Here is a 72,089-nt window from a genome sequence, read left to right on the forward strand (position 1 = left end):
CTGAACACTCCAGCACTGCTGAAGCAAGACCTGAACACTCCAGCACTGCTGAAGCATGAGAAAATGACCCTAGAGCCAACTTTAGAGGTCCTTAAGAAGGAAATGAATGAGTTCCTTAAGAAAATCAAGGAAAAGACAAAAATTTAGAAGAAATGAAAAAAAAATCCTTAAAGAATGCCAGGAAAAACCCTAACAAATGGGTGAAGGAAACTGTTCAAGACCTGAAAATGGAAATTTAAGCAATAAAGACAACACAAACCTAGGGAGTCCTGGAAATGGAAAATCCGGGTAAGTAAGCAAAAACTACAGAGGCAAGACTCACCAACAATACAAGAGAAAGAAGAGAAAACCTCTGGCATTGAAGATATGGTAGAAAAAATAAATTTATCGAGCAAAGAAAACGTTAACTCTACAAACTTCCTGACATAAAACATCCAGGAAATACGGGACACTATGAAAAGACAAAACCTAAGAATGGCAGAAATAGAAAGAATAAGCCCAGCTGAAAGGCCCAGAAAATATATTCAACAGAATCATAGGAAAAGACTTTCCTAAATTAAAGAAGGACATGCCTACCAAGGTGCAAGAAGCTCACAGAACACCAAATAGGCCAGATCAGAAAAGAAAGTCCCCTTGCCACATAATAACGAAATAGTCAACATAGAGAACACGTGAAGAATATTAACATCTGCAAGGGAAAAGGGACAAGTAATGTGGAACACAGAGCTGTTAGAGTTGTGCCCTCAAGACCTCCCGGGTATGTACCCAAAGGATGCTCCATCCCACCACAAGGACACTGTGTTCATAGCAGCTCTCTTCATCATTGCCAAATCCTGCAAACAACCTAGATGCCCCTCGAGTGGAAAATGGATAAAGAAAATGTGGCACATTTACACAATGGAGAGTTACTTAGCAGTTAAAAAAAGATGACATCAGGAAATTTACAAACATATTAATGGAACTTGAAAAAAATCATCCTGAGTGATGTAACCCAGACCCAGAAGGACAAATGTGGCGTGTGCTCACTTGTAAGTGCATGTTAGCTGCAAAGTAAAAGATAGTCATGCTAAGGCCCACAGACTCAGAGAGCCTAAGTAACAAGGAGGGCTTAAAGAAGAGGGGATGTAAGGATCTGCCTAAAAGGGGGAAATAGAATAGATTTCATGGGTGGTCTGAGACAAGTGAGGTTGGGAACAAGACGGAGGGGGGAGAAAAAATGGGAGAAACTACTAGAATTGAAGGGAACTAGAATCATAGAACAAGGCAGAAACCTAGTGCTGTGGAAAATTGAAGGAATCTGTGAGAATAACCCTAGCAAAGACTCCTAGCAATGGAGGGCACAGAGCCTGAACGAGCCATCTTCTATAAGCAGGTGAGGCCTCAAGGGGAGGGACTGGGACTCCAGCCCAGCAACAAAACCTCCAACCTACAGCTTGTCCTGCCTGCAGAGTGTTCTGGAACCAAAGACTAGCAGAATCCTAGTCAGAGACCAGAGAGACTTCATCCAGAAACCGATGGGATGCTGGGTCCCACAGTCAAACACTGGGCAGAGCTCAGGGTTCTGCAGAGGAGAGGAAGGAAAAATTGGAGGAACCAGAGGGGTCAGGGACACAGAGAGAATAGGGCCCACAAAACCAAAAGACCCTGACTCATGGAGCCTGTAGGGGTCTGACTTAGGTCCACTGCATGTATGCAATGACTGAGTAGTGTGGTGGTGTTCTTGTGGGATTCCTAGCAGAGGGAGCAGAGATGATGAAGGTGTGGGCTTAGTCTCACAGCAGTTTGTTACTGTGTTTGGTTGATGTCCCTAGGAGGCCTGCTCTTTTTCAAGAGCAGGTGGAGGGGGAGTTAGATCTGAGGGAGAGGGGAGGGAGAGGGGTGATACTGCGGGGAGGAAGGGAAGGGATACTTTGGTCAGGTATCCCTTAAGATATGAGAGAAGTTTTTTTAAAAAGAAAAGAAAGAAACCTTGTATTTATGAGAAAAAAAAAAGAGAAGGGACATGTGTTATCTTTTCCGATCCAGTCTACAGAGATGTACATGACCAGTTTATGTCAGAGTTTCTATGCCGTTCTTTCGAGAAAGTGGCATGGAAGTTAAGTGGTCTGAAAACATCAGCTGTGAACTACTGGTTCTGTGGAATGGAGCTCAGGTGACAGTCAGCGCTGGCTCTTTCTTCTGGGAGCTGAATTCCCACTGCTTAGCCTTTGCAATCTTCCAGTGAGCTCTGTCCCCACTGGAGAACTGGTCCCAGCTCTCTGCTGCAGTCTTGCCTGCCTCCCTGTAAGAGACAGAGCATCTGATGTCAGACTTCTTCAGGGTCTTGACTAGATATCATGTCTCACACCAGGTATTCACTCAACAAAGTTCTGCTCATCAAACAGGTGTCTTCTGACTTATGTGTATTCTGAACCTATATCCGCAGGAACAACAATGTAATTAAGTCTTTATTAGGGTCTGGGCAAAAGTGTTTGAAGCAACATCTCAGGAAGAAAGTTGATGTCACTTTTCCAACATGTTCCCTTTCTGTTTCCTTTTCCTCTCTGCTTCAAAGAAAACACTCCTCTGACAGACACAGCCGGTGCATACCCACTTTCTAGAACATTGTGTTTAAAATATCCTTCAATGAAGTTCATGAAATATACCAGCGAGCCAGGCACGTTTCAATGCATATCTTAGCAACCGAGGCACCGCTTCATTCAATGTGCATTAAGATTTCATCTGGGATAATATTTGAGATCATTTTCATAATGTGCCTGAATTCTTGTCAAGGTATCAAGAGACATGTGCAAGAACCTTCCATCTCAAAACACGGAATAAGGGACCCATTGAATTATGAATTGCACAAAGAGAAGCGACAGATGGTTTATACAGCATGATGAAATGCTGGTATTTATACAATAAGCATTAAGTGTGTTTCTCGAGATGAATGAGCTTATTTGCAGGTATGACGCACCTAACCCTGGAAGAATGGTCTATTTTAGGGTTCAGTGCATCACACTGCTTATTTTAGAGGTTTCATCTGTCAGAATGGCACTGATGTGGTAGAGGGGTTCAAAAGATATCACAGAGTTCTGAGTGTGGAGGAATGTGGCGGGGCAGACAATGTGGAAATTCAGCAGAGCGGGTGGGGGGGGACATCAAGTAAATCATTGACATCCCAAGGACTCTGGAGGAAAAGGACTTAAAGTTGATTGTGTGTGTCGCTCTGAAAGCCGTCCAGAGACACGAGTTCACCCAAAACGGAGTGACAATTGAGAATTTCTCTTATATGTGGTATCAGTATGGTTCATTTTAACAGATATCAAAATAAATCTTTTGAATATGGAAATGGTTTATTCACACAAATTTCAAAAATTGCATTTCCTTTCTTTGGCTTTTATGTTTGGGAAACACAGCATTAAGGATTCTAAGGGACTGAAAGATTCTTTCTGTGAACATTTGAATTTCTTTCTAAGTTCATGTCTTCCTTTCTGTTGTAGACATGCAGGCGGACATGTGGTGGTCTGGAGACACCCGGCTGCAGTGGTTGCTCTCTTCCTACCGTGTGGGTTCCAGGAACTGAACTCGGGTCACCAGGCTCGGCAGCAAGAGCCTTTATCGCCTGAGTTGTCTTCATGGCCCTATTATAACATTTTTTGGTCCAACTCATTTCTCACCCACCTTCAAATCTTCACTTCATAAAGAAATCTAATTTTTTCAATTTATGTTTGTTTACTTTAGTGTGTGACCATTTTGCCTTCATGTATGTTTGTGCACCATCTGCATGGCTGAAGCATGAGGTCAGAAGGTGTCTTTCGTTTCTATAGAACTTGAGTCGCTGATGGTTGGAATCTGGTATCTGGGTGCTGGGAATCAAAGCAAGAATCACTGCAACACCAGTAAATCCTCTTAACTTCTCAACCACCTCTCCAGCCCCAAGAAACTGGATTTCAATTCAATAATTAGCAGTGAACTTGACCACTCCCTCTTTACACCAGTGATCAATTTCCCTTTTGTTTTGAAACCACTGAATGTTTTATTTGAAAATTCTTTTTTTTTTTCACATTGGCACAAAAAGTGATGTGTCACAAAAAAAAAGCAAAATTTTAGGATTTAGGGTTTTAGGAACAGTTTTCTTCAGCATAAGGCTCATTTTGGAAACTGCTCTGGTGCCTGGCCCCAAGCCTTTTGGCAAAGGCTACCTTTAATTCTGTTTCCAAGATAAAACACTGCTGACCTGCACCCCTGGGGATGTCAGAGACAGTTTCTGGACCTTCAGGACTTTCCCTGGGGCTGAGTGGGATGGTGAGTATCCAGTGTCCAATGACCCAGACCTTCAAATGACTCAGACCTCCCCATGGTCCCTCAAGAGAAACACACACACACTGAGTCTGGGGTCTAGCGAAGAAGAATCTCATTTAATTGCACCAGGCAGGAACTTATAGGCTGAGATAGGAGATGGGAAGCCTGGGATGGGTCAAGGCAGAGCAAGAAACAGGGCCAATAATATTCTGTCACATTAAGGGTGTCTGGGCAGAGGCAGGCTTAGGTCGGGTAGCCAGAGACAGGTCTCCAAAGTCGAGCTAGGCTCAGGAAGTTACACTAGGCCTCACCAAACTCAAGTTAGGCTTAGGAAGTTACACTGGACCTCATGACCAGGCTTCATGAGACCCAACATTTTCCTATCTTCATGTGTATATTGTATGACTGGCATACATGTGTGAGGTGTATGTCTTATGTGAGCATGCATGTGGAGAGTCTAGGTGGATGCCGAAAACCGTTGTTAATTGCTCTTTAATCTTACTTTAATCTTACAGAGTCTCTCAAGCAAATCCAGAGTTGTTGGTACAGCTGGCCTTGCTTGCCAGTTTGCTCTGGGCATAGCTTGTCTTCTTCCAAAGCTGGAATTCCACGTGGTCATGGCAGGTGTGATATGAGTCCTGGGACTGCTGTATCCACCTGACACGTATATGGGTTTTGAGAAGCTAAACTTTGGTCCTCATTTGTACATGGCAAGGACCTTAACCACTAAATTTAATCCACCATGGAATTTTTTTTCCTGATCATTATTCCTTCAGTCCAACAGTATAATAACTATCTATGCAACATTGACGTGATATTGTGTGTTAAAGTCATCTGAAGATGATGTTCCATGTGGGAGCGTGTGTGCAGGTGAGAAACAATCACCAGGCTATTTTATAGAAAAGGCTTGGGCATCCACAGATCCTGGTTCCCGGGACGGTTATTGAACCCATGCCCCACAGATACAAGGAAAGAGCGCATAGAACATGACATCAGCGCTCTGGTGCATATATGTAAACTATCCTATCACAACTAAAACACTCAGTAGTGATGCCAACAATAATTAGAAATATTAGAAACTGTCTATACAGTTGTGAGAGGTATTGGACCAACAAGTACCATCATTTTATTTTAATGTTTGTTAATAGACTTATAAATTAGGTTTTCAGGCCAATGACAATAGATACTTTCAGAAGAAAAGAAATACATAAACATTAACTCATAGGTTGTCAAAGATCAATTAAAAAAAAATCATGTTTTCTCCCTATTCATCCCATGTAAGTGTATGCCTCAGTTACGGTTTCTGTTGCTGTGAAGAGACACAATGACCACGGCAACTCTTATAAAGGAAAACATTTAATTGAGGAGGCTTGCTTACAGTTTCAGAGGTCCAGTCCATTATCATCATGGCAGGAAACATGGCGGCATGCAAGCAGACATGGTGCTGGAGAAGCAGCTGAAGAGTCCTACCTACATCCTGCAGGCAACAGGAAGTTGGCTGAGACACTGGGTGCTATTCTGAGCATAGAAAAACCTCAAAGCCCACCCCCACGGTGACACACTTCCTCCAACAAGGCCATACCCACCCCATTAAAGCCACATCTCTTAATAGGGCAACTCCCTATGAGATTATGGGAGCTAATTACATTCAAACTACCACAGCATAACACGGATCCTGGAGACATGGAACTACAAACTAAAGCAGAAAAGACATAGGAAAACACCAAACATACAATGGAATGTGTTGGTTTTTAATTCACAACTAATTGATCATGAGTTGGTCAGTTTCGTTCCTTTAACTTATGTGTATTCTTTTACATGATTTCTCATGTGAAACACTGAAAATCATAGCTAGAATTCAGGAAACATTATTATAACGACAATGCAGGGAGAGTTACTTTCTATATCTAATACTTGCTCTTTTCTTCTCTGAATAAAAACAAAATATTTACTCCATTGGGCAGAAAACTGTGCCAATTGACTTTTTGTCTGTTTAAAAATCCTCCGAGGTCTGCTCAGAAGGAGAGTGGAAGTCATTGATGGGAGTTAGCAGGGCACATACTACATAAGGGAAATTCGGACTAGGGTTTTAGAGACTACTTAACATGGGACTAATAAACACACCCGGCTAAGAAAATAGATATGAAAGCAAGATCCATCCTTCTGCTGTATATAAGAAACACGCCTCAACCTCAAAGACAGAGATGACCGAAGAGTAAAGAATTGGGAAAAGATTTTTCAGTCTAATGAACCTAAGAAACAAGCAGGTGTAGCTATCTTAATATCTAACAAAATAGACTTCAATCAAAATCAATCAAAAGAGATGGAGGACACTTTATACTCACAACAGGAACAATCCATCAAGATGAAGTCTCAATCCTGAACATCTATGCCCCAAACACAAGAGCACACACATATGTAAAAAAAAACATTACTAAAGCTTAAATCACACATCCAAGTCCACACACTACTAGTAGGGGGCTTCAACACCCCACTCTCACCAATGGACAGGTCAACCAGACAGAAACCTAACAGAGAAATAAGAGATCTAGCAGATATTATGACTCAATTTGGAATTAACAGACATTTATAGAACATTCCACCCAAACACAAAAGAATATACCTTCTCCTCAGCACCTCATGGAACCTTCTCTAAAACTGACCACATACTTAGTAACAAAACAAACCTCAACAGATACCAAAAAATTGGAGTAACCCCCTGTATCTTAAATTCAACAACAAGACTAATTTCATAAAGTCCACAAACACATGGAAATTAAACAATGCTCTATTGAACCACCCCTGGGTCAAGAAAGAAATAAAGAAAGAAATTAAAGGCATCCTAAAATTCAACAAAAATGAAGGCACAAGCAGTACTAACTGGAAAGTTGATAGCACTAAGTGCCTACAAAGAAAGCAGAGAACGCTCACACTTGTGACTTAACAGCACACCTGAAAGCTCTAGGAAAAAAAAGAAGCAGACTCACCCAGGAGGAGTAGAGGATAGGAAATAATCAAATCAAGAGCTGAAATCAATAAAACAGAAACAAAGAAAACAATACAAAGAATCAATGAAACAAAGAGCTGGGTCTTTGCAAAGTTGTTCTTTAAAAGAGCAAATTGAATGGTGTTTTCTTTATTTTCAGTGTATAACTTATAACACGAAGTTCTTTTATGGCTTAGTAAATGAGTAAGAAGAACACAGAACACCAAGGGTGTTTGATAAAGCCTCAAGGAATCATATTATTTTATATTTACCTAAAATTACATAAAATACATGAATCTGTAAAACAAGATTATGCCCCTTGGCCTAACAGTGCTCCAACACAAAATCTATAGAATAACAAAAACACTAGTAATGTGCACAAAAACCCTCCTTTCATGGCCAAGCGGTTCCCTCAAATAATATAAGCAATTGCTAGAGGCCATGGATACCCACAAGAGGTTGAAGGTAAGGCCTTATTGCTAAAGTCTTACACTTTGTTCACAGGACTCTGGTGGTTCAGTAAGCATCCAGCCTGAAAGCCTCCATTCTGTCGTCTAGCTTCCATACTATCAGAAAGTACTGTGAAAATTGCCAAGGGAAACAATTAAGTCTTACCTGTCTGTGACACAGAAATGACCAGTATAGCAAGATATCTGTAAGAGTGCAATAAGGGCCGTTCACAGACTGATAGTGAGCGACGGTTGTCTAACTGGACTGAAGGCCCGCTCAACAGGAGGGAAATTATTTCTAGTACTAGAATCCAGGCTCACTACTGAGTTAGTGAGGTCATGATCTAAGAGGAGATCTACAGCTATCACTTTACCAAACCAGCACAGCTCTAAATCTTAGACTCACAGACAAATGCAGCTGTCAAAGAACCTTCTATTTACAACAAGGAGACCATTACAGAAAACTACAACTGAGCACAATCCAGCGATCCAGTACATGAGGATCCGGTGACAACGGATGTATCTGTTTCACAGCCCCTGCATCTATTCCTTAGGGAACACTGCACAAGAGCAGGGAGAAAGATTGTGAGATTTAGGATGCCAGGAGGTGGGCTAGGAGACTCACCAGCCAGAAATGGCTGTGTTAAGGAGACCTGAGCAATGGCAATATCAACAGACATCCTAACTGGGAAGGGGAAAGTCTCATGGACTTCCCACCCCTAGATAAAAACTGCAGGCAACTAATGGCTGTGGAGATCAAGATGATTGGCCTCTCTCCAGGATGAGCCCCCTTTATGGTTACCCATTCCACAGTGGTTACCCTGAAAATGTAACATGGAGGGTCCAGGCCTGCATAGAATGGGGGCAGGGTTTTGTTTGTTGTGGTGGATTTTGTCCCAGCTGATACCCCCAGCTGTTTAGCCCCAAAGAAAACCACACATAGGTCTCCATAAATTATAAGCTGATTGTCCCATTAGCTCTAGCCTCTCACTGGCTAACTCTCATATTTTGATTAACCCATTTTTCTGATCTACGTTAGCCATGTGGCTCAATACCTTTTTTCAGTGGGGCAGATCATATCCTGCTGCTTTGGTGGTCTGGCTGGGCAGGAGAGAGAGGAACCAGCTTCCTCCTTCCCAGAATTCTCCTGTTCTCGTTACATTATTTCTACTTCCTGTCTGGTTTTCCCACCTATATTTCCTGCCTGACCAATCAGCGTTTATTTATAACATGACTGACAGAATACAGACAATTCCCCTACACCGTGAAAACATATACACACAGCAACAAAAATGAACTCAGTAGACCGTATTTACACATTTGTGTATATATGTATGTACTCATGTAAGTTTACATATAAACATAGTATTATAAATGTACATACACACAGGTGTGTATGTGTGTGTGAATAACAAAAGGGGAAGTCATCAATTTGAAAATATGGATGAGAAGAGTGGATACAAAGTACATAGGAGGGGTTGGCGGGAAGAGAAGAAAGGGAGAAGTTATGTAATTATGTTTTAGTTGAAATGTATTTAAAAGTAAATGAAATTTGAAACAATAAAAACAAATTCTTAACTTCAGATTAGCTTCCAACTTTTATTCTCGGTATTATTCATTTACAAACTTCCCTAAGAGTTGCTTTAATGAGAAATTATAGTATCTCTTACCATTCGTCTTCACTTCCTATCATAGCCCCACCACTGTGCTTGTGAGGTCACCTTTGCTTCTATTGTAATCCTGCATAGTCTGGGTGGCAGCAATGCCAGCATCCTCGGCCAACTCTTCTATGCTCCGTCTACACACTGTCCTCGGGCTTTAGTCTTCTTGCCCGTTTCTCGGCCGCTCACTCCTCTCTACTGCCCAAGTCCTGCCTGCCCGTAGCATTCTTGCCAAGTCTCATGCAGTATTACAGGCTGAAGACAAACAATGTACCTACAGCTGCTTGTGCCTGCTCTGAGCAGCACTTCAACCATGATGTGAATTAAAAAGACTTGGGAGGTGATGATACTAGTGATCACACAGCATTAGATACAAAGTAATTTGTGGACTGGGGAGCAAGGAGGACATTTTAGGCTATATGCAATTACTCATAACCAGTTTACGGTAGTAAAAGAAATGTTAACCATGTGTTTAGAGGCAGATTTGCTTTGGTTTTGTTTATCCATCTTGATAGATTGCTTTGTTTCATCTTGAATTCCTCGTTTCCATAGATCCTTGGAGATTAGCCTTATTTATGGGTATTTTAAGTTTGCTTACTACAGCTAACCTTGGCATATTTTTATGTTCAGAAAAAAATACTCCATTTTTCTGTAAACTATGCATACCATTTGCTGTTTTTATGAGTATTGTTGTGTCTTGAATATGAACTACACTGTGAAGTTATATAGCCTCTTTACCTGACTACTAAGCATGCAGCTACAGAACATAGTGATTGTTTCTGGCTTCCAGCCTTGGTTGAATTGTAACCTTTCTTTATTCCCTCTTTTGTTACACGGATTCTAATTGGTCTTGTTAATAATAAAAACCCAGAGTCAGATATTGGGGTAAATGTTGAAAAATCAGAGAAGTAAAGGAACCAGTTACTAGAGAGACATTTTACCTCTACTGAAGTGTATCCTGTCTCTAGGAATCCTCAGACTGAAGACCTTGTGATGTGGGAGTGATTTCTTTCTAATCTGTTGCTTTCGTTGGTTAATTAATAAAGAAAACTGCCTAGGCCCATTTGATAGGCCAACCCTTAGGTGGGTGGAGTAAACAGAACAGAATGCTGGGAGAAAGAAGCTGAGTCAGGCAGTTGCCATGATTCTCACTCCCAACACAGCCACAGGTTAAGATCTTCCCTGGTAAGCCACCTTGTGGGCTACACAGATTATTAGAAATGGGTTAGGTCAATATGTGAGAGCTAGCCAATAAGAGGCTGGAACTAATGGGCCAGGCACTGTTTAAAAGAATACAGTTTCGGTGTAATTATTTTGGGTAAAGCTAGCCGGGTGGCGGGACACAGCCCAGCCCGCCAATCTTATTACAACAACCTTGATCTTCTGTCTCCTCCTGCCATATATTCCTCTCTCAGCCCAGCCATATCCCTTCCTGTCTCCATTTACCTACTTCTGGGATTAAAAGCCTGTGACTTCCAAGTACTGGGTTTAAAGGTATGAACCACCACTGCTTGGCCTCTATGACTAACTTGCAGATAGCGCTACATTCTGATCTTCAGGCTAGCTTTATTTGTTAGATCACAAACAAAATATGACCGCACTCTTCCTCTCTGAAATGAGAACCTGTATTCTATATCATTGTGTGTTTTAAGTAGGTAACTTTCTTGTGATTTGACTTTAGAGGTTCTCACAGCTAAGCGCTAACTTTGAGTCTTTGTAGGGACTTTGTGCTTTTAAAGAAGATGGTACTGCTGACACTTTGGAGATGGACTAAATGCTCTTTGCATTAACAGATGACCATGAGACTTTGGATGCTAAAAGAATAATGGTATCATAACCTAGGTATCAAAGCCTAGGAACCTTAAAACAAAAAAAAAAAATAATCATAAGAAAATCATTGTTGACTCACTGAAACTTCTTTCAATTATTTTCATTAAAAATATCCCATTGTGCTGGACTGTGGTGACCCATGCCATTAATTCGAGGAATTAGAAGGCAAAGGCAGGCAGATCTCTAAGTTTTAGGCCTACCTGGTCTACAAAGCAATGTCTGGGACAGCCAGTATTACGCAGAGAAACCCAGTCCAGAAAAAAAAACATTGATATTATATAACATAGGTTGGGAGTGTGGTGTTTTTTGGATGATGCAAATGCATATGAATAAATGTAGTGTTTGAGGCTATTCAATTTATACTGACTCATCACATTATTTAGCTTCCATACACATTTCGCTTTCCTTATAAGTTATTGCAAGTGCTTTGAAAAACTATTGATCCTTCTTCCTATGTATGTTTTAAATTTTCCCCCTAGAAACTTTTCCATTTATAGCAGAATTAATCTATATGCAGTTGGAATTCTTAAATAATACAACATTAACTTAGAAGCTGTACAGAAACTGGTATTCCATAATTATTTGGTAGCTGATATCCCAGAGATATCGACCAAGACTGGATGAGGCAACCCAGTCAGAGGAAAACGCTCCCAAGAACAGGCAATAGTCAGAGACAACCTCCACTCTCACTGTTAGGAGACTCACAAGAACAAAAAGTTGCACAACCAGACCTAAACAGGTTCCCTAATTGTTGGTTCAGTCTCTGTGAACCCCTATGAGCTCAGGTCAGTTGATTCTTTGGGTTCTTTACCTTTTTTTGTTCTTCACCACCCTGGTTCCTTCCCTCCTCCCCTTCTGAAGGATGTTTGGCTATGGGGCTCTGCATCTGCTCTTGTTATCTACTGGATGAAGCCTCTCTGATGACAATTATGCTAGGCTCCTATCATTAGGAATCACTTCATTGACATGCATTCATTCATTTGTTTGTTTATTCATTTATTGAGAGCTATGTTTGGTTCTATCACAGGTCTCTGATCTATCCAGCCTCTGGGTTCTTGGCCTCCAGGTGTTGTCAGGAACAGGCTTGCTCTCATGGTATTGGCCTCAAGTTACTATTCATTCATTCATTCTCAGTTGGGGAACATCTGGGATGCTTCCATTTTCTGGATAATATGAACAAAGCTGCTGTGAACATGGTTGATCCAGTGTTCTTGAGGTAGGTGTGTGTGTCTTTTGCATATATGCCCAGGAGTGGTATAGCTGTGTCTTGAAGTAGATTCATTCCCAATTATCTGAGAAACTGCAATATTGATTTCCAAAGTGGCTGTACAAGTTTACACTCCCACCAGCAATGGAGGACAGTTGCTTTGTAACCTCACCAGCATGAATGATCCCTTGTGTTTCTGATCTTCACCATTCTGACAGGCGTAAGATAAAATCTTAAAGCTGTTTTGATTTTCGTTTCCCTGATGGCTAAGGATGTTGAACATTTTTTATAAGTGTTTTTTAGCCATTTTGGTTTCTTATATTGAGAATTATCTGTTTAGATCTGTACCCAATTTTAAATTGAATTATTTGGTTTGTTGATGTCTAGTTTCTTGAATTCTTTATGTATTTTGGATATTAGACCTATATTGGACATGGAGTTGGTGAAAAAATGGAGCCCCATTTTGTAGGCTGTGCTTTATATTATTAATGGTGTACTTTGCCTTAAAGAAGCTTTCAGTTTCATAAGATCCCATTTATTAATTGCTCGTGTTAGTGCCTGTGCTGTTGGTGTTCTGTTTAGTAAGTTTTCTCCTGTGCCAATGTATTCAAGGTTTTTCCCTACTTTCTCTTCTATCAGATAGCGTGGTGTGCCTGTATTTACACTGAGGTCTGATCTATTTGGACTTGCATTTTGTGTAGGATTATAGATATAAATTTATTTGCATTCTTCTACATGTAAACATCCAGTTAGACAAAGCTATTTGCTGAAGATGCTTTCTTTTTCCATTGTTTATTTCTGGCTTCTTTATCAAAAATCAGATGTCCGTAGGTGTGTGGATTTATGTCTGGGTCTTTGATTCAATTCTACTGATCAACCTTTCCATTTTTATGCCAGTACCATGCATTTCTATTACTATAGCTCTTTATTACAGATTGAAATCAGGGATAGTGATACCTCCAGGAGTTTTTGTATTGTATAGTATTGGTTTAGCTTTCCTGAGTTTTTATTTTTCCATATGAAGATAAGTATTGTTCTTTCAAGGTCTGTAAAGAATTGTGTTGGGATTTTAATGGGAATTGCTTTGAATCTGTAGATTGCTTTTGGTTAGATGGCCTTAGATGGCCATTTTTACTATGCTAAATCTACTGATCCATGAGCATGGGTGATCTTTCCATCTTCTGATATCCTCTTCAATTTCTTTCTCTAAAGATTTGAAGTTATTGTCATGCAGATTTTTCATTAACTTGGCTAGAGTTACACCAAGATGTTTTATATTATTTGTAGCTATTGTCAAGGGTGTTGTTTCCCTGATTTCTTTCTCAGTCCATTTATCATTTTATATAAGAGGGCTATTGATCTTTTTTAGTTAATCTTGTAACCTGCCACTTCACTGAAGATGTCTGTCAGCTGTAGGAGAATTATTGGAGCAGCTTATGTATACTATCATATTATCTGCAAATAATAACTGTTGTGAAATATTTGTATAAAATGTAAAGATGTGTTGCTTTGATTTGGTCTAATAAAAGTTGAATGGCCAATAGGTAGGCAGGAGAGATAGGTGGAACTTCTGGGCAGAGAGAGAATGCTGGGAAAAAGAAGGTGTATTGAGTCACCAGCCTCACTCAGAGGAAGCATCATGGGGTGTATGGAAATGAGGTAATGAGCCTCTTGGAAGAATGTAGAATTTAAAATGGGTTAATTTAAGTTAGAAGAACTAGTTAGAAACAAGCCTAAGTTAAGGCTTAGCTTTTTCAATTAATAGCAAGTCTCCATATTATTATCTGTGGACTGGCATTCTAGACAAAAAAGTACAGCTACAAACAGTGCCCAATATCGGGTCACATATATCCACAAAGGTCTGAGAAAGCTAATAAACAAACAAAAAAAAGGTTGAAATGTGGAATAAACAGCTCCCTGGTGACTGTGGTCTCTTGAGTAGGCTTGGCGAACAGAGGTACAGTTCTTTTACATGCAGCTGAGCACATGAGCAGCTGGCACTGGGTACAAACACCTGCCATAGGTGGATACAATAAATTTCCAGAGCTGGGGTGGGCAAAAGTGGCCCCAGGGAAGTACCCACTGGCATGAGGCTAGACCCATGAACTGATGAGGGAAGAACAAGGTGCCAGAGCCAAACAATTCCTTGAATTTCCTAGTCATCTGTTCTTTTGTCCCCCTCTTCATCTGATTTTATTAATCTGGGTATTCTTTCTCTGTCTTTTAGTTAGTTTGGATAAAGGTTTGTATATTTTGTTGGTTGTCTCAAAGAACCAACTCTTGTTTTACTGATTCTTGTATTTTTCTCTTTGTTTCTATTTTGTTGATTTCATCCTTGAGTTTGAATATTTCCTGCTTTCTTCTTCGCTTGAGTGTGTTTGCTTCTTTTTGTATAGAGTTTTCGGCTATTGTGTTAAGTTGTTAGTATGAGATCTCTTCAACTTCTTTATGAAGGCATTTGATGCTACGAAATTTCCTCTTAGTACCACTTTCATTGTGTCTTATAAGTTTGGGTACCCTGCACACTCCTCATTGAATTCTAGGAAGTCTTATTTCTTTCTTAATCTCTTCGTTGACCCAATAGTTATTCAATAAAGAAATGTCCAGTTTTCATGAGTTTGTAGGCTTTCTGTTGTTCTTGAAAGCCAGCTTAAATTTGTGGTCATCTGTTAGGATACAGGGGATTATTTAAATTTTCTAATAATATCTGTTGAGACTTGCTTTGTGACCAAATATGTGGTCAGTTTTGCAGAATGTTCCATGAGATGCTGAGAAGAATGTGTATTTTTTATGTTTGGGTGAAAATTTCTGTAGATATCTGTTAGGTTCGTTTGGTTCATAATGTCTGTTAGCTCCCATATTTCTCTGTTTAGTTTTATCTAAATGATACGTCCATTGGTGAGAATGGGGTATTAAAGTTGCCCACAATTAATGTATGAATTAAACTTCAGTATGATTCTTTTACAAATGTGGGTGTCCTTGCATTTGGGACAGACTTGTTAAGAATTGAAATGTCATCATGTTTGCATTTTTCTTTGATGAATATGAAGTGTCCTTACCCATCTCTTTTAATTAATTTTGGTTGGAAGTCTATTTTGTTAGATACTAGAATAGCTACATCAGCTTTCTCTTGGGTCTATTTGCTTGGATAAATATTTTTCCAGTCCTTTACTCTGAAGTAATGCCTATCTTTGATGTTGACTTCAGTTCTTTTTGTATGCAGCAGAAGGATGGATCCTGCTTTCACATCCATTCCGTTAGCCTGTGTCTTTTTATTGGTGAATTGAAACTATTGATATTGAGAGATATTAATGACCAATTGTGGTGGGATTTCAATCCATTTAGCCAATGACTTTTGGGGCACAGACCCTGGGGTGTGGTCTTGTCTGCCTACAACACAGCTTAAAAGCTGAGGTAGAGGTCACATGCTTTCTCTCCCTTGTTCTCATACTCTCTTGGTCATTAAAGCAGAGCAGGAGGAAAGAAACAGCTTGTGGCTGGTGCTCTTTACCCCTGGGCAGAGCAACTGGTAAAGGCAGCTGGATTAGCAGCTGTGTCTAATTTGTTCTGTATCAGTGAGTGTTTGTCCCTATCCTATAACTAAGTAAATTCTTGAGACCATTAAAACATTCTTGAGGTTTCATGTAACCACTGGTACCCAGTGTGGGGTTAACCCAAAGACCACCTGAGTCCGTTGCCCAAGGCAGCCACAAATTATTGTTAAATCATTAGGTGTGTGTGTGTCTGTGTGATGTTTCCCTTCTTTTGGTTTTGGTGATGTGAGATTATTTATTTCCTCTGTTTTCATGGGTGTAGCTAATCTCCTTCATTGGATTTTTCCTACTAGCACCAACTGAAGAGCTAGTTTGATGTGGGATGTTCTTCTGTATGCTGTGAATATATGTTGCTTTTATTAGTTGATGAAAAAACTTTTTTGACCTATAGAAGGGCAGAATATAGCTAGGTGGGAAAGCCAAACTGAATACAGGGAAAAAGAAGGTGGGGTCAGTGGAGATGCCAGCAGCCACTGGAGGAGAAATATGCCAGAGCATTACCAATAAGCCACGATCCATGAGGCAATACACAGATTAGTAGAAATGGGTTAATTTATGTATAAGACCTATTCAGTAATAAGCCTGAGCTATCAGTCACCAATTATACTTAATATTAACCCTCTGAGTGATTATTTTATAAGTAGCTATGGGACTAGGAAGGACACAGAAAAGCCTCCAGCTACATTTGGCACCATGACAAAGTCTGAATGTAGATCAACAAGGGATAGACAAGGTAACCCTTACCATCAGGAAATGCCATGAGGAGCCTCTCACAGGCCCTCATGTCAAGTTTGGTTCAATCATTCCCCTGTCACCATGGAGGAAACTCCTTCCCAAAGCAATTTATAAACCTAATGCCTATTGTAAGAAACCATACTGCTCTGGATGATAGAACAGCTATAGAAGATAAAAATTTCAGGAAAAATCATAAAGCAAATATTTTGGCAAACTCCAATAAATGATCAAAGACTCATTGAAAGTCTTATATACATAGGTGCAGATGAGACATTAATTGCACAAGAATCTTGATATACAAATTGGAGGAGGTAAATGTTCAGCTTTTAGGGATTGAAATTTTATCTCGGGTACAAGGGAACATAAAAGAGTCAAATGTATAGGTTCAGAAGACATAGAGGAAAATTAAAGCTATATGTGTCTAGCATAACATGAATTTATGGGGACATGTGATGTGGGATCCCCCTGTGTATGCTGTGAGTATGTTTTATTACCATTGGTTGATTAAGAAGCTGCTTTATCCTATGGCAGGATAGAATATAGCAAGGCGGGAAATCAAAGCAGAGCTAGAAGAGGAAAGAAGGTGGAGTCAGGCAGATGCCATGCAGCTGCCAAAAGAGAAAGATGTCAGATCCTTACCAGTAAGCCACAGCCTCGTGGCAATACATAGATTAATAGAAATAGGTGTATCTAAGATGTACAAGTGCTCTAGAAATATACCTAATCCATTGACCAAACAATGTTGTAATTAATAAAGTTTTGCATGATTATTTGGGTCTGGGTGGCCAGGACAAAAGCATACATTCTGTTTACACATGTAATTTGTTGAAGAAATGGAATATCCAAGTTAACATTCTTCCAATATAAGAAAAAAACTGTAAATTAACTTATATTTCTGGGAAATATATTAAAAGGTATTATGAAGAACAGTGACCAACTATTCAGATTGTAAATGAACAGGGCACAGCAGCTGCTGGTCTTTCAAAAATACTAACAGTCCTACCTTTAATGGCTAATGGACAACCCTGTATGGGTTGAGCAATGGCCTTTAACATTAGAGAAATTACAGGACTTAGAAGAACTTGGTACAAAAAAAGCTAAATGTTCATCATACTGAAGAAACAAGTAGCCCGTAGAATTCTTCTGTATTTGTTATTCAAAAGAAATATGGAGAATAGAGAATGGTAACAGATCTAATAGCTGTTAATAAGATGGTTCAGCCAATGGATTCTCTACAGCCCAGAATTCCTTCTTTATTACCTAAAGGATGGCCTCTTAGAGTTATTGATTTAAAGGACTGTTTCTTCACTATACCTTTACAAAAAAGTAAAGAGAAAAATTTGCCTTCATTAATGCCTATTTATAATTCTCAGCCTGTTCAGAGATAGCAACAGAAGATTCTTCCATCGGGAATATTAAATAGTCTTATCTTGTGCCAATATCTTGTATGTCAATCATTGCAAATAATAGGTAAGTGATTTCCCCGGTCTATGGTTTACCATGATATGGACAATATCTTACTAGCTGATTATAATATATATACTTTAGAGAAAATGTTTGAAGTAAAGAAAGTTTTGCCTTGCTGGGTATTGTAAATTGCTCTTGAAAAATACAAAGAGGGGATTTTATTAATTATTAAGGATATAAAATGATTCTATAAAAAATTTGACCCCAAAAGGTCTAATTGGGAGAGATCAATTGTAGACTCTTAATAACTTTCAAAGATTTCTGGGAGATGTGACCCATCTATTGACCACTATTAGAGTAACAAATTTAGAACTTATTAATTTGTTCCAAAATTTGAAAGGCAGTAAGGACATAAATAGTTCCAGATAATTATCAGCTAAAGCTGAGAAAGACTTGGTTTTGTAGAGAAGAAATTACAGGATCCACATGTGGATCATTTTGGAACCAGAACCTAATTTCATTCTGTTATTTTACCCTCCATGAATTCCCCTATAACAGTTTTAATAAAGAGGGAGGATATTATCTTAAAATGGATATTTTAAAATCTTAATATTTTTACCACATAAACTGATTTAAAAATTAAAAGCTTATATGGAAAAAGTTTCTGAGTTGGTTCAAAAAGGAAAATTGAAACTTCATCAAATTACCAGAAACAGATCCATCAGAAATTGTAGTACCTTTTATTAATGATAAAATTGACTCATTATGGGCAGAAAATGAAAATTTACAAAAGAGGAAGTAATTTTTGAGGGGAGATTAACAACAAATATCCCCAAAGCAAAATAATTCAATTTATAAAGAGAACTAGCTGATCATTCCTCACACTGTAAAGGAAACATGAATATCTGGAGCCCCTACATTTTAAATTGATGCAAATAAATCAGGAAAAGCATGTTATAAATCAGCAAATTTGAGTGTGTATCTCAAAGCTCCTATGATTCTGTCAAAAAAGTAAAAAAAAAAAAGTCAGAACTATATACTATTCTCTCTAATAGTAATGGTACTATTAGATTTTCCAGAATCTCTTACCATAGCTACTTATTCTCAATATGCAGAAAGAGATATTCTACATATTGAAACTGCTGAATTAGTCCAAGTTATACAAAATTGGCTTTCTTATTTATTCTATTACAAAAATAATCAGAAATAGAAATCATCCCTTTTATATAGCCCACATTAAATCCCACATGGTTCTGCCAGCACATAGTTCTCTAGCACAAGGTCATGAGGAAAATGATCAGCTGTTGATAGTAAATGTGCTAGACGCCTCAGAATTTTACAAAAACATCATATCAATAGCAAAGGCCTGAAAGATTTTCCCATTACTTGGCAAAAAGCCAGGAAAATTGTAATGAAATGTCCTACTTCTTCTTTATACAAACAAATTCCACTATCTACAGGATATAACCCAAAAGAGACTCAAAGAAAAGAAATATGGCAGGTGGATGAGTTCCATTTTATAGAATTTAGAGAAATGTGACTTACACCATATCATAGACACATACTCAGGATTTCAGTGGGAAATTGCTTTGAGTTCTGGAAAGACTGATTTTGTAATCACACATTTTCTAGATGCTATGGCCATCATGGGTATACCTATTAAAATAAAGACTGACAATGCTCCAGCATATGTATTTAATAAAATGAAACAGTTTTTTAATATTATAATATAAAGCATATTACATGTATACCACACAATCATACAGGTCAGGCAGTTATAGAAAGGTCAAATTGAACTCTAAAAGATGTGCTTAATAAAAAGAAAGGAGCAATAAAGATTCCCAGAAATTGACTGCATAATGCTTTAAATTTTCTAAACACTATTGAGAAAGGAAACGACAGATTCCTTTCTTTGTCAATGTCAATGGAGACACATTGGACAATAGAAAAGCTACTGAACTAAATCGCTCTATGTACTTAAAAAATGTATTGACCTCAGAATGGAAACCAGGATATGTTTTATGTTGGGAAGGGGTTTTGTTTTTGTTTCCACAGGAGAAGAAAAGCTAAGGATACCATCAAAATTGAAAAAGTTTTGGTTTGAACAAGCGAGACCTCTTGATTAGAAGAGGTGATAGTTCATCAAAAAGCATGACCATCTAATATCTAAACTAAATCAAACTTGCCAAAAGAAAACCTCCCCAAAGTTAGGATTGGGGTGGGATTTTGTTTTTGTCTTTCAGGAGAATGAAGGCATCCAGCTAAGTAATCTGCAGACCGTTAGGCAAATACGACATTTGAAGAAAAAGAACAAATCACTCATAAAAATGTCCCAATATGAAGCATAAATGGGCTTATTGGTATATCACAGTTCTAATAGAATAAAATTTCATAAATCTTTCCAAGTGTTTGTTTCTGCCATTCTCTACAGACATACAATGCAAACAGTCTTTTTGTAGTTCCAGTTCAATTAAAAATTACAGCTAGATTTGGAGTTGGAGCATGGCTCTCTCCTTCTCTAAACCCAAGCATGCTTATTAAAGGAAAATCCAAACTCTCTGTCTCACGTTAGAAGAGCCGCATGATATGAAATGGAAGAAAAACCAAAATTAAAGATTATTTTATTGATAATATTTCATAATTCTTTGGATTCTTTGGTTTTACTTTGTCTCCTTAAAACTTTTTCATAAGGTATAAATATATCTCAAAATTTATGATATATATGTGTATATATATATATATATATATAATGTCATGATATTAATGGTCATGTAGAATCCTAACTTATTCTATAAAAAGGCTTCATCTAGCTTCCTATACATGATTTTATGTTAGAGTTTCTATCAGGTAACTGGGAATTAAGTTTTTATTCTCTGGATATACATGAAAAATATTGATCCTTTTACTTCTTTGAGATCTGCTGCATATGACATTTTAAATGTTTTTCTGCAGTGAACCAAGACCATGACTAACAGCCATCTTTGAAGTATCGAATATGATTATGGGGCCCCAAAATGATGATTCCACCTAGATTGTGATAATGCCATTAAGCTGACAAACACTGCCTACAAACTGCTCAAGACAATTTCAAGGTGGCTATCTGGATGGTTCAGTCTTACAGACTACTCTAGCCATGACAAGATAAACCCTGTATTTTCATTAAATGAAAATTGACAACAAATGATACATCTAACTCTTCCAGGACTTGAGAATTAAACTTTTTTCAGGAGACTCTTAAGGTGCTTTTACCCCCAGAGAGCTTTAAGTAATTTCAAGAACATAACAGCCTCAATTCCAAGAGATGGGGCAGATGCTTTTTGGTTGTTCAATGGGTTATGAATATTTGTCGTTGTTTAGGGGGTTGGTTCCCTGTTGCTGTTGGCAATAGTCAGGATAAAAGGTGAAAAAAGGAGATTAAATTCATGGATTTCATTCTAAAAAGAAAACAAGGGGGATATAGATATTATAGAATAATAGGGTAGATTATTGAATCTACTTTTAAATAATAAAAGCAAATACTAGTTTTAAATATTTTACATTGGCTTGGTTTTTGTATATTTATACAAAATTGAGCTTACTTTTACTATACTGATATGTTATAAACATGATAGAATAAAAGGTAAGATTATTGAATCCATTTTTCAACTGAAAGAACATGTACTAATACTAATTTTGAATGTTTTACATTCATATGGATTTTTGTATTTTGATGCAAATGTAACATTTTTATCAGAACATATTGTATATATGCTTCTACTCTTGTTCAAGATATTGTCCCTATACAGCTCATTTAACAATTTAATGCAAATTTCTAGTCCTTCAAAATTTCATCATAAACTATTTAATATAATAAAAAAGTGTAGACTAGTAGTTAGTCACCTATAATCAAACTTATAGGCATGTTAGATATGTTTTCAAGGTCAGAGATATATTTTAGGTAGACAGGTAGTCTTCAAACACTTTAGAGATCTACAGAATATAGAATTTAAAAAGCTTTAATAACTGCTTCTTTATTTTTATGACAATGAGACATGTCTTCTCCTAGCAATACCAATCTACTTCAGAGAAGATGGTGGGCATATGGAGTTTTTTTACAAAACTTTCTTTGTATCAAAAGTTAGCCATTGGGCAAGAAACGTCCCTTGCCTCATCTGCTGAGAGTATTCTGTCCAAATTGGACAAGCAGGACACAAAAGAGAGCGACTGCCAAACTTTACCATGACAAAGAGGGACAGCCCTTTGAATACCATGTTTCACAGAAAAGTCTGTCATATATTCTAGGCCTGTAGGCCAAAGATGGGTGTCTGAATGTTACAGAGGATCCCTGGGTGACTGTCCAGGCAGCCAGCTCTTTCTGTCATTTCTCATACTTTTTGAAAGTCACTTACTTATACCTTCCATTTACTTAGCTAATAATATTTCCTTCTCCAATCTGTGATGGAGTTGAAGACTAGATAGTGATATTTGTAGTCTTTCCTTGTTAACAAATTCAGAAAAGAAATTGACACAAAGTAGTATAAAGTTTATAGGGTTGGCAGACATCAAAAGATTTTTGGATTGGTAATACAAGATTGAAAGTGAATTAGGTGCAGCACTTTGTACGTACTGCCTGTATATATCTGTATATAGTTATTATGCTTATTGTATATAGATATGAATTAGGTACAGCGCTTTGTATGTACTGCCCGTATATATCTGTATATAGTTATTATGCTTATTGTATATAGATATGAATTAGGTGCAGCACTTTGTACATACTGCCTGTATATATCTGTATATAGTTATTATGCTTATTGTATATAGATTTTCTATGTTCGTTATAAAGCCTTTTCTTTTTATTTTAGACAAAAAGGAGGAAATGTTGTGATATTTTATTTCTGTTCTGACAAATAAAGCTTATGTGGAGATCAGAAGATGGAGCTAGTCACGAGTTAACCATAGAGGTCTGAAGGATTATACAGACAGACAAGAGGTGACAAAGATGGATGCAGAGAGGAAGTGATAAGGCAGGATGGAGACAGGAACTGAGTTCTTTCTGGTCTGAGTTGGAGAGGTAGGAGGTGACTCAGCTGACCCCATACTTCTCTGATCTTTCAGTATTTACCCCAACATCTGACTCTGGATTTTTATTAATAAGATTTAATAGGATCTCATATCACTAGTTTTGTTTTTAATTTGACTTTGTCATGGAATATCTTGTTTCTATCTATATCTATATCTATGTCTATATCTTGCTGGGCATAGTAGCCTGGGCTGGTATCTGTGGTCTCTTAGAGTCTTCAAGACATCTGCCTGAGCCCTTCTTGCTTTTAGAATCTTCACTGAGAAGTTTTGTGTATTTTAAATAGGTCTGCCTTTATATGTTACTTAGCCTTTTTCCGTTTCAGCTTTTAATGGTCTTCTTTTGTTCTATATGTTTAGTGTGTTCATTATCATGTGGTAAGGGGATTTTATTTTCTGATCCATTCTACTTGATGTTCTATAAGCCTCTTTTACCTTTATAAGCATGTTCTTTTTTAGGTTAGGAAAAAATTTTCTTGATTTTATTAAAAATATTTTCTGGGTCTTTGAGGTAGGATTCTTTTCTCCCTTCTATCCCTATCATTCTTAGGTTTTGCCTATTCTTAGTGTCCTAGATTTTCTGGATGTTTTGTGTCAGAAAACTTATAGTTTAACATTTTCTTTGATCGATATATGATGTGGAATTTCCCTCTGTATGCTGTGAATATGTTTTATTACCATTGGTTAATGAAGAAGCTGTTTTGGCCTATGGTAGGACAGCATAGAGATAGGCAAGAAAACTAAACTGAATGTTGGAAGAAAGAAGGCAGAGTCAGAGAGAAGCCATGTAGCTGTGGAAGGAGAAGAACACGAAAACCTTACTGGTAAGCCAGGGCCTCATAACTATACACAGTTTAATCGAAATGGGTTAAGATATAAGAGCTAGCCAAGAATATGCCTAAGCTGTTGGCCAAGAATTGTTGCAATTAATATAGTGTCTGCATGATTTTGCACATCTGGCTGACCAGAAAATGAAGGCCCAATCTCTGTCTACAGATGTATCTATGTCTTCTATCATGTTCTCAACACTGAGGTTCACTCTTCCATCGCTTGTATTCTGTTGGTGATGCTTGCACCTATAGTTCCTGTTTCCTTACCTAGATTTTCCATTTCCAGAATACCCTCAGTTTGTGTTTTCTTTATTGCTTCTATTTCCATTTTCAGATCTTGAACACTTTTATTCATTTTCTTCATCTGTTTTCTTATTTTTTCTTATAGGTTTTTATACATTTCCTCTAATTGTTTGCCTATGTTTTCCTATATTTCATTAAGGGATTTATTTATTTCCTCTTTAAGAACCTCTATCACCTTCATATATAATATTTTGAGGTCGTTTTCTTAGGCTTCAGTTGTATTGGAACATGTGGGGCTTGTTGTAGTAGGGTAGTTGGGCTCTTGTAGTGACATATTGCCCTGGCTGTTGTTGTTTTTATCTTGGCATTTAGACATCTGGGTTAGGGATTATTATAGGTATAGGTGCTGATTTCTGAGTTTGTCTTCATTGGGTGGGTATTTTCTTCCTAGGCTTCTATTTCCTCTTTGGTCTTCTGGTTTTGTAACCCGGATTTCTTTTGGCCAAGAAATGACCTCTAGTCCAGCAGTGAGTCTCTGTCCAAATTTGTGGCTGGACTTCTGGAGGCTAACTTGACGTTTGGTCCAGAAGTGTCTCTGCCAAAGTTCTGGTGATTGACATGACCTCTAGTCCAGCAGTGAGTCTCTAAGTTACTTGATTTTCTGACTGGCATAACCTGCTCCTGTTCTTCAGACAAGTATGACCTGCAGTTGTTGTCTTATGGCCTGCACCTGAATAGCAGATACGAGCTTGAAGTGAACATGGGGGCACGGTAGGAGGCATTGGCAGTGGGCAGGTAGGATGGTAACAGGTTGGTTATTTAGGATCCAAATCAAGAATGTGAGAAGTTTCAAGGGCAGGTGGGTCTCAGGTCCCGTCCCGTGAGCAGCATATATCCACCTGTGTCTCAGTATTCTTTACTGACCTCATTGCCAACCATGGAATTAGACTTGTCAAAAACGGAAATGGACTGTATAGGAGAACCCCAGCGAGTTAGAGTCTACTTAAGTGGAAGATTTACTTTAAGTGTGAATCAATCCTAACCAACAGATTTGGACAGGAAGTCAAGAAATTGTTGTTGGTAATGACCTATAAATATTACTTTTCTGAATTGTACACACACACACACACACACACACACACACACACACACAGTTTCACATAAATTCTGTCAGGTGGCTTCCTTGCTATGCTTCTTATAAATACATTGTTTTTTCTTTATAGAGGACCTTCCTCACTTTAGATGCTTTGGCTGTTACCCTTCTTTTTTTTCTGTGCCATTGTTTGTTCATACAAACAACACTAAAGAGCAGGAATGTGTATGACCAAAAAAAATCGTCTTTTTAGAAGGTCAACTGTACCACATCACAGTTGAATTCTACCTGTCACTCCATGACAATATGAAATAGTAATGCTTTTGTCTGTCTCTTTCAGCTCTTCCATCAAGGTTCTTGTCAACCTGTTTTCAGTCACAGTATTTCTTGTGAAGGTTTCTTTGCATAAATATTTTTGTTTCTTAATTTTGTGCCACATTTCTCCCTTGCTTTTTAAAGCCCTGTTACTCAAACTGAAAATCTCATCCTGTCTTGGCATGTTAAAACAACCAAACAGATGTTGTACACATCACTGTTGGTTTTCTGTTTTTATAGGAGGAAGTTGGCTGAGAAAAATCTATGTTAATCAATCCTCAATGCCAGTACCATCATGGCCATTCTTAGAATGTCCCCTCCTGTCAATCACCCCATTGTACACTGGCTACTGTGAGCATACCAAGTCATTTCATGCCATGCCACACTTATACACAACCTTGGTACAACTGTACAGCAATCATTTTGTTATTCATTAGTATAAATGCCTAACATTATTGCCACTTCTTTTCTTTAACATTTTCTGTTCAATTTTCCTGTTTTTTTTTAACAAATTGTAAGCTTTCTGAGAGAGAGGACTCCCTGAAGAAAGATATTCTGGATTCAAAAAGTCTCCAAATCTGACTTTCGGATAGCTTGGCAATATCATTTATAATGCAGATTATGTTTAAGAACATATATATTATAACAAAGGCTTTCAATTTGAAAATATATATAAAGACCAACTAAGCATCTATATAAGAATATATTCAATTTTGTAGATATTTTTACTTCAGCCTTTAAACTTCCTCAAGAGTACATAGATTATATGGATTATTTTACATTGCTAACTTATGTTAGCTCATCTCACTTACCTAACACTTAGCAGTGCAAGATGACTATAGGATCTTCCCTTTCCAAATGCCCAGTTCATGGTCAGCCAGATGCAAATGCATACACAAAAGCCACTATCTTTAAGCATAGTTTAAAATGGCATTCTCCTTTGTTATTTTAGTATAATTCTTCCCAATAACCAACACTGAACCAAAAGAATAAATTACAAAATGATTAGATGAAAATAATGGTCTAGGTATCAACATTTTATTAATAATGGTAAGTTCCATAAAGATATGTATACCTACCGCAAACAAAACGTTTCAAACACATTTACTATAGGTTTACTTTCATCTTTGTTTTGAATGATCTAAAACAACAGGTCCCTATTTTAAATACTTAATGATACCATGTGTTTCAAAATAAAAATGGTATTTCTGCCTTATTGTCAACTCAGAGACTTCAGTTTAATATGAATTAGTCTTGAGCTACACTGGAAAGGTCCCAGGACATTAACCCAAAGCAGTCTTCTCCTGCCGAAATACAGGCAGGAAGCCATTCATTTTGTCGGGTTCGTTCATATTCCTCTGTTCTGTCTCGCTCTGTTGTAGCCATCGCCAGCATTCTATGCTCAGTTAATACCGTTCTTAGATACAAACACAAGGGAAGATCTTTTTGAAGTGCTAACATATGGAAACTTCAACCTTGAAGAATTGATGTTTCTTAGCTAAGACCAAGAATCTTGGAATAAAGAAGTTGAGTGCCTTCTTTGAACTTCCAAAAGATGAGCTGTAATCTGTTTATCTCGTTAGAAGTGACTCAAAATTTCTGTCTTTAATCATTTAAGAGTTTAAGATGCTAGTGAGGGATGCAACAGTGCAAGACAGGACAAAGCGAACGTAAGTGATTCTGAAAGAGAGAATGCGATTCTGACAGTATTTTAGATAGGCCTTCTTAGCAAGGGAGAATGTACATATATGAATGTGCTTTGGAAGTTTGTAGATTTGAACCTTAATAAACCCAATAGAGGAACCTGATTCTAAAGAAAGTGAAGTGGTGTTATCTTATTGTCAAAGAACATGAATGGAGTCCTTAGACAGCAGGACATCCAGAATAATACAGACAATGGAGACTCTTGGAAATACAGAAGTGGGTCTTCTCTGAAGCATTTGCTTTTCAATAACTCTCCAAGGAGAGTTATTGAAGTTTAAACATTAAAGTTTAGGAAGCACTGTAACTGGAGGTTTCTCTCTTGCCTGCCAGTTCCTGAAGTGCAAACTGAAGCTTAATATTAATTAAAAACTTTTTGGCCCATTAGCTCAGACTTCTTATTAACAAGCTGTTACTACTAAAGTAATCCATTTCTAATAGTCTGTACTTTACCACGAGGTTCTTTGCATGTTACCTCACACCTTGTTTCTCTATTAGCTGCTGGAGTCTCTCTGATTCTTTCTCCTGCTCTCTCTCAGCTTACATTTCCCACCTAACTGTTTTAGCATGAATAATAAAAACCCAGAGACAGATATTGGGGTTCAACCTGAAGATCAGAAAAACAAACCAACCAGCCACTAAAGCAACCTTTTACCTCTACCAAATCTTTAAACCAAAGGAACAAGATCCTGTCTCCATGAATCCCCAGACTCCACACTCCACTTTGTTCCTGTCTCTTCCACTTTACATTCCTATCTGCCCAGCCATATCACTCCTGTCTCCACCTCCCCAGTGCTGGGATTAAAAGTGTGATCCAAAATGCCAGGATCACTATTCTTTTAGACTGATTCAAACATGAACAATCCTGCATCCTGGGATTAAAGGTGTGTGCTACCATTCCCTGGCCTGTGGGGCTGAGTAGTATGACTTCTTTGCCCTCTGATCTTCAGACAAGCTTTATTTATTAAAACACAAACAACATACCACGATAAACTGTATTCTGCCTGGCCTCATGCCAAAGCAGCTTCTTTATTACCCAACGGTAATGAAACCTATTTACAATATTCAGAAGTACATCCCACATCAAAGCACTGCTCCCAAGCCTTGTATCATCTCTCCCCCTACACTTACTTCCTTGGCAACTGTCTTTGTGTACCTTTTCCTGATGCTTCACCTTTTTTTCTACTCCGCAAAGGTTTTAGAGTTCTGTTGTGACTATCACCAGTCTGTGAACAGGACGAATATCAGTGGTGGGTGAACTTTGTCTCCCAGGTCATTCCCATTCCAGTCCTTAGCTCTAAGAATACTTCACAGAAGTGGAGGAAATCTGTTGCCAGGAAACCAGGTCAAGATCATTACAGTCAAGCTTAATTAATTCATGCTGACTCATATACAAAATATTGTCTACTGGCTTAGAAAAAATAAAACTAGACACATAAGCCTCCAAAATTAGGATTTGACAAATATTAATAGATATGGTTTTTAAATGATACAAAGTAGCAGAGCCTAAAATGCTTAATCAACCACAGCTCTCCATTGGTTAAATTCAGTAATTGACTTTATCTGTTAGTGTATATGTGTGTGTATCTGTCTGCATGTGTGTGTTACTGGAGACTGAATCCAGAACCATGCACAGGCTCAGCAAGAACTCTACCACTAAGCTGTGTCTGTGGCCTCTTCTTTTCATTTTGATTTTGAGGCAGGATCTAATAAAGCTGTCCTTTCTGGCTTGGGTGTTGAAAACATCCTGTTTCAAACTTCCTAAGTGACTGGGATCAAAGACGATCTAATCTTCGTATTTTGTCCCCTCTCATCACCCACAGAAAATTTTCCTGGTCACTTACATTCCAGTATTAAAATTGTCTTTAGTGTGCTGATTTTGGAACAAATATTCATGGAATCTTAACATTTTTTTCTTCTCAATGTCTATATATTCCAATTGCCACTTCTGTTCTCTGAGTGACATCTGTATCAATAATGACCTTGAGGAGCACAGAGAACACCAGACTAAATTTCATTAATTTCCTATTTCTTCATACTAGCTGATTTTACCACACTTCTAGAGGATCTACACTGTCTCCAAAGTAAGTTTTGTTACTCTTTGTTTGTTTTTGTTTTTTGAGACAGGGTTTTTCTGTAGCTTTGGAACCTGCCCTGGAATTTGCTCTGTAGACCAGGCTGGCCTTGAACTCAGAGAGATCTGCCGGCCTCTGCCTACTGAGTGCTGGGATTAAAGGCATACACCAACTGCCTCGCAAGTTTTGTTACTCTTAACTGCTTAATATTTGCACATCCTACCTAGACAGTTGTGATGCATGCCTTTAACCCCAACACTAGGAAGGTAAAGGCAGGTGGATCTCTGTAAGTTTGAGGCCAGCCTGGTCTACGACAAAGTGAGTTCTAGGACAACCCGATCAGTTACACAGAAAAACCCTGTCTCAGAAAGAAAGGTATGCACCCTAATAGTTTTGTACTATCTTAGTATTGTGTCTCTCTTTTGGGGGCCCTAGCAGTGACACCATGAAAAGAGGTTGTGGTGGCTATTCTGGCTTGTCAGCTTGACTATATCTGAAATTAACCAAAATCCAAAACTGAGGGCACACCTGTGAGAGATTTTTACTTAATTTAAAGTGGGAAGTTCTACTTCTAGAGTCTTTGACACATCTTTAATCCAGATCTTTTGAACTGGAAAACCCATTGCTAATCTGGCCTATGCCTTCTGCTGGAAGCCTAATAAGAACATGGAAGAAGGAAGCTTTTGCTCTCTGCCTGTTTTATTTGGTTTTGTTAACAGCCCATTCTTTCACTGGCATTAGAGCCTACTTCTTGTGGTTCCAGAATATACTGAGGATCAGCTAAAACAACCAGCCTTGTGGACTGAGCATCTGCTGGATTCTTAGGTTTTTCATTCAGAGCCAGCCATTGTTGCATTAGCAGAAACACAGTTTATGATTCATCCCAATAAACTCCCTTTCTATACAGAGAGATATTCATTCTACAAATTCTGTTGCTCTAGAGAGTTCTGACTAGTACAGTAGCTAAGAGCAAAGTTTTCTCCGGTGCATGTCTGACAGTATATGGCACTGTGGGAGAACTTCCCAGCTTCTGTCTATTGTGTGTCCCACTACATATATGTCTTTCTGCACCCCTTTGTTCATACGTGTTTTTCCGGGCTTGCTGTTTCGATTTTCAATCACTCTGGCCTCTAGTATTTTCCTAGCTGTCTCATTTTTGTCCTGTGTGATGAGGGCTGTCTCCCTTCAGCACTCAATACTGAGAAGCTTCATCCTGAAAGGATACATTTGAATCCGTTTTTTAAGGATGAAAGGGTATAAAAAAAAGTATTGTCTCCTGTCTTTCCTATTTATCTAACCAACCAAGCTCCTGAACAGACCCAGCTTTACTTCCCCCTTTATAAATCCAACATGCCTCCCTTCCTCTTAGACATAACAGATCACAGGCACCCACACAAGGAAAGCATTCCATATTCTTCAAAAGACTTAGAGTATTTCATCACTTTAGCCACTATGTATCCTTTTTTTCTCCAGCTGTAATGCACTTTGTAACCTTTGAATCTGTCTTTTGTTTCTTTTAGGATTTCTGTGGGTTTGTATCTGTGATGATGGAAGTTACAAAATAATCCCACACTAGTTCAGAATTCTGTATAGTAAAGGGTTATTTGTTTAGGGGTAGACTTATAGGTCACAGTCCTAGATCACATAGTCCTCTGCACAGACAGGGAACAGGAACTGAATCTAACAGCCAGAAGCAAGAGAGAGTGAGCACACACTTCACAGTTGCATTTATAGTATAAGAGACCATCCCCAAGGGGAGAGTGAGCACACACTTTAGACTTGCATTTATATTGGCTGAAAGAGCTCCCACAACACCCCCACCTTTTGTTTAAATAAGAGAGTTCCAAAGCCAATATAAACTGTGTACACTAGGAAAAGATATAAAAAGTTAGAATTACAGCCAGCATAAATAATATCAAGCAAAAAATACATGTGACAAATGTTTCAATAATTTTCCTATCCTAAGGCATATTATAAATAACTTGGCCAAGTCATGAGGAAATTAACTACTACTATCTAGTCTTCAACCCCATTGAAGACCCAAGAAGCGAAATACTGTATCTAAAGAAACTAATTGGTCTGACTAAAAGTATAACAAACATGAATGACTATTGACCTATAATACTTAATACCTATATAACTTAAAGATTAAGACTTCATATCAGAATATTAAATAATATACAAACAACCTTGCAGTAAAGGAAAACAATGACTTAAAAATGTAAACAATGTATAAATATCTTGATCAGAAGTAGAAATATATAATGCAATTTGATAAATATATCCTAAAATTGTATCAATATACAAAAAGTTTTAAGCAGAGGTAGAAACATGCATGCATCCAATCTGACAAAATAACTTTGCATAGGTGTACAAATATTATAAACAGAAATAGGAACATATTCAATATAAGAAATATAATTTAAACTTGTATCAACCTACAAAAAACTATACCAATGTAAATTATCCAAAATAATAGCTCACAAGTATTTATTCTATGACTCATTATTATTATTGTGAATAAGTTGACACTAATGTAATGTAAATTATCCATAAATAATAGCTCACAAGTATTCACTCTATAACTTATTATTATTATTATTATTATTATTATTATTATTGTGAGTAAGTTGACACTAATGTAATGTAAATTATCCATAAATAATAGCTCACAAGTATTCACTATATTACTTATTATTATTATTAGTGTAAGTTCACACTAATCTACCTATTATCTCATTCAGTTTTCCCTCTTTTTTGAGCTCTCTTAGCCTACATAATTTCTAGCCCAACCCCCAACCCTATACAAGTAATAATCAACCCCTAAATGGTGTCCTTAACAATGAGGACAAACTTTTTTGGGAGAAGGGATGTTGTCTTCTAGAACTGCTGTAGTCGTTGAAAGGTTTGAAGAATGCTTTTCCATCTGAAATACATCTTTCTACATCTTGAAAATCTAACTAACATGACTACAAACTTGACTATTATAAATGATTATCTATTAACCTATTTTTCTTAATTACTGATTACAATTCTAAATGAGCTGCACAAACACAATACCTTAATAAATAACAGAAATATATATATATATGTATGTATATATAAAACAACATTGATCTTAAATTTGTATCAATAGAGTAAGATCTATACCAATGCATATCTCCATAGCATATCTTCCTTTAAATGAAAACAAACATTTATAGACAATATTTGGGAATATGTGTGCAGTTCTCTCCAAACTGCTTCCTGTTTTTTGTTTTTGGGGGTGTTCATTGCAACCTTTCAGAAGGGTTTGGTGCATCAAATAACATTAGTCTGAAAGAAATCCACAGATTCTCATCTTCTGTGAAACAAAAGAACCTCTTTTCCAAATCAACATTTCTTTAGACCCAAATTTTAAAATCATGATACCTTTAAAATATATATTCTGGTTTAGATTAGCAGCTCATAACAATGAAATATCTCTCTGTACTTAGCTCCTTCCCAATAAAATTTTTTTTAAAAAAAACCACAATATTATACATAATTCAGACTCTGTGAATATTCCATCTTTACGTGTTACCAGCCTTTTTACCTAATTTCCACATTGCTGTTACAAAACGCATGCCAAAAGCAACTGAAAGGGGGATTTAGTTGGTCTCAAAGTCCAAAGCTGCAGTCAGCCATGTGAGGAATGGCAGTTGGTCATTGTGTGCACATCAAGAAGTAGAGGTAATTCTCTTTCCACTTCACAAAGCTGGCTCAGGGGCATGCTGCTTAGTGAGAAAATGGGACATAGAAGGCTCCTCTCACCTGGAGAACACCACATACCATATGGGTGAGGTCAAGGGCTGGGCCTTGACCTCTGCCTCTGTGCCTACCAGGCTTGATCCCAAGCCCAGCTTTCTCCTCAAATTCAACCATTCCCTCCTATCTGGTCTCCATCTTTTCCTCTTCTCTGGTCACTCACCCTCCCACATCTTATCATGTACCCTCTTCTTCAGGCTCTCCTACCACCTTGCTCTCAGGTTCAGGCTCTTAACTCACTGTGGGTGGTTCTTCTTCTAGGAAAGAGGGAGGAGGACCCAAGTTGCACGGCAGCTGTCTGGATGGGCTTAGGAGCCTGTTGGAGGGACCTCCTTACCCCTGTCCTGGGGCTTTGATACCTTCCCAGTGGAAATCTTACCCTTTCCATGTCACCCAATCAGGAGACCAGATAATGGAAGAACACCTGGCTGTCATGTCTGAGAAACTTAGACAAGAACTTTCTAGTCATGGCTATACTCTATAATCAATATATGTGGAAGTCACCAATGAGATCCTGAACATTAGTACCAAGGGCTGAACACAGTACATTATGTCCATGGTCCTTTGTAGGTTCCCATGATGACATTCTATATTCCTTGGATGTGGAAGTCACCAGTGAGATCCTGAATATTCCATACAAAGGAGTGGACGTGGTACATTGTGCTCCTGGTCTTTGCAGCTTTCTGGCTTGGAACTACTTGCACAGTTATGGTTGAAGAGTTTACAGTTGCCCCGTTACCCTGAGAATTGGACCCTGCCATCCTGCTTGCATCTATTAAATCTGCCCATACATATCTTCTTCCTGCATTTCTACAGGTATAATAAAGAGGAGCTTCACTGGACCGTTGATGCCTATTCCACCTTCTACCTAAATTTCTGTGGCCTCATTAGTCACTATCACCTATGGTAATGCCTTCATTCCCACCTTCAATGCCTGTGAATAACTGCTAGCGAGAGCTCTGGTGGCCCTGGATCCGTCAGAACCTGAGCTCATCTTACATGTGTGCTCCAACACCTGATCCATACCTGGGTGAGAGCAGCAATGAAGACTTGACTACACACAAGAGAAGGTAAAGGCAGACAAGAAAATCCAGAGCTGATCAACTCCCTCCACTCTCCTTCCTCATTCCCATCTCATGCTGTATTAAGCTGCTCTGTAATTTAATTTGTAAGTTATAAAGACAGAAGAAGAGGAGGAGGAAGAATAGAAGAAGAAGGGGAAGAAGAAGGAGAAGAAGAAGAAGAAGAAGAAGAAGAAGAAGAAGAAGAAGAAGAAGAAGAAGAAGAAGAAGAAGAAGAAGAAGAAGAATAATAATTTAGGATATGTCTTTCCACTTTAGCTAACCAGCAGACATTCCTTGACATTTGTTTGCGGGGTAATTTGAAATTCTGACAAGTTCACAGTCAACACAACCCATAGCCTGTTCTCAGGCAAAATAGCCTGGGTTGAATCCCCAGGCTCCTCATTGGAGAGAAGTAGTGGATGGCCTCCTGTCTTAGTAGGAAGCTGGATTGGAGTTCCTGGCTTCTTTAGCAGAAGCTGGGTGGCTCCCTCACGTTTTTTATGCTTATGAGATGAAGAAGCTGTTTTAGAGTTCTTGGCCTGTGTGCAAGTTATCCCTAGTTATGAACTGGAAACAGCAGTCGAATGGGATCTGGAGACAGCTCCATGCTGCCACCTGCAGCAGCCCGCTCACTTCTTTAAAGAGATCTCTGTTAGGAAAGAGGCAGGATTCTTGATTTTCCTGAAGAAACGGCTCGTGGAGGAATCCAGTAGGAAGCACAGTTGGGGAAGACATTACTTTAAAGATAAATTTAAACACAGGCCCAGGCAAAGAGGGGTGCTTCGAGGAAGTATAGAATATACAAAAATGTGAGCATAGACTCTGGAGAGCTGGGCTTATGTGTTTTGGCAATATATGATTTTAGTGACTTTCAAGTCACATCTCAAGATATTGCTTAGAAACTCTTTTTATCCTTTCCTCCATGTTTTAAATAAGCAAGATTATAGAGTAGCTTCAGAAGGGACTTAGATAAGATTGCAATGTGATAAGATAAAACCATAGGTCGCAAAAGTTGTGCAGGGTTAAGTCATGTCTTTTACTGTTAATGGGAATTCTTGTCTGAAAGAGAAAACTATGGAAATACAAGTATGAAAGGAGAAAAGTAATACTCAAACGCCATATATATTGAGGCCTTAAGCAAGGTTCATTGCTATTTTAACTTTATTTGGGATATCTTGATAAAAAAAAAAAAGAACATTGTCACTATGTAGCCAAATTTTTTGTTTATTTTGTTTTGTTTTATTTTTTGAAACAGGGTTTCTCTGTGTTGCTTTGGAGCCTGTCCTGAAACTAGCTCTTGTAGATCAGGCTGGCCTTGAACTCACAGAGATCTGCCTGTCTCTGCCTCCCGAGTGTTGGGATTAAAGGCATCACCTGGCAAACAGAAAATCTTGTCAGAAGTGGGATTCGAACCCATGCCTCTAAGGGGAAACTGCGACCTGAACACAGCACATTAGACTGCTCAGCCATCCTGACATGTACCAAATTTTATAGCAAATGTTATAATTATGATGAAATCCTGGACTCGGCTCCCAATTTTTCAGTCAGACTCTAGGGTGAGGCATTCTGTCATTTCCCATACTGTCTCCATCTCCATCATCTTTTCCATTTCCGTCTCCGTCTCTGTCTCTGTGTCTGTCTCCATCTATCTCTATCTATCTCAGATTTCCCTGTCTTTTTATTCTGCCTCAGAATGAGAGCATCTCAGCAAGGTCACCTTCTCTCCTTTCTGGAATTGCTTTCACCTTTAGGCTCCAGGACAAAGATAATGTTTTTCTTTCCTTATTGTCTCTTCCAAGGATAATGTGGGAGCTCAATGGTATCTTTAGGAGAAGCTTCTCCTTCCTGCTTCTCTTGTTCCTCTTCCTTCCATCCCCAAGTCCTTCACAGCTACCTCCCCCATCTCTTTACCCATCCCTACCAAACACCCATCCAGTCTCAGTCACTGTGTTCCCTGCAGCCACTAAATCACTAAATTTGGACTGCCTGTTCCCACAAGAGGTTCTCAGGGGACTCTGGCGGGTCCAAAAGCAACCGCTGGAGCCTAAGCCAAAAACAAAAATGGAAATAGAAATCACAATGGATATCAGGTGCTTATGAATTTTGAGGTTCATGAAAAGAGCTACTTGATGTTTCTCACGCTCCCACCTAACGCTTAATGCAATGACTCTTTAAGACTGCATAACAATGAAATTATATGAAATGAAGAATTTCCAGAAATTTCCAGACAAGTGAAAGTCTCTATCACATATATTGGCAAGAGTGTTAGTCCCATACAGTATATATATATATATATATATATGATACTTAGTTTGCATTATTCTGCCAGAAACAACATTCAAGTTAACAAATACAAAATAGAAAGAAATCACTAAATTTGTATTGCTGTGCTCACCTGTGTTGCGGGAAGTCCTTCTGCTCCTCCAGCCTATAGCTGCTGAGATACCAGCCCATTGGGGCGTGGTCTCTCTCCCTTTAAAAAAGCGGACACTTCCCACTTCCCTCTCCTCTCTTCACTTCCTGCTCTGAGGGCGACTAGACTCCTTTCCTGGTTGCAGAGAGGGCTGTTGTCTGGGACAGTGATCTGTAAGTTTTTTCCCCTTTAAATAAATACCACCCTATTAATCATAATTCCAAACTGGTGTGGCATTGTTTGTGATTTACACCTTCAAACCTGCTTCAATTTCTCCTGCTTCAATGTTGTAGCTTGTGGATTTCAATAGCTTTTTCCTTTTCTCTTAAGTTATCTGTATCAACAGTTTAGAAAATTATACTTTTGAGAACAGAAACAAAACGCTTAATTTTGTCCTCTGTCCTTGATCTTTCTATAATTGGAAAACACATTGAACTTATGCAAATAACTATATTCTCATTTTCATGGTCATATTTTAATTTGCATAAGTCCAATAAGAATCTATCTTTCTTGTAATAGAATATAATTAGAAAAAAATGATTATATAAATAAGACTTTGAAATGACATATTCCAAAATAATTAATGGAATCACAAATGATCAGAAATTCTTTTAAGGAACAAAGATTGATTTTATGAAGACAAATACTTATAAAATTCTCTTCAAAAACACATCCTGGTAGCTGGTAACTGACTTATAAGATTCTTGGGCTTATTGATAAGTAAGGAAAGCCATTTACTACAAAGGCTGGGGATACTGAAACAGTCTCAGAACTCTGAGAAAACAATTTAGCCAGATCTTAAAGTATTGTACTGAATTTGGAAGTGAGCTTGACTTTTTACCCTTAAGGGTCTTTTAAATTCAAGTACAAAGTTCTTATAAAAACTGGCCCCAAAACAAAATGTGAGACCTATGTGGTCATTATTACTCTTGCTACTATAACAAGAACAATCAAGCTAAGTCTAATGAGATCACACTTAATTTATAAATAAAAAGCCAAAGATGGTAGACCACAAAGAGACAAGTTAAGTCTCAATGGGTAACAGTACTAGGACAGCGCTGTAGATTATAAGGTTTCGCATATATATATATATATATATATATATATATATATATATATATATATATCGATTATATATATATGATATATAATATATATATATCACCTTGAGGTTTATTTTGTTTGTGGGTTTGTTTTATTTAATCAGTCTGTAAAGTAGACTGGATGTGGCTGTCTTGAATATTTTGTCAGTGCTCATCAAATACCAGAGTATTCTAATTCCTTCAGTACTTGATTATTTCCAAACTAAGATTCCTTTATTACAAAGGACTATTTGGGAGAACACAATAAACAGTGTTGATCATGAGAACTGGTGCATGCACCAGACACCAGAGAGTTCCATGATGTACCTGGAGACACCAAGAAGCTGGAGGTGTTATGTCTGTCAAGCGTGAAAGTCAGAAAATCTAAGGAAAGCAATTATGTAAGTTCTAGCCAAGGGCCGCGGTGTGAGAAGGAAAAGCTCTAAGAGCCAAACACAGGAAAGGAACAAAGTTCACCCACTTCTACATACTGCTCTCCTTGAGCTTTCTGAATGGGGCCCACCTGTGTTGGCAATGGTAGATGTTCTTAATCAGTCATTGATTCAAATGCAAATAGCATCCAAAGAGATCCTCGGTGTCATTTCCAGGCAAAACGACGAAATTCATTCACACATAGTTATGTGGGGTAAGTTCAAGATATGCAGTTGTCAGATTGGTCATCTTTTTACTGATACAGAATTCCTAGACAGCTTGCAAAATGAGCCCAGGCTAAGGCAGGATCTCCTCCACCAACTCTTCATGTCTATCTTTCAGGTGGAAGTCAATTTCAGATCATTTTCATGATTTCCTCTATTGTCTTCCTCATTTTTACATTATCTAAATTATCTGTCTTCTTCTTCACCTCCTTCTCTTCCTCCATCTTCTTCACAAGTTTTAGGTGTCTGTTACTAACTTCATGTGATAGACACAAGGACTTCCAATACTTTGGAGGTGGACAGGCCTGAGACAGGTCTGCTTTATTCTAAGATAAAATGATGGAATATGGTCATGTTTATGAAGGGTCTCTTGAATTACGACATACACACTTCTGCTTTGCTTCTGCAAGGAAAAATCCTCTAATCCCCTGCTAGAGAACAGAAGCATGAGTGTCACCGAGGAAATGGGAGTTGAACCTTTTCAGTTTTTTATATAGATTTTTACTGAAATATTTCATTTCTGTGAACCACTAAAATCCTCATCTGGCTTACTGTCAAAAACTCCAAAATCTCTCATTTTCAACATATTCAGAGTATAAATGCCCAGTGCCCTGCTTCACTGATGAAGGGAGTGTGATTACCCAGTATGAACTAAAGGATCTTTGGGAAAGAAAGAACCTGCCATCACATGGGAAGGAATTCCAAACTCCACTGTATTAAGGTAGCTTCACAGTCATCAAGTCTCTGGCTTATCTGAATCTGCTCTAGATAACTCCAATTTCATTCTGCCTTCCTTTCTTTCTCACTTGCTTTGACATTTATCTTGCTATTACAAGAAAAGAACTGACAAGAATCGACTTCATGTGAGCTAACTGCATAAGTAAGGACACCCCAACCAAGTTCAGTCCCCAAAGCCCACGTGTTGTGAGCTGAGAACCGTGTGCTCTGATCTCCAAAAACTAGTGACAGCATACACATACACACAATGAATAAGTAAATGTAACAAAAACATTCTAAAAGTCAACTTAAAGGAGGAAGGGCTTAATTTTTACAATAGATTGTGGTGGAGAAAATGGTGGCCCAAGCCTGGGACATCTGCTCCATTGTGTCAACAGTAGAGAGCAGATAGGAAGAGAAGATGGGCCATGCTTGCTCTTGGTGATCCACTTTCCTTCAGCCAGATTCTACCTCCTAAGTGCCTCTCAGACTTCCTAAACAGCGCCACAAGCAAGAGACCAAGTATCAAGCACATGCAGTTATGGGCAGCATTCCACTTCAATCCTAACACTTAACCTTCTCGTTACAATGTGCGTATGTGTCATTTTATTAACCACCATATTTCACCATCTAAAAATGTCATGTATTCTCAACAGAGCAAAGTTTACAACCCAAGTCACCTGCAGAAACAGCATCAAAATATAGTTCACTGATGTGGTCAGAGCCTCCTAATCTACAGCAGTGGTCCTCAACCTTCCTAGTGCCCAAACCCTTTAATAATTAATGCCATTGTGACTCTGAACCAAAAAAGCATTTCAATGCTGCTTCATAACTGTAGCTTTTCAACTGTTATGAATCATAATGTAAATATCTGATGTGCAGAAATCTAATATGTGGCCCCTGTGAAGTGGTGGTTCAGCCTCCCAAAGGCTTTAACATCCACAGGTTTCAGAACCATTGTTCTAGTAGTTCCGAATGCCATCATAATGGCAACTACATCTCATTTTTATTTTATAATTGCATTTATTTTCTATTTCCTTCTTTATTTATGTGTCTATCTATATCTATTTATGTGTAGGTGTGTGTGTGTGTGTGTGTGTGTGTGTGTGTGTGTGTGAAATGAATGTCACCATACTGTGCAGAGGTCAAAGGACAACTTGAAGGATCTATTCTCCCCATCTGATGTGATTTCAGAGATCGAACTCCAGGCGTCAGGCTTGTCGTTTACCATTGAGCCTCCCTGCCGGCATGACAATTAGATTTCAACAGTAGTTTACAGTCAATATTCCAAACATATCTGTATTTAGTGGCTGGTTGGGAACAAGTGGGTAAAAGAACCTTTCTGTCTAGGTAGAAGGAAACACCCAAAGCCATCAGAATATGCAGGTAAGTGAAGTGACTGATGGAAGAAGGCTTTCACAGGGACAAACCAAATGGACAAGAGGTGACACTGACAAGGCCTGACTAGTCCAGTGACAGCAGCAATAACGACAGCATATCTGATACTTGAACTCTAGGAGATCATTAAGAGATTATCAAGGGAAATCTTCCCATGTATCAATAAGGCAGATGATTTGTCTTTACAGGCCCAGATGCGAAATAACCTGCCCAGAGTTTCAAAACTAATAGGGCAAAATCAAGATCTAGATGTAGGGGGTAGGTTCCATGATGGGCTGATTTCTCTGCTAATTCATTTCATTCTAACAAGAGTTACATTTTGTCATTATCTCCTATTTCCAAGTCGGAAAATTGAGGCTACCTTAACTCCTAGAGCTTGGATCAACTACTGGAATACACTGTCACTCTGTTAGTGTTCATAATAAGAGATAAGTGTGTGTACAAACCAAGAGCAAAAGCATGGTTGGAAAAGAAATGAAGTCCAAAAAAAACCGCATAAGATTTATTATTTTGGGGACCAGAAAAACTCAGCCCTGGTTTGTAGCTCTATTTTATCGTTTATTAGCTATATGCCCTTGGGCAAGTGCGATAAACTCCCTGGGCCTCAGTTTCATTATCTATAAAGTGTGGAAAATAATATCAGCTTCTACACCTCATAAAGCTTCAGAAGGAGCTGCAGCGGAGCCCGTGGCTGCCTCCACCCGGAAGAGCTAAGCAAATGCCTGCTTCCGGTTTGTTACTATTTTGAAAAGACAACTGCCGCAGAGACACTCGATAACCTGACAATGGAACCATAGGAAAGTTATATTATGCTTACATGAATGGAAATTATTCAGAAACATGATTTTAAAATAAGAAAAGATAGAAGTTTGACTTTGCAATTAGAAAGAAATTAAAGCCCAGCACAAGAAGATAACATATGGACTGGAAGCGGTGGTGTCCCTGAAGAGTCTTTGGGCTTTTATTCCTTCAATTAAGGAAAAAGAAAGAAAGAATATGCAGAATATGCACAAGATATGTGGGTCATAAAGCACAAAGAGACCCCTCACTGGAGAAGTTTAAGACATAGTGTTTAGAGTGTACTCTTTGGCTCTCTAAAATGAGTGTGTAGCCATTTATTTATTTATTGTAAATCTATCAACCAAAACTGTTACCAAGTCACAGTATTCTCAAGAGAAAACAAAATAGGTTAACTTTTGTCTTCCTCAGGCTCAAATAAAGTGTAATAAAAGAGAAGTTAATGAAAAATAATTCATACAACAGAATTTTCCAAGTATGTACCTTGAAGTTAAGTTTGATTTCTAGTCCCATGAACTGTTTCATTTAAAATATAAACTCAGGGCCAGCAAGAGGCATGCGTCATGTCTGAGCACATGAGTTCATTTCTTTTAGGTTACATGGTGTAAGAGCTGATACCTGCAAGTTGTCCTGTGACCTTATATGCGAGTGTGCTGCACACACACGCATAGTGATAGGACACACAAAAACAGATATAGATAGACACTCAGGCAGACAGAAAGATGACAGATAGATAGAGATAGATAATTGTAAAATCTTATTTAGATGACATATCATTCCCCTCGGTTTGACGCTATCCCCAAATTACAGGAAAAGAAATATTGACCTTTCTCCTTTTGTTCAGTTTTATTGCCATACCCATGATAGAGAAAGATGGGGCTCAATTTCTAGAATCTACTTGATAAAAGTCTTATGGACATTTTTGCCTTTAGACCCTTTTAAAATTAGAGCAATCACTTCTATGGATAAAGGAATTCCAGTGATAATGTGTGTGAACACACAGATGAACAATCTATAGGAAATTGAAGACACATGCCATCCTTTGACACCGTGTCCCAGGTGGGCCAATTTCAGAGTAATCCGTCTCTCAGAAAGTAGACTCCCAAACAGAATTTCACCATCTCCAGAAGGTTAGAAAGGGACTAAAGGTTGCAGAACTGCTTATTAACATTCCAAGTTGCCTCTTCTTTATGTATGGGGGCTGTCCTTGAACTTCGGAAATAAAAAATGAAATATAGTTGCCATGTGGTGGCATTAGGAAGCACCAGAGCAGTGGTTCTGAACCCGTGGGTTTTAACCTCTCTGGAGTCCAACAGCCCTTGATCCGGGACCACATACCAGAGGTCCTACGATCAGATATTCACACTGCGATTCATAACAGTAGCAAAATCCCAGTTATGAAGTAGCAGTGAAATGGTCACCGGGGAACTGTGTTAAAGGTCGCAGCAGGGAGGACTGAGAACCACTACTCTCAGCACCTGGGTGAACTGTAGTTTGATACTGTTCCTGCAGGTAACCCATCTCAAGGGTTTGGCCTCCTTTTCCTCTTCTTTTCTCTTCCTTTCTTTATAGATACTTTCTTTCTCTTTCCCCTACTCTCCTTTACTGCTTCCCTCTTTTCAAGATTTCTTGCCATATGATGCCTTTGGTATAGTATACTGCATTCAAAATAGCCCCTCATTATACACAGTCTCTTGATTTGGGGGCTTCACAGTTTCCAGATCTATGAACTAAATAAACCTCTTTTCTTTATCATTTGTCCATAGGTGTTCTGCTATAGAAGGAAAAACATACTGAAAGGGATAAAGTAAGTTATGCTTTCCAGATCCCTTAATGAAAATAAACATAAGCATTTGGTTCATTCAGGTTTTCCCACCACCTACTCTGTGCTTCTGCAATGACATGTATTTATGGTGAATTCAGTTTGTGGTGATCTGAATAGGTATGGCCGGCACAGACTCATGTGTCTGAATACTTGGTCCATAGTGTAGCAGCACTCTTTGAAGGCGTGCCCATGTTGGAGGAAGTGTGTCACTGTGGAGACAGACTTTGAGGTCTTATATGTTCAAGTTATGCCCACTGTGGTACACAGTCCTCTTCTGCTGCCTGTGGATTAAGACGTAGAACTCTCAGCTCCTTCCCCAGCACCATGTCTGCCTGCATGCTGCCATGCTTGGAGTGGTTCACTTACAGTTCAGAGGTTCAGTCCTTTATCATCATGGTGGGACATAGTGACGTGCAGGCAGACATGGTGCTGGACCAGGAGCTGAGAGTTAACATATCTTGACAAGCAGTCAACAGGAAATGGTCTGAATGTCACAATGAGGGAAGCTTGAACAAAAGAGATCCCAACAATAACACACTTCCTCCAACAAGGCCACACCTACTCCAACAAATCCACTCCTCCTAACAGTGCCACTCCCTTTGAGGGCCATTTTCTTGCAAATCACTGCAGTAAGTCAGCTCCGAAAAATGTTTTCTGAGTTGCCATGGTTGTGGTGTCTCTCCACAGCAATAGAAACCCTCAGACATGGCTTTTATTTCTATCATTTTAATATAAGATGAAAAGAACCTGAGTGACACTGTGATTCTAGTCAGCAGTACACCTGGGAATGATTTTCTGCCTAAAACTTCAGGACCTTGTGCCAATAGCTGGCTACCAGAGGCAGCTTGTTGCATGGTGCCCTGTCTACATACTAAGATGAAAACTCTACTGAAATATATAAAGGGAAATAACAGACTTCTTTTCCTTTGCATCTGTATTTCAATGTTTGTAAGGAGGGACACATTTGTAGAGGTCATAAGTCAATGTCGCATGTCCTCCTCGATCTCTCTCCATTTCATTTATGGAGGCAAGGTCTCCCACTTAGGTCAATAATTCTGCTAGCTTGTTAACTTTCCATAGAGACCCTATCTCTGCCTCCTGAGTTCTGGGGTTACAGGCAGGGCACCATGCCTACCTGACAGTTGAATGCGTTCCCAGAGATCCAAAGTCTGCTTCTTATGTTTACACGGTAAGCATTTTGTCCACTAAGCCCTCTCAACAGCACAAGGCCAAGGTGTTAATCCTACTAACTCAGGAGCTGTTGCAATATGATGGGAAAATGAGAAGGATGGTGGGAAAACCATCTGAGCAAAAACTGAGATTTATCAGAATCAACATTTTATGTGCTTTCTACTTGCCAAGGCAAGTGACTCTGGATCCTTCATAGTCTGGTTTTTCCTCTGCCAACAGAAAGGGAAAACTCCTCACAGCCATGCCAAGCCCACCTGAAGCTGCTCTGCCCGTTCCAGGAAATGGTCATGGTCTTTTTCTCCCAGTGTGTTCACAAGATTTTCCCTTGTGACAGAGACTATGAGTCATCCTTTGGATACCAAATAAAACTTGGACTTGCCAGTGGGAAGCACTCCATAAGAAATCCATTTACTGGACCAAGAAGACTGCCATGGCCCAGCTCTCTATTTGGGACTCTACCATGATTAGTGTTGTTTTTTCTACTTTCTAGTTGGAGTTGCACCAACTTCCAAGCATACAACTGGTCAGTCTCTCTGTTCTCATGACTATCTGGCTTGCTCCTGCTAACCTGTCCCACAAACAACTCACCCTAATTTGTACGACAACATTGTCCAAATTCTCTGCATTTTCTCTCTAGCATGGAGACAGTGTTTACACATTGTGTATGTCAACCCCACCCAGCTAATGGTCATGCAAAATCAAGTCAATGCAGGGCACATAAGGTCTGTATCAGCAGAGCAGATGTCATCACGCTATGTAATGTCTCAGGAGATATTCTGCACCTTCCCAAATAGATCTCTCCCTATAAATTACTGTGGGAATTGCCTCCCCACAATTTTCACTCCCCGAAGGAACAGCAACTTATCTCTTACTCAGGGCATGCCTTTCTGCTTATTATCCTGTAGACCTGCTCCAGAAGGCCAGCATGGTTCCACCTCCCAAAGGTTGCATAATCTCCCTCCTAAAATGCCACTAGCTCCCTTGCATTCAGAAACAGAAGCACATAGGGATGTATTTGATGTAAACCCCCAACATTCAGTCTCTAGACCCTATAGGCTCATGACCATCTCATGATGCACCATCTATTTAGTCCAACTTTAAAAATCACCAGATGTAAAGGTTTTAGACATAAAGCAATTTCCTAAGTGTAACCCCAAGTAGCATAAAATAAAAATCCATTAAAAAACAAATTGCAAGGCTTGAGAAATGTCCCAGTAGTTAAGAGCACTTTCTTCTCTTGCAAAGGACCCAGGTTCTATTCCCAGCACCCACATAGTGGCTCACAACATCTAGTAACTCCAAATACAGAAAAATCTGTCATATTCATATGCATATATTCATATAAGGGAATCGAATAGAAGACCTGGATATTAACCCAAAAACCTATGAATACCTGATTTTCAACAAAGGAGCTAAAAGTATACAATGGAAGAAAGAAAACATCTTCAACAAATGGTGCTGGCATAACTGGTTGTCAACCCGTAGAAGAATGAAAATAGATCCATATCTATCTCCATGCACAAAACTCAAGTCCAAATGGATTAGAGACCTCCATATTAATCTGAACACACTGAACCTGACAGAAGAGAAAGTGGGAAGCAGTCTACAACACATGGGCACAGGAGACCACTTCCTACGTATAACCCCAGTAGCACAGACAATAAGGGCAACATTGAAAAAATGGGACCTCCTAAAACTGAGAAGCTTCTGTAAAGCAAAGGACACTGTCACAGGGGCTTTTAAATGAACAGCATTTATTAACATTTGCAGTTTTCCAGAGTATTTGGCTAACACTGCCTGTCATTACCTAACATAAATAGGCAAATATTATGTCATACGGTCTGTGTCAAGAAACCTGCCCCAGTTATCTTTAGCTGTCAACTTGACACAGCCTCCAAGTCATTTGAAAAGGAAATCTCAGGTGAGCGATTACCTCATCGGATTGACCTGGGCCATGTCTAGGGGTTGCCTTGTTGATTTGGATGATCCATGTTACTGTTGGCAGCATCATAACTGCTGAGTTTCTCTTGAGCTACATAAGAGAGCTCTTAAAGTCTAAGCCTGTGCTTGAACCAGCAAGCAGGATTCCTCTGTAGTTTTGGCTTCAAGCTTCCGCTTGAGTTCATGGCTTGATTCCTCTGAACGATGGACCGTGACCTGAAGTATCAAACACATAAACCCTTCCCTACCTTAACTCGTTTTCAGTTAGAATGTTTGTCACAGCAAGGGAATGAAGCTAGTCAATGTACAAAATAATGGGTTTCAGGGTTTGGTTCATATATAATGTGAATAATTATAGAAAGCTACAACCACTATATTATCTGTACTAGCATTACCTTTTTTAAGTATCTTTCCCTGCTCCTGTTCTCTTTACTTTTTAATATTAATTTCTATTCTCACTTCTAACAATCCCAGCTCAAAAATACAGTGCTGTTTTTATCAGCACAAGTATAGAATGAAATCTTCCAATCATTTCTTAGCTTCTCCAAACCTGAAATGCCTTCTTATTTCCTTTTCTTAAGAACAAATACTAGAAAGAAAAAGACCTTTAAATTGCTACAACTAACTAAATGGCTAGGCAAGGGAGAATTATACAAATGCTATTGTGTTCATGATTTTCCACTGCAATGACAAATGTCTGAGAAAAATGTTCTAGAAATGGAAAGGTCCGTTTCAGTTCATAGTTCCAGTCCTTTGTTGACTTGGGGTTTCAGGGTCTGTGCTAAGGTAGGGCATCATGACTGAAGATGAGAGCAGAGGGAAGATGTTCAGTTCATGGTGGCCAAAAGCAAAGAAAGCAAGAGCAAGGTGCTGGAGGCCCATTTGACCTTTCACAGGTTTGTTTCATAGCATCAGGCAGCATTCATTCGCAGTTATAAGAAGACGACATTTTATATTAAAGTAGTAGACTTCTTTTTCTCATGAAAATAAATTGTTCGTAATTATTAGGGGTAAAATGTAAAGTGTACCCCAAGAGCTCTTGCACTGAAGGCCCCAAAGGCCCTTATAAAGCATTGGTTCTCAGTGTTAGGGAAGGGATTGGATTATGAAGGTCTGACTTCATTCCTGGATTCATAATTTTATGGTGGTATTTGGAGTTGCTGAAGGATTTAAATGACACGTGCACACACACATACATGAATAAAATAGATCTTTAAAAATATATCAGAAGTAACCAAAGACATTTCCTGGTAATGCTTGAGTATGTAATAAAATACTAATAAATACAATAAGCCACTACATAATTATTAAGCTGTATATTATTGTATAGTTGTTAGTATACTTCAGAAACACTAATTTTTGCCATTATAATGATTTAATATAATTAAATAGATATTACTCAGAATGATTTAATTTAAAATAATATTTTAAAAATAATTATCATTATTTTTATTTGTCAAATTTTAATGGAATTTCTTTCATGTTGTCCAAAAAAGTCATTTTCTCATAAGATATTCTGTCAGCCATTACAAAATATCATATTGTTAAATTTTCAGAAAATTAAAGTCAACAGTTTAAAGTATGACATTTGCATTTATTTTTCTTTGAAAATTTTTGTAAATCATTACTTTTCAGTAAAACCATAATTATCTTCAATTCTTATGTTCAATGTCCATCTCCTTTGCCACTTTTAAAAACCGGTATAATGTCTAGATCTTCGCAACTTTCAAGAAAAATGGTTTCTTAATTTACAAATCTCTCAGCAGCCGTATGTGCCAGTTGGACCTATCTTATTTTCCACAGGCACCCAAAGAACCATGAACTAGAAAAGGAAAGCAAACGTAACGAAAGGTCTTTTCCTTACTAAGACTTTCCAGGCTGAAAAACTGTGGCCACACTATGTGGAAGGAAGCCCTTGCAAGTCGGTTAACATGTCTAAGAGATGTCCTCCTGCCTCCCACCTCCTTCCTACACAAGAAAGCATTGTCAATTATCAGGCAATATCTTCAAATTTCTCCAATGCTAGGTCAAAAGTGAGAAAGCTCCCTCTGGGGTCTGGATGGAGGTGATCACCAAACAGATGTTTAATGCTGTTGGAGACTATGTTGTACCAATGCTGAGGAGAGATCTCAGGTAATAGGAGTTTTCTTTGTAAAAATGTAGTTTTTGCCGAGTGTGTTTTGTCTTTGTACATGTCTGTGCTATGGGGGCTTATCTTACCTGATGGTTCTATTGCTCAGGTCACGTGTTCAATGTTAAAGGAGCACCTGCTGAAAAGGAAATGAACTCTCAGCATTGCGGTACGCCTCTGCACATTGTCTCACGCCTACCTGATCAGGACTGCCATTCATGAGTCATTTCGTCTATTATAAGTTCAGTTTTCCACAATAGTATTTGATATTTCACACACCCTCTGTACTTGGACAATCAGCAGCAGTGCAGCAGAGTCCCATCCAACACTGGACAACCAGACTAAACTATACTCATGGCACAGAAAGCACCAGAAAGGGAGAAGGCTGTGTATCACACTCCTGTGCAATTCCTTTCTCCACGATTCCGAGGACACTCATCTATCTGAAGCCTACAGGAGACCTCAGGAGCGGGAATTTCTCTGAGGATCTGGAAAGTGAGTGCTTAAAAAAGAAAATAAATGAATAAACAAGATATCAATTTTCAAACCCTCAAATAGGATATTTATATGCACCAAAGGAAAATAAATTTGTGTGGAATTGCTACTTAATCCTTGTCCGAGCAGAATCCAATCAGGGCGCGGGGCCTAATCAAATTACTATGATGACTATCAAAGTTATAAATGTGACATTCCCACAACAGAGTACTGCCCTACCCATGTGTATGAGCATATAGTGCACGAAGAAAACGAAAAAGCCCCTCTGGCTCAGAATGTGAATCATATTAGGGTAACATGAATGGTTTTATGTTGATAAAATCTATTAAATATGTACCTAAATACTAATAATCATATATATTCACTAATACATTTAGATTTGCTTGAATAACTATAATAGAATTTTTATTAAAAACCTGTATTGGATTAATGTTACAGTATAAATAAACAAATCAAAATACTAATTTATAAAGAAATACTAAAATAATTAAATACATGAAATTTGGAAATTAAAAGACTGTTAGTATAATTATCTTATGCAATACTTGAAAAGAATAGAGTTTAGTATGACAGGTATCTTCATTTGTAAATTAAGAAAAATAAAGGAAATTACAGTCTTCATTAAGAATCAAAAACATTTTGCAAGCTAAAAGAGTAGGAAAGAGAAAGCAGAGGGGGACATGATTGTTAGGCTGAGTCAGTGACAGCTATCACCAGTTCAGAGCACCAAAATATTTCTGCCGAATGTTTCCAAATTTGAATTTGAAGACAGCAGAAGGAGTGTGTGAGTCACAGAGATGCCCTCCTCTGGCTCCCTTCCTGTTTCGAGTGCTACAAATGCACTTTGCTCAATGAAGAAGAGGACAAAGAAACTATTTACTCGTAGTACACAGCTCCCATGTCATGTGCACCCTCTGTCCCTAAACTCGTGCACAAAGAGAGGTGCCTTCAATTCCACAGTGTTTTGAATTTCTTTTCCAATCAGATAAAGTTAAAGAGAGTGTGCCTCTCACCCTAATTTTAGACATAAAAGCCAGATTTGCTACAAAGGTCATAGGTTTTTAAACATATCAAAGAAATGGGAAAATAATGAAAGCCAAACAAACAAATCTTAAGAGTGAGTCACCAGGGCTATACAGAGAAACTCTGTCTCGAAACACCAGATATGGAGGAAAAATAAGAATGAGCCAAATCTTTTGTGAAAGAAAAGGGACACTAGACCTCTGAGGAAGAAATATTCCATGAGAATGAGGTAAGGAAAAGAAAGAAACAAAATTAGACACAGACTTTTAAGGATTGTTAAGACCCGTGTGTAGGTTGCCATAGCGGACGATCGTTGGAGGAATTCCACCCGCAGACTCAATAGCATCCATCTGCCAACTTTTGCCCATGAGTATTTGCCATCTTTAGAAAGTGATACCCCACAAGCAAAGAGGCAGAGTGCAGAGTGAGAGCTAAAGTATTAGAATTTTCCATAGCATTCTCTCTTCAAGTGCTCAATCTTTCTCTGAGTTGGTTGAGTTGGAGCAAGGAGTCAAGTAGAGAGAACTTTGTTATCTGAGAGACGTGGAATGTGTCAAAGACAATAAACGGACAGATAGGCAGAAAGGCAGTCCCACAGACATGCGTGTATTGATTATGTTTGACAGTCCCTTTAGTAAGCAAACTTAGAAAGAAATCTCTCCCAGGTGTCCAGTGTCTTCACAGCATATAGACCTGCAGTTGGGTCAAGGCTGAGGTTCGGAGAACGGTTCTGAAGGAGGCCTTCAAGGTTCAAAAGCAAGATGTGGGACAAAAGCAAGGAAACTCCTCAGAGAGCCAAACATGGCCAGGGACTCCATACCAAAGAGAGCTATTCTGATACTCTAAAGAATGGTAACTCAATTCTGAATCCTGCGAAAATATCTGAACTGTTGTCCACACTCAGATACAAAAACCCTGTAAAGGGGACAGTCCTGACTTAATTTCAAAGCATTTGAATACAGTTGAAAACTAAATTAATGTGAATTTGAAATAAAGCATAAACAGAAATCAGCATTGTCTTATCTCTTACTTCGAATTGAGAAGTGCAACCATTGGGGACCAGTGAGATGAGGCACTGGCCACAAGTTTGACTACCTAAGACCTCTGTGATGGAAGGAGAACAATGACCCTCTTAAGTTGTCCAGTCTGCCGAGGTCACATGGTAATACACCAGCCAACCCCCACCCCAACAAAATAAAATTAAAATAAAAAAAAATAAACAAGTGTAATTTCAAAACAGAAGCAAATGTTCTGTGATTTATGCAGAATGACTTAGAAGCAATGTAAAGGTATATGGCAAACACAAAAAGGGAAATATGAACAGTCAACAAAAGAGAAAGCAGTCCATAAAACCAAATCCCAAAGTAGCTCAGATGTTGAAATTATCCCACCGAGAACTTGGCAGAACCACGACAGACACAGTGAGAGAACTGGGGAATCCGGCAAAGAGGACTGCATAAGAAGCTAACAAGAAATGCTGCCCGGCATGCCTGCCCGGCCCATCACCCTATTCTGAGGCCCAGCCACACACCAATGCTCTCACGCACCTACACTGTCCTGCCTTCATTTCTCATACACATTCTGCGCTAAGCTCTGCCACCAAGCTACTTTATTGAGTTCATGTTTTCATTTATCAGGAAAAATGAATGATACACATGCTGTGTGACAGGCACGTTTTAGATAACAACTAATTACTGAATAAAAAGAAACTTTACTTTCTATTAAAATAATAAAACTCATTATAATAAAACTAATTATAAATTCACAAGATATGCCAGAGTAGAATATCAATGAACTTGAGGGCTGATCAATAAGAAGCTATCTAAACAAACACTAAGAGAAAAATCAAAGACGCTAAAATGGAGGAGAACGGAATATCTAGAATATACCAGATAACATCTAATATCCAATATGCATGTAATTGATGACTGCCAAGGTAAAAGAATGAGGAAGATAAACTATTAGACATAATTTCTGTCAGGTATATAAAACTGATTTTTTAAAAATAAATCGAACTATATTTTCATATAGCTCAGTGAGTCCTAAATGGGGTAAAGACCAAAGAACAAATGAGTATAAACAAAATTCAAAACTTATAGGTTCACTATAATGAATCACTTGAAAACCAAGGGCAATGAGGTCAACTTGAACTACCCAAGTAGCAGGCACACTCAACACAAAGCGGGACTGCACTGCTTCTTCAGACTGGGTGTGTTCGTGTGTCTCTGGGTGTGTGTGTGTGTGTGTGTGTGTGTGTGTGTGTCTGTGTGTGTGTGTGTGTCTCTGGGTGTGTGTATGTGTGTGTTTCTCTGTATATGCAGGATCTCCCAGTGCCCAGAACAGGGTATTGGATTATGAACCTCCCAACATGGTGCTGAGAACCAAAACTCGGTCCTCTGCCAGGGCGTTGTTAAGCACGGAGCCATCTCCTTGGTCCCTGGAACACTATGGTTAGTGAGCATTGACTTCTCAAGAGAAGCCATGGACCAGAAGACAAAAGAAGGATATATTTCACGTATTGAGTGTGGGAAGACAGTGAGCCTAGAATTAGAGATTTGGCTAAAACACTTGTTCTTCTGGACGAGTATTCTCTCTACCACTGAGCTGCACCCCCATCTGCGCAAACACAGTATTTATTTACATACCCACTTCTGTCCATTTCTGTGTCGCAGCAGAGAAGACTAAAGGAGGAAATATAAACTAGAAGCCCAGTGCACTGTTTCCTGGCCCTGTTATTCGATTCATAGGCACCTGCACACTCAATCTGAAGTAACTTCCTGCCTCGCTGCTGTGAGAAAACACTATGACCCAAAGCCCCTTAGGGAAAGCATGGATTCATTTGGCTCACACTTCCAGGCAACAGATGATCTTCAGGGAAGTCGGGGCAGGAATTCCCGCAGGAGCCTGGAACAGAACCACGGAGGCAAACTATTCTCTGGCTCACTTGGCACTCAGGCTCAGCTAGCCTTCTTCCACAGTCCAGGACCTCAGCCCAGAGCTAGTGTTGCCCATTGGACTGGACCTTCCCACACTAATTAATCATCAGGACAATCTCCCACAGACAAGGTCCCGGCCAGTCTAACGGGGCCATCACTTAGCTGAGACTGTCTTTTCAGCTGGCTCTAGGCTGTGGAAAGCTGATCTGTAGCGATAATTAGGAAGGACATTTGGCTAAAATCAGTAAGGGAAGAAAGAAAAGCCATTTTAACCAGATTCAAGAGCAGAAAAATTATATGGTACTTGCGATGGTTTCGAAATGTCCCTCATAGGCTCGCTATTTGAACACATGGACTCCAGTTGGTGGCATGGTTTAACGGGAAATATGGGCACTTTAAGAGGCACAGCATTGCTAGAGGAACCTCATCTCTGGGGACAAGTTTTGGGATTTATAGTTCTCTGTGTGTGTGTGTCTATATCTCTCCTCTCCTCTCTTCTCTCCTCTTCTCTTTCCCTCCTCTCTCCCCCCTTCTTTCCTGCAGTGAATGTGCAAACACCAATGCATTCATCAGCTTTGCACTCCTGCCGCCTGCTACCATGCTTTCTTGCACTTATGGAGTTCATACCTCTGGAATTGTAACCCAGAGGAGCCTTCTTCCTAAGTTACTCCTGGTCATAGGATTTAGCACAGTAACAGAAAAGGGACAACCAAATCCCCATTGGTAATAAATACCTCATACTGAATACTTCATTTTAGCTGATTATCGTCATTCATTATGTGACCCACTGAAAATCTGTTCATTCAAACTTGGTGTTCCTTTCTACTTAAACAGAAATTTCAGTCATTTGATGTAGCCAGTAACTCTCTTCCTTTCTTACACTTGTAGACGACAGTAGTATTAATCACAAACCTCTGCTTGCTGAGCCAGGAATGGCTGCAGAATTTTTCTCACCGCAGAACCTGTGACAATGACTACCAAACAAAAAATAAAAGCGGTGAGACGCAATGTTAGCCGTTCTGTTGCGCCCTTGCTTAGTGGAAATTCTATAGTCAATAGTGAGAAGAGTCATATTTATAACTTAAATCAAGGAGTCAGGAGTTCAGTATTCAAAGCAACATGGGATCTCCCGGCTTCAAATAGCACCGAGGCTGTGTGAGTTAAATTGAATGGCGGTGTGCTTGAATTTTTCAGTGTGACTGAAGAAACAGGCTGTGGGTGAACACTCATGCATTGCTGCTTTTATAATGTGTTTATTAGACCAGTTCTAACAAATTAGGGGGAAAACCATGCTTTGTAAAATAATGTACAATCTTGAGACCAGATCATACGTCTGGAAGCAATGTAAATATCTTTGTTCATTATATAAAGATTTCAGACCTTTTATAATTACTTCTAAAGATCTTTTTCTCCCATGGAAATGAAACTTTTACTTGAAAAGGTTTGGAGACAGAGTCTTTCTGTAATTCAGACTGTTCTAGAACTCACTATGAAGCTCAGGCTGCCCTCTAATTTATGGTGACCCTCCTGCCTTCCCTTCCAACATGCAGGGACTACTGGTGTCAATCACCACACCCAGATTTGGAGATAGGACTTATCTATTTTTATTGTTAATTTAAATCTTTTTGAGAATTTTAACATTAGTACTACATTCATGTCGTTTCCATTCCTTTCTCCTCTACCTGAAACTCTTCTCATGACTCCCCCACACGTTGCCTCTAAGTTCACGACATCTTCTTAGTTAATGTTTTTTTATGCCTATACTCCTATATGTATGTAAATACAACCTATCAAGTCCATTGATCGTTGCTTGTGTGTGTAGGTGTTTAGGGCTGACCACTTGGGATTGGATAACCTACCATGATGCTCATCCTTAAGAGAAGACCAGTTCTCCCCCTCTCAGCAGCTATTAATGTCTGTGACTCTTCATGACAGGGGGTGAGGTGTGTGTGTGTGTGTGTGGTGTGAGAGATATCTCCCAGCTACACTGGCATGCCATAGAGATTTCATGGGTGTAGCTTCCCTATAATGCAAAAGACACATCAAAGAGAGGACAGTTTTGTCTATAAAGATTCACAATCTGAATATGTATTATAACTAATCTATACAATTCAGCTTTAAAATAAAAATTATTATGCCTTGCACGGAAAAGTTCTTTGTCAACATAAAACCCAGATTGCTTTTTTTCCTCCTCTGCAGTGACCAGTTCACTAAATTAAAGCTGCCCTGTGGTCATCTAAGTGAAAACACCTTTGTGGCAGGTCGGTTTCTGAGGTCCAGAAATATTAGATAAATATTCGGGGTTGTTTAGACCAGGTGAAAAAATTCAAATGAAATTAATGGAAAATAAAGAGAAAGCAATATTCGGGGGGGGGGAGTGATGCTTTCTTCTATTTGCATGTTTTAAGTAATTTTTGCAGCGAGCATCCAGTCAGGTGATGAAAGATGATGCATTCTTCAGTCCTCGAGCAAATATTGAGAGACGCTGCTCTGTCAGCTGAAAGTAAACAGCCCAAAATATTTAACTCTAGAATCTGGGCCATAAGACACAGTGCTATCATGATTCAAGAAATTAATATTTATATGTTTCTCTCGCCTCACTCACTACAAATTGAATCCTAATGCCATGAATTCAACTCAGATGGGACAATCTTTCAAGTTTCTAATAGTCCCCAGTATGTTCTTAATTCCTAACCTTATTAAAAATAATTTAAAATCTGTAAAATGTATTTAAGAAGCAGCAACTTGTAAAGATTGAGCATTCTGACAGAACAGCGTTGCATAAACGTGGAAAATATGTTTCCTGCCTTCTTCCTGGGGTCCAGAACCTAACTGTATGGCCTATACCTGCTCCCTTTCATTTGGTTTCCTCGCTCACAATCCATATCCCCTCAGGGCACATACACCTTATTCTCTTATGGTAAAGTTTATTCAAGATGACAATTTAAGATCTGTTTTTTTCCAGTTGCTTTCTGAGTTCCATAGCTGGTCATTCAAGCAAGATTTGGCAAATGGCAGATTAGTATGATTTGCTTAAAAGATGTCCACCATAGATTCATCTTTTCATTTTTTTAATGAGGAATGTTATGTAGCCTAGGCTGGCTTCAAATTTGCTCTGTAGCAGAAGATGACCTTGAACTCAGGATTCTTCCTACTGCTTGGAATTGCAAGAATGAGCAACTACAGCCAGTTTACAAGCTAATGTTTTGAATTCTCAATTCCCAGCTCCTGGCAAGTCTTTGAACGCTGTAGAGCCTGTAGGAGATGGGACATAACTAGTAAAGTAGGGGTAGATATCTGGAAGCTACACTCACTCATTTTTTCTAATCTAGCTTTCTCTGTTTTCTGGTCAACATGATGGTTTCCTTACCACTATGGAACAAATGCTCCAAAACCCTGATCTAATAAGTACACCCTCCCTTAAGTTGTTTCTGATAACTGGTTTTGGTCACAGAAATGAAAAATATGACCAAGGCAGAAATCCTGGAGGAATATTAGGAGATGACAAGAGAAAACTCCACATGGTGAGTGGAACCTGCCCTTCCCAGGACAGGGACATTGTGTGGCTCTTCCTCCTGCCCTTAGAGGTCTTTCAGGACCACAGCCTCTATCTACTGCACTGACATCTTGAGCTGTAACATGCACAAGAAATCAAGCATTTGTTAAACCTGTGAGCTGTTGGAGTGCTCCGCCATAAAATCTGCTCCAGTTACCTTAGCTAACACAGACATTTCCCATAACTCTTGCATTACCACGATCACAATCGAAATACTTGTTTTGTGGAATAATTGCTTTTTATAGTATTTCAACTTATTTACTAACATTTTCCATGATAATGCCTTTTTTTAACTCACCTTCCCTCAGTAACTCTATGCCCAGGAGCAAGGTGGAGGGATGGGAAGGTGTAATGGGTAAAGATAAATTTGGCCAAGTCACATCTTTATGGTTAATATTTCAAACCTTTGTGGATTAATCATATACTAAAGGAGCAATTCTATTGTCCTTTAAAATGTATTGATCTGAACACAAGGCTTTTTTGTTGTTGCTCTGTAAACCAATATACATTGATGATCCAGGACTAGCAGAATTACTCAGTTTTGTCAGGGTTTTTATCCTTCCCTTTATTTTGCAAATTCTGGGTTTTATTTATCCGGTTTTTTTTATTTGTTTGTAGTCTTTAACTATATTTCAAAAGGCCCCACCATATCCACACTGAAATATCAGAGGATATGGAAAGGAAGTAGAGGCAGGGAGCACACTGGGTCAGTGGGTGAGTTCATTAGATGAGTAAGACATAAACTGTGTGTATTACATGAGCAGACTACAAGGAAGGACATGCGTCTGACTCAGACAGCTGGTTAACCAGACAGCAGTGGCGAAAATGAGAAGGGGAGGAGAGGAGCTACCACTTCCATCACAGAGACCCACAGGGCACATGAGATCCAGCTGCCATGAGGTTCTGCAGGACAGCTGAGAACAGAGGGAATTCCTTGCTTTAATAAAATGCAAAAATGAGGAAGCTGAAATATCTCACTGAAAATAAAAGAAACATTACAACATACACAATCCCAAGTCATGTTCAGTTGGCATTAGCATAAGTTAAGGAAAGGGGCTAGAGCCCGTTGCTCAAGAACTCGTTTCATCTGGTTCTTCTGTACTCCTAGCAGCTGGTATATTTCTTTTTGGCCACCACCAGCTCCCAAATCATGACACAGAGACTTATTAGTTTGAATGCTCAGCCTCGCTTAGGATCATTTCTGGCTACTTTTTTTCCCTTTAATTTAAATTAACCTGTTTTTCACTATCTACCTTTTGCCTTGGAGCATTTTACTTTTCTTTCTGTGTATCTTGCTTTGCTGTGCTATTTCTGGGTGCCTAGAAGCTGCCTGACCTCTTCCATGCCCCAGGTCCTCCTCTTCCCCCTTTCTCTTCTCCTTCTTCTCTTCTTTTTCTTCCACTCTTGAGCCAGATTTCTCCTCTTATTTATTCTCCCTGCCTGCCAGCCCCACCTACCCTTTCCCTACCTAGCTATTGGACTTTCAGCTCTTTATTAGACCAATCAGATGCTTTAGGCAGGCAAGGAGAAACAAATGCAACACATCTTTACATAATTAAACAAATACAACATAAACAAAAGCAACAAATCTTCATACAGGTAAAGTCATATTCTGCAGCATGAACAAATGTAACATAAATTTTCCCAGTTAAAATGATATACAATTTCTAGCAAATAATAATAACAATAATATATAATACATTTATCTATTATATATTACTATCATTAGATAATGTACTACTACAGTTATGAAAAATATCCCTAATTCAACCATGACACCAGACTTTCTTATTCAGAATTTTAATTTTATACTAATTGCAATAACTTTTAAAGATGTACTTATATATAAATATTAACACAGATCATATTTCTATTTTTTGTCTTTCTAACTATACAAAAAAAATTTATCATTTCTGGATCATTGCGTCTACTTCCTAATGATATTTTAAATGGCATGAAGATCAGTGTATGCTATGTTAACATTATACATCTATCAATGGTCATTATGAGCAGCCAAAATTGAGTTATCACATGAGCAGGCAACTGCCACAAGATCCTTACCATATAAAATACGTTCTAAACTCAGAGATATGTAGTGGTACTTCATTTGTATTTTAACAAATAAGACTTGGCTGAAGATCAGAGAGAAAAAAAAAACAGCTCTACTAGTCAATCTTACCAACCAGGCAGTGGTAACACATAACTTAATCCCAGTAGCCACACTAGTTTGCCATAGAAACTGGGTGGTGCATGCCTTTAATCGCAGGGCTGCACACCTTTAATCCCAGAACTAGAAAGGATCATAGACAGGAGAGACAACCTTCAGTCTCAGTCTCGGTCCAAGGTTTCCTGGAGGCGGGGTCACCATTTTTTGACTGAGTTCAAGGTAACATGCAGTGGCTGACTGTTTTGTTCTTTGAATCTTCAGGTTGAACCCCAATTTTTCTCTATGAGTTTTTATTAATAATGCTTCATTTGGCACCCAGACTGGGGCATGAATTTCCACCTGAGGAAAAAAAAAGATTCCAGACAGACAATAGAACAATGTCAAGCATAGCTTATTGATAACCTTCTTTTCTCTGGTAGGATCTGTTTGTTAGAGGCAACCAGAAGCTTCCTAACTCAGCTTTAGAAGTAAAACCTTGCAGCTCTTTTAAGAGGCCTTGCCACCAAACACTTAAATGGTATTTACGAGCAGCCACTGCCATGCTTCTTAGTGGTGGCATGGACCTAGAAAATCCAAAGAGTTGTGGTTAAAAAAAATGTGTGTGTATATATATATATTCTGAAAATGCCTTGACTTCAAAATTTGAGTCAAAAGATATGTTACTGAAGAGAAGAGATTTTGCTTTTGTTTCCACAGGAAATGAGAGGCCATGGATTCATTCTAGGTTAAGAAAAATAAAATTTGCGCAAGGAAGACCCCCTGAAAAATCTCTAATGGGAACAGATAGCCCAGATGATCCTGCGTTTCAGAGCACATCTATTGCAGTTCCCTCTGAGTTCTGCATCCAGAACAGCTTCAAGACTGCTGGCTGAGATGATCCAGCCTCACAGAATACTTTAGTCAGGACTTGGTCATAATCCTAAATTTTCTTTAGGTCCCCATAAGATTATCAGCATGCCCTCAATCAGCAGGAAGTAACCTAGAAAACTATGCCCACCTTCCCCCCCAAAAAAACACATTATTGATGTTTGCCTTTGTTTAGAGTGTTGGTTACAAGTTGTTACTGATATTGGTCAGGAAAAAACCTAAACAAAGGATATTAGATTCAGAATTTTGAAAAGAAAAAAGAGGAAGCGCTGTGGGATACCCTGTAAAGATTTATCACTAGTGTTGGTTTAATAAAATGCTGATTGGCCAGTAGTCAGTCAGGAAGTATAGGAGGGGCAGCCAGATTAGGAGAATTCTGGGAAGAGAAAAGGCTCAGTTTGCACTCACCACCCAGATACAGAGGAAGCAAGATGAAAATGTTGCACGGAGAAAAGCAACATGGCTAAACACAGATAAGAATTATGGGTTAATTTAAGTTATAAGAGCTAATTAATAATAAGCCCAAGGTGTTGGTCAAACAGTTTGTAACTAATATAAGCCTCTGTGTGTTTATGTAGGACTAAACGGCTACAGGACCATGTGGTACAGAAACTTCTGTTTACAGAGATGTTTGTGCACTCATTTTTTAGCTGTGTTTTATTTTTGAGTACCGTCGATCTTGCATTGCGATGTCTTATTTTGTGGGATTTTTTTTGTAGTTGTTTCTTTGTTATATATTCATAATGTGTGTTCACAATTCAAATGTAACTGCAGGTACATGTCTGTGCATGAGCATGCAGAGAACAGAGATTGACATTAAGTACCTTCCATTGCTTTCCACCTTATATATTGAGGCAAGGTCTCTTTCTGAACCCGAATCTAGCAGCTATGGATAGCGTGGTAGATAACTTGCTCCAGGAGTTTCCTGTCCCCACATCCTATACCACAGAACAACCAAGGAGAGGTACAGGAAGGACTAGCTTAAACATGACTCAATGTCTACCTGGGTTTTACATGAGTACTGGGGATTTGAACCTTGGTCCTTAGATTGTGTGGCAAGCACTTTACCTATTGAGCCACCTCCCCACCTTTATATATTATAACGTATAAACATAGAATAACATATTACTAGAATAAAATTTAAATAATGATACCTTTATCAGTAAACACATATTACTGCAGTAATTAGCAATTGAATTTCAGAAAGAAAGAAGAAAGAAGAATCAAGACATTCACTCTACCATTGTTTAGTGTGAAAGCACAGGTATTGCTAAAATTGACCAGCCAGCAAAATATAGGCTTAATGAATTTCAAATTTTCAGTGAACAAAAAGCAAAGCTATCACTGGAGTAAATGCATTTCAGCTATTGGCTAGAGTTTCTGTAAAGTCAAGAATCCATTCTCTGGCTCAGAGTCTCAGACGAGGCCAGCATTCAGGTGCTCTGGGACTCATTCATTTCAAGGTTGTGCTTGGACTGATGGGTGCCTCAAAGCTTCCCACTCACTGAGGTCTTTGTTGGCTCTTGGGGAGTGTCGGTGGGTTCGTTCACACACAGCAGTGGACTTCCCTCAGAATGAGCAAGGAAGTAAAAAGTAGAAGCTTCCTCTCTTCATAACTTAGCTTTGGAAATGACATCTCATTGTTGTTGCCATGGTTTATCAGGTAGAAGAAAGTCCTAAGTCTAGCTCACGTCTAAGAAGGGGATACACAAAGTTGATAAAGATCTTTAGAGCCCATTCTGACACAATGGAAAAAATAAATAAAACCAAGGGAGTCAATTTGGTGGTTAATGAAATCACTCGCCCCTCTTGCAGGAGTATTTGTCTTTATTTTACACAACCGCATACATGTGGAGAACACCCCTGTGTTGTGCTTCTTGTCTTAACATCTTCATAAATAGATGCATATTCCCATCCTCTCTGAGTTCTTGTACATTTTTATACCCTGATATAACCACTGAAACATCCTCAGAACCAGCCCGTTCCATGACTCTCTTCCATCTGGCTTATCTTACATACCTAATATATTCTTCACACTGTCCTTCTCCAGCAAAACCCTTCTTGCTTCCTTATTTCTAACTTCTCCTCTGTTGCAAATGTAGTGGCTGATCTTTGTGCTGTGTGTTCATATGCGTGTCTAAGTTAGATACCCCCACACTGCATGTCCACATGCATGTCTGAGTCATGTACTCCTGTACCGTGTGTGCGCATGTGTGTCTGATCAGATACCCCATACTGTGTGTGCGCATGCGTGTCTGAGTCAGATACCCCATACTGTGTGTCCGCATGCGTGTCTGATCAGATACCCCATACTGTGTGTCTGCATGCGTGTCTGATCAGATACCCCCAACGCTATGATGGAGAAGCAGGGAGCTAGTCATAGTAAAGGACTTCCTAAACAGCAGCAGTAGATTCCAGCATGTTTATATTACCTAGCTTGGTTAATCTTGGAAGAACTCCACCCACCCAGGAAGCACCTTCTGCTGGTTCTCATCTATTCTTGCTTCTAAGCCATTACTTGGGCTCTTTCGCATGACAAGATGGCTTTTCCTATTTCCAATTTCCTGAGAAACTATCTCATCATATTTGAGGATATAGTGCAAGCTTCGTCTTTTCTTGCAAGGTCTTCTCTATTGCTTAACAAGTCTATTATGAAATGAAACCTCCATTAGACACACCTTGTTTGGGGACAGTTCTTACATGAGAACTGCTTTCAACTTTAACAGATATTTCACATAAAAGTCACATTTTTTAAGGAAGTGGTTGTTTCCTAGTTTGCTGCATCACTTACAGTCCATTAACTCTATATGTAGGAAACTATCCAACAGATTGATTTCCACAAATACAAAGCTGAGGATATAAAGCTAATCGTTTCTCTTGTCCTAACTCTGTCGTGGACTTTTTACTTTAGTGGTAAATCTAGAACAAAGCATACTTTGAATCTGCTATAATCTACAACCATCTGGCATACAACCACCCATAAACAAATCTTTTATGTAGCCAAGCAAAATTGAAGTTTTTTTACTGGGAACTCATATGCAAAATTTATTTAAAAACCAATTACAGTTTAAATCAATATTAATTATGAAAACCATTTTATATAATTTACTTATGCTAATAAATAAAATCAATAATTAATTTAAAATTACTAGTAGTTGTGTTGGAAAACTCTTGGGGAATTAAAAAGTCACTTTAGAAAGACCAAATTTAATGGCCAAAATTTGTGGCCTGTGTTTCCACATATTTGTGTGAGGAGGTCAAGCGGAGAGTTTCCAGCTAAGTCAAAAACTTCCCATCTTCTGTCTGTAGCAAATTATGCTTAAATAAGTTAAAGCAGGACCTCAAGTGCTTTGCTGAAGCAGAGAACATCACGACAAGAGGAACTGACGTTTTTCTCTTTCCAAACATAATCTAGTTTGGGGAAAGGAAACTCTTACTAGGTTATAGCGTGTTAAGTAAGGTTCCAAGGGCAGAGAATGACTCAGTGTGAATGCTAAGAATAAAACATGGGCTTTGCACCCTAGAAAGCTTCTCTGTAAAATAAAAAATTGAAAACCCACTTGTAACTGAAGAGGTATTTTTACAAACGTCTAAGTGTTTCACTAAGAAGTTTGCCTCTCGCTGTCCCTGTCTCGCTTCCTTTCACTTGCTGTCGCTCTTTCTCTCATTTTTAAAGTGAGCATTTGAAAAAATGGTATATTGGGTTGTGTGTGTGTGTGTGTGTGTGTGTGTGTGTGTGTGTGTGTGTGTGTGTGTCAACATATAGGAGCTGGTTGTCTGCTTCTACTTTGTGGTTCCCTGGAACCAAACTCATCATCCGGCTTAGAGAGAGGCGCTTTTACCCACTGAATCAACTTACTGGCCCTAATTAAGGTTTAGAAGCCTAAACTCTGGAGATCTAAAAGAAGAAATAACAAAGGGGAAGGGAAATTACATGAAGTTACATGTATTTTTGTGACAGTATAGAGTATAATTTCTTATTTAGGTTTTTTAAAATATATATCTTTTTCCATTTTACACGACGAATCCACTTCTCACTCTCTTTCCTCATTCTGCTTCTTCCACCTCCCTCTCTCCCACCCCTCATTCCATGTCCCATTCACTCCTCAGAGAGGGTAAGGCTTCCCATGGGGAGTCAACAAAGTCTAGCACATTGCTTTGAGGCAGAAACAAGGCCTTCCACCCTCTAACTAGGCTGAACAAGGTGTCCTTCCAGAGAGAACAGGTTCCAAAAAGCCAGAACAAGCAGTCAGGATAAATCCTGGTCTTACTGTCAGTGGCCCAACTGTCTGCCAAGCCATACAACTGTCACCTATATTCAGAAGGCCTAGTTTGGTCCTATTCTGGTTCCCTCACTGTCAGACCAGAGGCTTCCATTAGCTCAGGTAAGCTGTTTCAGTGAATAGTCCCATCATTGTCTTGACCTCTTTGCTCATATTCTCACTCCTTTCTCTCTTCAACTGGACTTTGAGAGCTCAGCCCAATGCTCCAGTGTGTTTCTCTGCATCTGCTTCCATGTATGTTCTATGATGACAATTAAGATATTCATCAGTTTATCAATAAAAAAAGCATAAATACTTTCTAAGAAATTAAAAAAAAAGATATTCATCAGTCTGACTACAAGGCAAGGCCATTTTAGGAACCCTCTCCACACTTGCTTAGGGTCTTAGCTGGGGTCATCTTGTGAATCTCTGGGAATTTCTCTAGTGCTATGTTTCTTGCTAATCCCAAAATTGCTTCTTCAATCAAGATACCTCTTTCTTTGTTTTCCAACTTTGTCCTTCCCCCATCTCGACTATCTCATTCTCTCTAGTTCTGCTTTCCATCTCCTTCTCTCTTCCTTCTCTCCTTCTGCCTTCCCTTCTCCCCTCACCCCCACACACTTAATTTTCTTGGATGATCTTGTCTATTTTCCCTTCCCAGGGGGATCTATGTATGTTTCTCTTAGGGTTCTTCTTGTTACCTTGTTATTTAGCTTCTCGGGGGTTACAGACTATAGGTTACTTATCCTTTGCTTTACAGCTAGTATTCACCTATGAATGGGTACATACCAAGTTTATCTTCCTGGATATGGGTTACCTCACTCAGGATGGTTTCTTCTAGTTTCATCCATTTACACGCAAATTTCAAGATGCCATTGTTTTTTACTGCTGGGTAGTACTCCATTGTGTAAATATACCACATTTTCTTTATCCATTCTTCAGTTAAGGGGAATCTAGGTTCTGACTATTATGAATAATGCTGGTATAAACATAGTTGAACAATTGTCCTTGTAGTATGGTTGAGTATCCTTTGGATATGTGCCCAAGAGTGGTATTGCTGGGTCTTACAGTAGGTTGAGTCTCAATTTTCTGAGAAACCGCCATACTGATTTCCAAAGTGGTTGTACAAGTTTGCATTCCCACCACCAATGGAGGTGTATTCCCATTATTCTACCTCATCTTTAGCATAAGCTTCTATTGATGTTTTTTTCTATCGTATCCATTCTGACAGGTATAAGATGGTATCTCAAAGCCTTTTTGATTTATATTTCCCTGATGGTGATAGATTTTGAACATTTGCTTAAGTGTCTTTCAGTCATTTCAAATTCAGAAATTTGAGAATCTTCTGTTTAACTCTGTATCCCATTTTTTAACTTGATTATTTGATATTTTGATGTCTAATTTCTTGAGTTCTTTATATATTTTGGAGATCAATAATGTGATGCAGGGTGGGCAAAGATCTTTTCCCATTCAGTAGCATGCCTTTTTGTCTTACTGATTGTGTCCTTTGCTTTGCAGAAGCTTCTCAAATTCAGGAGGTCACTTTATTAACTATTGATCTCAGTATCTGTGCTGCTGGGACTATATTTAGGAAGAGGTCTCCTGTGCCCATGCATTGAAGGCTACTTCCCACTTTTTCTTCTATCAGGATCAGTGTGGTCAGATTTACATTGAGGTATTTAATCCATTTAGACTTGAGTTTTGTGCATGGGGATACGTATGGATCTGTTTGCATTCTTCTACAAGTTGACATTCAGTTATGCCAGCACCATTTATTGAAGATGCTTTTTTCCTATTGTATAATTTTAGCTTCTTTGTCAAAAATCAGGTGTTCATAGGTGTGTGGATTAATATCCGAGTCTTCAATTCAGTTCCATGGGTCAAGCTGTTTTCATTACTGTAGCTCTATAATACAGCTTGATGTCAGGGATGGTGATGCCTCTGTAAGTTCTTTTATTGTACAGGATTGTTTTGGCTACCCTGAGTTTTTGTTGTTCCATGTAAGTTGAGTATTGTTCTTTAGAGGTCTGTGAAGAATTGTGTTGGGATTTTGATGCGGATTGCATTGAATCTGTGGATTGCTTTTGGTTTGGCTGTCATTTTTATTATGCTGATCCTACCTATCCGAGAACATGGGAGATCTTTCCATTTTCTGATATGTTCTTCAATTTCTTTCTTCGAAGACTTAAAGTTCTTGTCAAACAGGTCTTTCACTTGTTAGAGTTACCCCAAGATATTTTATGTTATTTGCCACTGTTGTGAAGGGTGATGTTTCTCTGATGTCTTTTTCAGCTTCTTAATCATTTGTATATAGGTCTACTGATTTTTTTAGTTGATCTTGTATTCTGAAACATTACTGAAGGTGTTTATCAACTGTAGGAGTTCCCTGGTTGAATTCTTAGGTACACTTATTTATACTATACTATCATCTGCAAATAGTCAAAGTTTTACTTCTTCCTTTCCAATTTGTATCCCCTGATCTCCTTTAGCTGTCTTACTGCTCTAGCTAGAACCTCAAGAACTATGTTGAACAGATATGGAGAGAGTAGACAGTCTTATCTTGTTCTTTGAGCTTCTCTACTTTTAATTTGATGTTGACTGTTGGCTTGCTATATATTGCTTTTACTATGTTTAGATACCTTCCTTGCATCCCTGATATCTTCAAAATCTTTATCATGAAGGGATGTTCAATTTTGTCAAATGCTTTTTCAGCATCTAAAGAGATGATCATATGTTTTTTTTTTTTCTTTCAGTTTACTTATATAGTGGATTGCATTGAAAGATTTTCATATGTTGAACCATCCCTTCATCTCTGGAATGAACCTGATTTGATCATGGCAGATGATTTTTTTATGTGTTTTTTGATTCGATTTGCCTGTATTTTTCATGAGTATTTTTGCATCAATGTTCATGAGGGAGATTGATCTGTAATTCTCTTTCTTGGTTTCAGTATCAGGGTAACTGTGGCCTCATAGAAAGAGATTGTCAATGTTTCTTCTGTTTCTTTTATGTGGAACAATTTGAGGAGTATAGGTATTAGCTCTTCTTTGAAGTTCTGGTAGAATTCTCCTCTAAAACCATCAGGCCCTAAGCTCTTTTTGGTTGGGAAGCTTTTGATGATAGCTTCTATTTCTTTGTAGGTTATGGGTCTATTTAAATTGTTCACCTGGTCTTGATTTATTTTTGGTATGTGGTATCAATACAGAGAATTTTCCATTTCTTTTACATTTTCCAATTTTGTGGAGTACAGGTTTCTGTAGTATGACCTAATGATTCTCTGGATTTCCTGAGTGTCTGCTGTTATGTCCCCCTTTTCCTTTCTGATTTTGTTAATTTGGATAGTCTCTCTCTCTCTCTGCCTTTTGATTAGTTTGGATAAAGGTTTGTCTGTCTTGTTGATTTTCTCGAAGAACCAGGTCTTTCATTGATTCTTTCTATTGTTTTCTTTGCTTCTATTTTGTTGATTTTATCCCTCAATTTGATTATTTCCTGGAATCTATTCCTCCTGGGTCAGTTGTTTCTTTTTGTTCTAGAGTCTTCAGGTGTGCTGTTAATTCACTAGTGTAAGATTTCTCCACTTTCTTTATGTAGGCACTTAGTGCTATGAACTTTCCTCTTAGCACTGATTTCATAGTGTCCCATAGGTTTGGGTACATTGTGCCTTCGTTGTTTTTGAATTCTAGAAAGTTTTTAATTTCTTTCTTTATTTTTCCTTTGACACAGGTGTGGTTTAATTATGCACTATTCAATTTCTATGAGTTTGAAGGTTTTCTTTAATTAGTGTTGTTGCATAATTCTGATTTTAAAACATGGTGGTCCAATAAGATATAGGAGGTTATTACAATTTTTTGGTATCTGTTGAGGCTTGCAGGTCCATACTACTATAACCAGCAAAGCTTTCCATCACTGTTGAAAGAGAAAACAAGATATTGCATGACAAAACCAAATTTAAACAATACCTATTCACAAACCCATCCCTACAGAAAGTACTAGAAGAAAAACTGCAACCCAAGGAAGCTAACTACATCCACAAAAACACAGGAAACAGATAAGCTCACACCAGAAAACCAGAAAGAAGGTAAACACACAAATCCTACCACCAGAAAAATAACAAGAATTAAAAATATTGGTTATTAATATCTCTTAATATCAATGGACTCAATTCACCTATAAAAAAGACAAGGGCAACTGAATGGCGACAATGGCAGGATCCATCCTTCTGCTGTATACAAGAAACACATCTTAAACTCAAAGAAAGACATTACCTCAGAGTAAAGGTATGGGAAAAGATTTTTCAATCAAATGAACCTAAGAAACAAGTGGTGTAGCTATCCTAGTATCTAACAAAATTGACTTTAAAGTGAAATCAATCAGAATAGACAAAGAAGAACACTTTGTACTCAACACAGGAAAAACCCATCAAGATGAAATCTCAATCCTGAACATTTATACCTGAAATACAAGAGCACCCACATATGTAAAAGAAATATTACTAAAGCTTAAATCACACATCAAACCACACACACACAAATAGTAGGAGACTTCAACACTCCACCCTCACCACTGGACAGGTCAACAAGACAAACACTTAACAGAGAAATAAGAGAACAGATGTCATGACTCAAATAGACTTAATAGACATCTATAGAACATTCCACACAATGTCCTTCTCAACTCCTCATGGAACCTTCTCTAAAATTGATACATTCTTGGTAACAAAGTAGAGTTTAATTTCTAAACTCTGTTAATAGGAGCTTTTATTCCATACTTAAGTTAGTCACTTAGTTTGAATTTCATGGTCTTTGTTTTTCCTTTTTAAATTATTTTTTATAACAATCTTTTCTCATTTTACATACCAATCCCAGTTCCCAGTACCTCCCCTCCTCCCATTCCCTCCACTTCCCCTCAATTCCACCCCCATCTTCTGCTCAGAGAAAGTAAGGTTGCCCATGGGAAGTCAACAAAGTCTGACACATCACTCTGAGCCAGTACCAAGACCCTCCCCTCCTATATCTAGGCTGAGCAAGGTATCCCTCCAAAGAGGATGGGCTTCAAAAAGCCAGTTCAAAACACCTCTGAGATACCATCTTACACCAGTGAGAATGGCTAAGATCAAAAACACCAATGACAGCTTATGCTAGAGAGGATGTGGAGTAAGGGGAACACTCCTCTCTTGCTGATGGGAGTGCAAACTTGTACAACCACTCTAGAAATCAGTATGGTGGTTTCTCAGAAAATTGGGAATCAATCTACCTCAAGACCCAGCAATACCACTCTTGGGCATCTTGGGCATATACCCAAAGGATGCACATTCATACCACAAGGACATTTGTTCAACTATGTTCATAGCAGCATTATTCATAATAGCCAGAATCTGGAAACAACCTGGAAGCCCCTCAACTGAAGAATGAATGAAGAAAATGTGGTACATTTACACAATGGAGCACAACTCAGTGTGGGGGGGTGGTGGGAGACATCTTAAAATTGCAGGCAAATGGATGGAACTAGAAAAAAAAGGATCCTGAGTGATGTAACCCAGACCCAAAAAGACAAACACAGTATGTACTCACTCATAAGTGGATATTATACATAAAGCAAAGGATAACCAGCCTATAGTCCATGACCCCTGAGAAGCTAACAAGGAGAACCCTAAGAGAGACATACATGGATCCCCCTGGGAAAAGGAAATAGACAAGATCTGCTGAGTAAATTGGATCCATGTTGGTGAGTGGGGCAGGGAGAACAGAGGGTATAAAGGGAAGGGAGGGAAAAGGGGAGGGAGGAGGAGAACATGAAGAAATGGGATGGCCGAGATGGGGGAAGAACAGAAAGTGTGAGCAAAGAAAGAGGTATCTTGACTGAAGGAGAGACCCATTATGGGGCTATCGAGAATCTTGAATTGTATTTCTTGTTTTTATAACTTAAGTTACAGTTAAGTATGTAGTCCAGAGTATAGCTATAAACTCTGAAGTCTACACTTTTAAAATAGGGTTTATTCTTTAAGACATCATGTGATTTTCCCAGGTACATGAAAGAATAGTGGCTACCTATAAAAAAAGATGAAATGAAATCTCACCACTCCTTTCTTTCATGTTTCTCCTTCTTTACTTCCTAGTCATGCCGAATAATATCTCCTCCCCCATTCTGTCACCTCTGTTTTCTACTCTCAAGCAAGAAGAGGAGAGAATATCCATCTTGGCATATGGACACCTATAGAGATGTGTGCTAAGGGAAGTGTATGCACACCTATAAAGATGTGTGCTAATGAAGGCATATGCACACCTATAGAGATGTGTGTTAATGAGGGCATATGCACACCTATCAAGATGTGTGCTAATGAAGGTAAAAGCACACCTATTGAGATGTGTGCTAATGAAGGCATATGCACACCTATAGAGATGTGTGCTAATCTGCAAATATCATAGATTATGGTTGCATAATGCAGAAGCTATATCATAAGGCAAAAAAAGAAGGTAATATTTGGAATAAGACCAAGTTTTTACAGTAGTCAAGACATAAGACGCAAACCAGTAGCATGAGCCCAACTTCTACTTTAGTTTTTAACTTTTTCACAGTCAATATCCAAGCATGTACCTTTCTTTACAGGGTTCTGGTTGGTTTAAAGGAGCTTGGCACCCAACGGATTAAGACCTCCATGAAGCAAAGTTGCCCAACATGAACTATAGTCCCTTTTAAATATGGAGCTGCAAGTGATATAAATAGAATTTAAAGTCAAATATAATTCAGACAGATTTGCATTTATGGATTCAATGACTAGCAAAGAATATTTTCACTTTCTTGTTCTGGAGACATTCTAAATGTGTGAAACCAACTTTTTCTGCAATATGTAAGAAAATTAAGTGAAATAGCAAACAGTCCTCCACTATCTGATGGTCTTGGCCTTGTGGCGATTTGAGGTTGGAGCAACTGTGGGCCATCTAATTGGCTTGTTTCCCACTTCAGAACAGTATATAGTATGTACAGATGCCCAAAATTCATACAGTTATTGAACCAAGAAATCTAATACAGCTTTCATATTGATCCCCAGGGACCTAGGCATTTGTCTATGCTTTCTAATGTACTCTTCAAACCTTGATTTTAACCTGGAATATGTTTGATTTTGCCCACAGCAAAACCGTCAGCTATAACATGCTAGCTACAGCATATACTTTAATAGTATCGGTATGTTTGTTATTTAGTTTTTATGTTTCAGATGTAATCCTATTTTTGTTCAACACCATAAGTCTTAATAAATATTTGTGATCCAAGGGCTCTAAATAGTGAACAATTTATAGATTTCATGCAAGTATTTACAAAGATGTTCAGTGGTAATTTTTGTTCATTTTAAGATCCATTTCTGGGCTTGGAGAGATAGTTAAGTGATTAAGAGTACTTCCTGCTCTTCCAATGGACCTGAGTTTGGTTCTCAAACTTACATTGGGCAGCTCACAACTGCCTGTAACCGCAGTTCTAGAAATTTTTATGCCCCCCTTAGCATAAACTCATACAGATTTACATACATATACAAAAATACAAATAAACCTTTTAAATCATCTCCTAGTGTTTGTAACATATGCAATACATGACCCTTCATTATAAAAGTATTATATCTTACATATAGGCATCCTCCTGAATATTAACCTTTAGCAAGCGATGAAAGGAGACAGAGACAGAGACCCAAATTGGAGCACAGGACTGAAATCTCAAGGTCCAAATCAGGAGCAGAAGGAGAGAGAGCACGAGCATGGAACTCAGGACCGCGAGGGGTGCACCCACACACTGAGACAATGGGGATGTTCTATTGGGAACTCACCAAGGCCAGCTGGCCTGGGTCTGGAAAAGCCTGGGATAAAACCGGACTCTCTGAACATAGCGGACAATGAGGACTACTGAGAACTCAAGAACAATGGCAATGGGTTTTTGATCCTACTGCACGCACTGGCTTTGTGGGAGCCTAGGCAGTTTGGATGCTCAACTTACTAGACCTGGATGGAGGTGGGGGTTCCTTGGACTTCCCACAGGACAGGGAACCCTGATTGCTTTTCGGGCTGGGGGGAGACTTAATTGGGGGAAATGGGAGGCGGTGGCGGGGAAGAGACAGAAATCTTTAATAAATAAATTAATTAATAAAAAAATAAATTAAAAAAAGTATTATATCTATTTTTTCCTAAATATATTTATAAACATAATGCAGTGCCTATAATACTATGATAGTTTTAGTTTTCTTAAGAACCTTGGAATCTTTTAGTTCCATGTTCATTAATCCTCAGTGCTTCCTTTGAGGTATAAAGTTCGTCCTCCCCAGGTCCCCTCACATCTCCCTTTCCGGCCAGGAGTCCCCTGCCGTTCC

The 72,089-nt window shown here is 38.6% G+C and overlaps 1 pseudogene; it reads left to right on the forward strand.

Annotated features, from left to right (window-relative positions):
* The first annotated feature begins 1,330 nt into the window (after positions 1 to 1,330).
* On the forward strand, positions 1,331 to 34,168 carry LOC142836627 (uncharacterized protein C6orf136-like; annotated as a pseudogene).
* The last annotated feature ends 37,921 nt before the right edge of the window (positions 34,169 to 72,089 follow it).

This window comes from Microtus pennsylvanicus, chromosome 16 (assembly GCF_037038515.1).
Source record: "Microtus pennsylvanicus isolate mMicPen1 chromosome 16, mMicPen1.hap1, whole genome shotgun sequence".
In the NCBI taxonomy this organism is placed as follows: domain Eukaryota; kingdom Metazoa; phylum Chordata; class Mammalia; order Rodentia; family Cricetidae; genus Microtus; species Microtus pennsylvanicus.